The sequence below is a fragment of the Magnolia sinica genome, chromosome 14, assembly GCF_029962835.1.
Source record: "Magnolia sinica isolate HGM2019 chromosome 14, MsV1, whole genome shotgun sequence".
NCBI classification, from domain to species: Eukaryota; Viridiplantae; Streptophyta; class Magnoliopsida; order Magnoliales; family Magnoliaceae; genus Magnolia; species Magnolia sinica.
The window spans coordinates 19919897-19991985 of record NC_080586.1 but is presented as its reverse complement, the minus strand read 5'-3'; the positions used below and the strand labels follow the sequence as shown (position 1 = coordinate 19991985).

At 39.1% G+C, this 72089-nt stretch overlaps 1 protein-coding gene across 4 annotated transcripts; it reads right to left on the bottom strand.

Moving 5' to 3' along the window:
- Positions 1-34893: 34893 nt before the first annotated feature.
- On the bottom strand, positions 34894-60312 carry LOC131225098 (zinc finger CCCH domain-containing protein 32-like). 4 transcript variants are annotated; one of them, XM_058220520.1, is made up of 8 exons: positions 59957-60312; positions 59697-59857; positions 59028-59093; positions 52506-52625; positions 51673-51954; positions 51210-51518; positions 40174-40397; positions 35800-36024 (listed from the first exon to the last, which is right to left on the bottom strand). In XM_058220520.1, exons 1-8 carry the CDS (start codon positions 60042-60044, stop codon positions 35937-35939), a joined length of 1338 nt encoding a protein of 445 aa, XP_058076503.1. In that variant the 5' UTR covers positions 60045-60312; the 3' UTR covers positions 35800-35936. The 4 variants fall into 4 exon arrangements, with proteins under 4 accessions (XP_058076502.1, XP_058076504.1, XP_058076503.1 ...); XM_058220522.1 differs by lacking the exon at positions 40174-40397 and adding an exon at positions 38511-38602; XM_058220519.1 differs by lacking the exon at positions 40174-40397 and having other exon boundaries at positions 34894-36024; positions 59957-60311.
- Between the last annotated feature and the right edge of the window lie 11777 nt (positions 60313-72089).

Sequence of the window (72089 nt, the reverse complement as noted above, 5' to 3'; positions counted from 1 at the left end):
CCAGTTTGGAAAGAGATTGTTTCTACACTTAAGAATGCTTTGAGTATGATGATAAGATGGAGATTGAATTTTGAATTGTTGGAGTTTGATCAACTAAATAAACTAGTACTTGAGTTCTTTCAGTTAATTGATTAAGAGGAAGTTTGAATATCATATTGATCTAAATCACAAGCCACATTCAATTTGCTTTCTGTGAATTGTGCTAGAATTTCTGATTGTTAATATGTATGTCATTAATAGATGTTGAGAATTGAGTCCGGAGAATTTTATCCACCTTTAAAAAAAAGATGAAAAGAACCAGTTAAAAAACAGAGAGATTAACAAAAAGGTCATGTATGATGAAAAGATTAGAAAAGAATAAAAAGTTTTAAAAGAATGAAGATGAAAAGACTGAAAATAATGAATTAAAAAAAGGGACCGTCGATATAAAATCAAAAACTAGAAAAAGAAGAAAAATGGGATAAGTTCGAAATCACCACTTAATTATTTAATTAATCTTGAGGTGATGATCATGACTAACATTATGAAATGATAGTATTTTTAATAAAAGTAAGTTGGAATTCACTAAGCACATTGGAAAAACTTGATATATGAACTTATGCCCCTAAGTGATTGATAAAGAACCTATTTGATTGATTACTCATGTGATTTGGCTCTAGGCTTTCATATTGTCACTCTCGCTTCTTTGGATTATACTCATTCATATTTAATTGTACAAAAGATTATTTTTTGAAAGAAGTTTGAACATTGAGAACTAATTATTCTTTCATGAATGTTTTACTCAAGACTAGCAAAATGTTGGTTGGGAGTGTGTTGAGTGTCAAATATTGCATATTTTTCCTATTTATATCTTCGTTTTATGAGCATGATAATACTTAATGGGTATACTTTATACATGTTTGTATTACGAGGTGAATTTGAGAGATTCGATTGAAAAGATTTTTAAAAGCATGAATTTGATGCTCAATAATCACCAAGGCAAGGGATGGATCTTAGGAGACCAAGATTGAAGATTTCAAGACCCCAAGATTCAAGAAAATCAAGTGGAGAATAAAGAAAGTCGAAAGTGCAAAGTACAGAAATTCAGAGAATCTGAACTTTATTGTCTATGACATCGACCATCGATCAATAACATCGAAGCAAGTGTTCAATGACATCGAACATGGGTCGATGACATCGAGAATTATATGAAAATTGAGTTTGATTGCTGGACAAATTGGATGCATTTCTCAATAACATCAAAGCCCTGTTTAATTGCTCAAAGACCCGCTCGATGATATCAAAGGTCATTCAGTGACATCGTGATTTTTTAAGATTTTTATAGCAACTCGCTGGAACATTTTAGACACTTTTGCAATTACTCAAACACCATTCGATGGCATCGAAGGACTGTTTAATGACATCGAAGGAATGTTTTGATGATATGAAGAGTTACGCAGTGCAAAAGGCGTTACGCAGTACGAAAAGGCGCGACTTCCGAATTTGATTCACGTTTGATGACATCGAAGGCATTATGCAGAGTGCACAAATTTAAGGCGATTTCTAAAGACTGCCAAACAGAGGCTATAAATATGGGTTCTTTGATGAGTTCTAAACATGAATTAGGTTTCAAGGAACATATCCAAGTGGTGGAGCAACCTTCCAAGAGTTTTTCTTCTTTCCTTATTTATTTTTAATGTTTTGTTTAAGGATTTTAGTTTTAATCATGTTTATGCTTAATTAAACCTCTTAGCTAGGGCTAAGAGGTGAAGCTTGTAGTTTGTTGGGATGTTTATCTTGCTTTAATTCATATTTATATTGAACTTTATTGATTTCTAGTTTGATTAAGGAATATTTTTATTTTTTTATGATTTATTATGACTTAAATTACAATAGATATTGTGATGGCGTTGAATATCTTCTTATCTGTTTTGATGTTATTGAGATTGGTAAAATTCGTGATTTACCATCGTCTCCTAAGCATAGTGGATGGTTGAATTTCCTTTCAATCATCATAATGGTTCTTCATGTGTGAACTATTTCAATGAGATGTTCATATTGTGCTTTAACTGTTTTATTTCCAATTGGATAGGATGGGACTCTGATTCTAGTTGTGTTTTGTTGAATTAAATAAGGTATCATCTTAATAGCTACAAGTGGATCCTTGGCGCTCGAGTTCCCTCTTTAATTGATAATCCATTTACAATTATTCTCAACTCTTTTAGATTTAGTTTTACTTCCAATTCCAGTTCTAGTTCTACTTACTTTCAAAATACATACAAGTTTAGTCCTTATGGATTCGACCTCGGTCTCACCGAGTTATTACTACATCACGACCTTGCACTTGGGGTTGTGAATACTAACCCATTGGTTGGGTGAGCCTTGAGGCACTACTGGACTCAAGGGAGAGTGAAGGCATGTCAATCATTTGAGAAGATAACCCAGATGCTTCTTAAGATCGACTTGTTAAATTGAACTAGCGAGTCCAAATAAACCAAGGTAATGCCCGAGTCACCTCACGTGATTTCACTAAGTTAAGCACTTATAAGGTTTTAAGCTGGGATTGTTTCAGTTCAGTCATGCAACTAAGTGATGAAAGAGGTTCGAGTCTCTTCACCAAGTTGTGGTCGAGTCATAATCGGGTCGACTCAATTGAGTCAAGCGCGGGTTGTCAGTTCGGGTCGAGTTTGGTGGTCTAGGTGTTGATGTTGGACCGTCAAAAAATGCATACAAGAGGAGAAAGAAGAGGAAGTGGGAATGTTGGGTCAACTCAGCAAGATCAACTGAGTTCAGCCAAGATCAGCTGAGTTCAGCTTAGTTCACCAGGTCAAGCTACCGAGTCGACTAAGGTGAGGCAACGTTTTCTTCACAAACTAGAATTGTTAGATTTACAATTATCATTACTGCCACTATTATTATCATGATTATTAATATAAATATGATTAGTCGTTAGTAGATTATTTATGTTAATATTAATTAGTATAAATAAAATTATAATGATTAAATATTAGTATTCTATTTATCACTCTTAAATATTATCATTGATAATAGATTATACTATTTATTACCTTGATAATGATTATTATTATTATGGTAGCTAATATTAACTATTTTGTTAATGTTAATAATTATGTTGTGCTTAATTACACATCAATTATAGTTTAACTCCTAAAATTTAAGCTTAGAACTAAACTCTAGGAGGAAACCCTAAATTTAAGAATTCAAACCCTAAACTATGATTTTAACCATAGGTAGCGTATAAAACTTGGATCTAACCGTACGATTTCACAATTCGTGATAGGATTCGATCATAAGGGGGCACAAACTTCCTAGTGACAATGTAGGCGATTCAATACATAAGGTGATGACTTTTCCCATTAGGCTTTCTTTCGATTTTAACTGATAATTGACATCTCTATTTCATGATTACTTGAATTAGTTACTGAAATTGATCCTCAAATCATGTGCTCAACATTTATCTGGTATAAAGACTTACATGTTACACTTGAAAATCTTCTCATACTTGTGGATTGTCTATGAAACTTAAATTTCTACATTGATTAGTGGAAAACTCCACTTATATATGTATATCCAGATTTGGGATCTAACTTAATTAATTGTGATTACTGTTGGGGATTGGGCAGCGAAATCACACAGATTTGGATCTAGGATAACAATCCAAGAGCACCAAGTAAACATAAGAGAACACAAAGATTTAATATGGAAAACCCTTTCGAGAAAAAATCATGGCACAAAGCGACAGATCTTCACTATGAAAATAAAAATTACAAAGAGAGAGGACTTACCCGATTCGAACAACCTCGAATCTCACCCTTACTACACCCTTTGAAAACCCTATAACCCTTTTAGAAACCCTTAGAATACCTTTAGGAAACCTTAGAATAATCTTAGAATGGCCCTAAGGACTCCTATTTATAGATGGGGAACTCCCACTTATGCACATCCCTAAAAACTGCCTCAAATTTATGCAGTCTGCACACAAACCACGCACCGTCTGCGTAACCCTCAACTAGTCGAGACAGGGCTTCGACCAGTCGAAGGGACCTTTGACTAGTCAAGCCAATCCCTTTACTGGTCGAGCATTTCGGTTCAAGATTAAAGACATCTTTTAACAATAATCTCCACCATGTCTTTAATCTTTATAATATTCATTAAATTCGGTAGAAGTAAATTCTCCACCATTATCAGTCCTTAAAACCTTATTTTCGCTATAACTGTTTTTTCATCATTGCATTTCATTGTTTGAATATGATGAAAACTTCAAATTTACGTTTCATAAAGTAAACTCAAACTTTCTTGGAGTAGTTGTCAATGAATGAAACAAACCATGATAACCCTCCAACGAAAATATCTGGTGATGGCCTCCATACGTCAGAGTGCACATAATCAAGCACTCCCTTTCATCCATGTTTTCCAGTTTTAAAAGATAATCTATATTGTTTATGATATATACAATGCTCGCATATATCTAAATCAGAATTTTTAAAAGCTGAAATCAAACAGCGATCAGATAGTACCTTCATACCTCGCTTGCTCGTATGGCCCAGACAAGCATGCCACATATGTGCAAATATGAAATCTGCAACATTCACTGCCGCTCCACCCTTTAAAGTGCTTTCGATCAACCTATAAAGGTTTCCGTACATTTGCACTCTCATAATCACAAGTGCTCCTTTTGAAACTTTAAGGACACCATCAATACCAGTGAACTTGTACCCTATAGCCTCGAGTGCATCGAGAGAAATCAGACTTTTCTTTATATCAGGAACATACCTGACATCAGTCAAGGTATGCTCCATCCCATCAAACATCTTCATGCTCACCATACCAATAGCCACAACATTACAGGCATTGTCATTGCCCATAAAAACCTGTCCACCGTCACATTCTCTATAACTGGCGAACCAACTCCGATGAGGAATCATGTGATATGACGCTTCTTTGTCAAGGATCCACTCATCTCCATGATTGTCGTGCAAGTGTCTGATCATAGATACAGATGATACATCATCACCACTTGTCTCTTCATCAGATGTGACAACATTGGCCTCCTTAGAAGAAGCCGCTGAATTTTCTTTCTTCGCTTTAGGATTGGTACAATCCTTCTTCATGTGTCCAGACATTCCACAATTCCAGCACTTTAGTTTTCCTTTGCCCTTACCCTTGGATTTGGATCTAGGTCTTGAAGATTCTGTACCTCGCTCAGAATTTCTGCCTTTTGTAATCAGTGCATCAGAAGATGTCCTCATGTCACCGTTTAGCTTTCTCATGGCCTTCTCTTGAAGGGCTGAGATAACGGCATCGACACTCAGGGTTTTGTTTATGGTGTACATTGTGTCCTTGAATGACTCATATAATGCCGAAAGAGAATTCAACAACATACATGTTTGCTCCTCATCTTTGATCACTTCCTCTATATCCAGCAATTTACAAACTAATTTATTAAAGTTGTTGATGTGGACCTCCAGATCTTCACCTTCTACCATCTTGAAGTTATACCACTGTCGCTTCAAGTGTAAGAAATTTTCAGAAGATTTTTTTGCATAGATATCCTCTAACTTCGCCCATAAACAAACCGTGGTTTTCTCCCTCAAAACATTATAGAGAAACTCATCTATGAGATATAAACGGATTAAGGATAAGGCCTTCTTATCAAGGGTATTTCATTCATCATCAGTCATACTGGACTTTCTCGCCTCAAGAGAACCATCCTCGCCTTGCTTGGTTAAGGAAGTGATCATCTTGATCTTCCATAACTCAGAGTTATTTTTCCTTGAGTACTTCTCAATATCATACCTAGTACTTCCCATTATTGTTAATCCTACAGATTCAAATCCGTGCCCCAACGATTGTTCTAATACCACTTGTTGGGGATTGGGTTGAAGAATCACACAGATTTAGATCTAGGATAGTAATCCAAGAGCACCAAGCAAACACAAGAGAACACAAATATTTGACGTAGAAAACCCTTTCGAGAAAAAACCATGGTACAAAGCGATAGATCTTCGCTATGAAAATATAAATTACAAAGAGAGAGGACTTACCCGATCCGAAAAACCTCGAATCTCACCTTACACCCTTTGAAAACCCTATAACCCTTTTAAAAACCCTTAGAATACCTTTAGGAAGCCTTATAATAATCTTAGAATGGCCCTAGGGACTCTTATTTATAGATTGGGAACACTCACGCACATCCCCAAAAACCGCCTCAAATTTATGCAATCCACTCACAAACCGTGCACTGTCTGCGTAACCCTTGACTAGTCAAGACAGGGCTTCGACCAGTCTAAGGGACCTTCGGCTAGTCAAGTCAGTCCCTCGACTGGTCGAGCATCTCGGTCCAAGATTAAAGTCATTTTTTAACAACAATTACAATGGATCCTTGAAGTAGTGGTCATTTTGTGTGTTGGAATAAATGGGATTTCGTCGTGGACTTACCATTTTGTGGATCATTTATGCCTGCATGTCTTTTGAGGATAATTCATTTTTATCACATCCCTTATTAGAATATTTACCATATGTGGCTTTGATTTAATATTTGTCCTTTTTGGCTTGATGAATTATTTCTGTATAACCCTACAATGGTAAGTTCTACTTGTTTAACCATGATTGACCACTAATTGAGGATGTTACCATTCAACCTCTTAATGTTGGAGTCTCATGAGCTGGGAATGGTGGTATGAGACACTATTCCTGAATTGTCGGCATATGCTGGGTGACGAGCCCCTTATAGTGACCTTTGAACTTTCTTAATATGATTGTTTGTAATTGGAATAATAATAGTTGGGCTAATAATACATTCCATGACACATGGATTTTATCGGGTATCTAGTCAACTATTTGAAAAGACCAGTGTGCTGTTCGAACGTCCAAATTTGTGTGAGCTTATTCACTTAAGAACGTACTTGTTGTACTTTCACTAGTGACTAGCCACTTTAACGTTGCATGTGGGTTTTACCCCACTCGTGGGTTTTGCCCAAAAAGCCAGTTGAATGAACATCCCTAGGCTAATGTCCATTCACACATCCATGCACTTAAATAAGATTGCATTATGGATTATTTTGTATGTCTTCTTATTTAAACTATACTTAACTATATGGTGGTATATAATCTTCAGGAGAATTCATATTGAATTGGCCACTCATTCTTTAAATATATAACCACACAGGTGGTGCAGGTAGTTTAAATGATACTCATGTTTAAATTGATGGGGAGTAGGTTAAAAATATCAGGAATGTGTTGTCGTATCTGCCCTAAGACAAATTGTACGATCTTGTAGCTCAAGTCTGGCTACATTTTATCATCTTTATATGATAAATGGTTTATTTCCTATATTTGTTAGTATTGAGACAATATAAGCCCTATGAGCTGTCGCTCATGTATCTTGAATCTGTATGCAGACTTTCTTTTATGTTTGATTTGTTTCCCTTCCTCTGAACTACTCACTTTGAAAAGAAAAAATATACATTAAATTTGGGCTATCTTTAAAGGTTAACACTCAAGTTTTTGGAAAATAAGTATGTCATGCCTCGAAATCCGGCACCTGGGTATATCTGACCCCAATTCCGTACCCGAAGGCATGACTTATGTTTTGTATATTTACATTTCATAATTCACACATATATTTACAAAATGATGCTCATTCATTAAAATATGATCATCCAAAATTTAAGTTAATAAATATTTATTTAAAGAAAACAAAATATCAATGTCCCGCCATTTGAAGATTATCACCAAACTCATGTTTCAGAACATGTCATTACCATACTATCATACTAAATGTTTATTACAACTTATTCGAAAAACATTAAAGAAATGAAAATTTAATCTAAATGTAAAAGCAAATCTCTTTAAGTGCCTCCACAAAATCGTGATCATGAAATTTTAAAATTCCAACAGGGTAAGCTACAAAGCCTAATGAATAATCTCAACATAGGTTTCAAAAATAACCTCATATAATCTAAATAAAATGTGCTTAAAAGATATAATACATATTTAGGTAAAGTAAAAAATGTGGATATTAATAAACAAGATTTTTCAATGTAAATTCTGAAATGAATGAATGCAATCAACATATGCTATAATCCATAAAAACAAGTGTAGTTTATTCTTTTCAACACCATGGCCAGTTTACACCGGTTGGCCAACACTCGCATCAATACAACACTTAACCTGGCAATGGAAACATCTTACGTGACATGCTCACCCATCCAAATGGTACTTGGTGAGAGACCCATTTCTACGTTAACTAATCAAACTACTACTCTACCGAACCTGACGGCAGGAACCTTTTACAATCCTGACATACTCACTCAAAGGGTACGATAGAAGTTCTGAGAGGTACCAGTTGGGATTCTGATACTTTCAACCCAAGGGTCTAAGTTGCCCCACCTGTTTACGATTTAGGGATTTTCAACCCAGAGGACTTACTTATATAACCTATTTTCTGGAGTTTCATAACTATTTTAATGATACATGATTTTAATATTATATAAATCAAATATTTCTAAATATCTTTAAAACCTATATTCTTCAATCAATCCATAATACCTAATGTACATAATTTATCAAACTAACAATAAAATTTCAATCAATGTAAATTGTCCATACATAATTAAAGTTCAATGAAAAAAAAATAAACATACAATGTAATCTATTAGATCTTAATTAAAGTTCTATATAAAAAGAAAAATAATAATAATAATAAATATGCAACGTGCTTTATCAAATCTAAGAATTTAGAAATTTATATATAAACTTAGGATTTTTGTAATAATTCTAACAAAACAAAGTCAAAATATAAAAATGAATTTTTAATGTAGGATTAACAATAAGACAATCTAAAACTCGAATTAAGGCATATTAAAATAATGACAACCAATGTAATTAAAAAAAAATTTAACAACATTTTTAGGAAGTATGGTAAGTAATTACATCAAATAAAAAAAATCTAAGATGGTAAAGATAAATTATGAGCACAAATGAACAAACAAATTCGTGTGTGTGGGTATAACTTTTTTTTCATAAATATCAAGTGATAGATACTCACATTTTCTTTTTCTCCTTTTTTTTCCTTCTATTCCTTTCTCTCCTCCTTTTTCTCTTTCGTTTTTTTCTCTCTCTCCCTCTCCCTCTCTTTCTCACGTGAATGACCAACAACACTCCTTTTTTTCTCTCTCTTCACTTTAAAATAAAGGAAAGACAACCCCACTATTTCTCTCTCTACTTACATTACACCCATGAAGACCCTCCCCATTCACCCCTTAAAATTAAAAAAACTCACACATGCAACATGCAACGCCCTTCTTCAATGTTGATGTTACTTCTTCTTTTTATCATGTTTTTCATTTATTTGTTTTTATATAATTTTTTTACAACGTCCTGTAGGTTTCTTGTGCACATGTGGGCCACGAATTTCACATGTGGCACGTGTTTGTTTGCCACTTGTTTGCTACATGCACATGCCACATGTATGTGCATGAGATGTATTTATATGATGGATGTGTTTAGTGTATGGTGTGTGGTTGCATATGATGTATGAAATGGCACATGGATGGATGATCTAAATGGATGCACAGATCAGTGCATTGTCAGATGGATGGATCAATGTATGGTTAGATGAGTTGGTGCATGATCGATAGCTAGACACCAAGATGTACCTACGGATTGAAGGTGAAATGGACGGGTAGGATTGTGGGTAGCCAAATGACCAATATGATGGATGGTCGGTTCAGATGTAAGGGCAAGTGTTCTGATGATTTTCAACATATAGACGGTTAGATGGGTGTATCTGTAGATGAATGATCAGATGCATGGTTAGATTTACTTTTCAATGGATAATTGTATTCAAATATGTTCAAATTAGCGGTTGAGATTGGATAGGTTGATCTTGTAAATCAATGGTTATATTGGATTAGTTTGGTATACCGATCAATGGTTAAAATTGGCTGGTCATATTAATTCGGGTTATTATAGAGTACTAAACTTAGGTTTTGAAAATTGGAGCATTACACCAATGCTTTAGATGAGGCTTATCAGACCTTATAGAAGAGATATTACACTTTTAGGTCTTAGATGTGTAGGCATAAACCAACATGCTTTATCGTCATGCTTTTATTAGAGTGTTGGGTGTAGACATCAGATTTTTCACGTTATTTATTTTTGGATATGTATATTAAGTCCCTAGCTGAGTGGATTCCGTTGTTTAGATTGGTAATGTACTTGGTGATTATGATTATTCCACTTTACTTTCAAATATATTATATGTAAGTACACTTATTTGTGCACCTTATTTGTCAATCATGTGACTCATTGTGTCAGTAAGTCGGTTGAGCCCTTGAAAGCTGAATAATGAAGACACAAGATGACATGAACATCAAGGAGTAAAGAACATGTTAAAGAGGTGCATTGGTCGCCCCAACCCTTGACCTAAAACAACCCCTTAAACCTCTAAATGATTATGACTTAATAGGTAAACATTTTTTATTATTCCTTAACCTTAGGAGCATAATTAAAATATGATAAGTAAGTTTAGAAGAGATGTTCAATTGCTGTGAAATCGTATGCCCAAAATAACATTTTTAAAGTGGTTTTCGATCACATCAATAGGTTGTCGATGGGACTTAATCCAATTGAAGGTTCACTCGATCAAATCGAAGAATGAGTCCAACAACCATACAGATATAATTCTAAATTTTCTTGAAGAGATCGATAGAGGGTTCAATCCAATCGATGGTTCACTCAATCATATTGAAGAATGACATTCGATCCCATTGAATGACCTTTCGATCATATTAACAGAGCTGTTATAGTCATTTTATAAGCGTTACAAATCAATTTCTTATTAAAGGGCATTCGGTTCTTAGACATTTGGATAAGTTTTTGGTGCAGTAGAAGCATAGGTGATTCCATAATCATATCTCTTATCCTAAACCTCTAAACTAATGAGTTCTAAGTCATCTTCCTTGAGATTAACACTATAATGAGGATTCCAACCTACACCTTGAAGATGAGCTTGAACTCCACCATTTTTAAAACATTAAACCCAACCATAGTAGTATACCCTTTATCTAAATTCTCTAGAAGACCCATATAAGTGAATTCCTTAGGAGTTATAACTTTTCATTAGTTGTAGGAGATTCACCAAACCTCTCCTTAGCTTAGTCACCTCAAAGGAGCACTTCATGCAAGGTGTTTGATCTTGGAGCTGAAGCCTTAACAAAGCATCGGTATCAAGAATCGAGAGAGCAATAGGGGAGCTAAGTAAAGCACGGGAGAGCATCAATCAAGCAACCTGATACTACACATCAATAAGATTCAATCTAACAAGTAAGGTTGTCATTTGTAGAGTCCATATATACTCCTTGCATAGGATTACCAAACTTGATTACGTTCTTGTGTAGGACATTGATCTTATATAGGACTTAAATCAAGTCTTTCTATATGCCACCAAACATGAGTATTTACGTGTTAGTCTCTGAGAAGCCTCCAACAGGAGTAAATGTAGACTAGGACGGAGGTTCGTGGCAAGCCTATAGAAAATCACGTAAGTCTCCAAGGGAGCCGGTCCTTATATAAGATTGTAAATGTTAGATGTAAACCTGATTTAAAACCTCCGATAGTGAAATCTAATACACTTATGGGTTAAGTGTATATACTGAGAGTAGAGTATGGAAACTAAACCACTATATATTTTTGTGTTTGGGATTTTTATTTGAGCACTTGTTTAATTATGCTTATGTGATTGTTTAGATGAATTATATGTATGTATGCATAATTAGATGAATGATATATGTTGATAGTTAGCACATCCCACACACATGTACACTATCATGTTAATAGACTGCTTGCTTCATAAGAATATGACTTGTAGTCTATGTGATTTGACCCTCTATTAACATGGAAGCCTTAGAGTTAATTGCCTTAGTTCAATTTGGATATTAGTTTAAGTTAGGTAATTGTGTTTTAATTGGCTAAAATTTTATTTAGTCATAATCACCCTCCCCCCCTTCTCTAAGACATAGCCTTCATTATATAGCTTCATCAAGCTTCTGAACATATAGACCACGGGCCCACCACCTTGTGCAATTTCATTATACTCTATTTATCTTAAATCTTATAATTAATTTGATGTCATTATAACTGTAATAAGATATCATGCTTCTGTAAAGCAAAAGTGACACTTGAAATGTGGGAGATTGAGTGTGTACTTGATCCTTGAAATTCAGAGCGTCACAGGCCCACCCTTACCTTTTTGTGGATTGAGCCCCACAATCACTAGACCGATGAATCAATGTGTGGGCTTGAAAATTTTGTATAAGATGGCTCTTATAGAATCCTCGTGACCTTAGCTAACTGCAAACTATTTTTTCTCACTTAATCCTCATCTTTATGAGATTTATATCGTATTTTTGTTTAGCTCGTCAAGTGCTTCGAAAAGAGTGGTTGCTAGTCCAACTTGAAGTTTAGATCGCGAAGTTATTGAATAGTGAATATCACATCGTACATTAAGTGGGCCATATCTCATCATCTACTAGTCAAAATGTGATGAAATTATGTCAGAGTGAAGTTATTACTATGCACTTCAATATGGTCTAATTAGATTAGACATAGCCTACCTTAGTATGTTCATATCAATTGATCATATCATTTCATGAGATATTTTGAATAGATATGATTCATGTCATATTATATTGGGTTGAATTTGTTATTTAGACTAATTGGTGCACTTTAAAAATGCATGCAGGCTCAAATTAATCAAAGGATGGCCTGATCATGAAAATATAATCAAAACAATACATGGACATCGTGTGGCAAGATTTGAGCTATGAGTTTGATGATAAGCTTGATTTAGACATGATGTTATAATCTTTGATCCTAGTATGATTGGATATCCACTCTTGTGGCATATCTAAGGCCCACCCACCTTGGTTAGATGGTGGCACCATATGCCCAGCCCGTGATAATTGAATGGGGCCCTTATTACAATGAGCATGGCCACACGATCATGTTATCTTCACTAATAAAATTGGATTTTCTTTTAATCATGTAGTCACTTGCTTGGTCACACCATATAATTGAATAAGATAATGATCTAACTCTGAAAACTTAGCATGGATACCCAATCACTTGTTTCTTAGTAAACATTGAACAATCAGATGTTGATCGTGCCCTGAAACTAAATCGGACTACATCTCACACTAGATGTCTGTTTAACCTTAAATTTTAAGATGAAATTTTATTCTACGTAAGGATGCCACTAGATCGATATGTGATTATAAGATTTCTCCAAGACTGAATTTGGACCGTTATATCTACTATGAATGGATCTCATTTATTTGAGATCAAATTGAGCTGAAACCTGACTAGTAACATAATAATGATGTGTTGAACACATTTGTCAATTCAAATTGAATGAAAGGCTTGATTATATGCTTTTGTTAAGTCAGCCCGTAATTGTGTATGTTTTTTAATTTGCAGGTCTTCAAAACCTTAGTATGATAATCTCACAAATGTTAACTTGAGAATTGTATTTTAAGAGCTCACAAAGGTCGAAAGTGACCTAGTTGCATGTATGACGCAATGCACAAACGTCAAAAGTGACCTAGTCACTTAATATATGTTGGTTTATTCTGAAATATGATTGTGTTATATTTCATAAAGGGTGTTGTATTTACACATGACCCTAGTGCACACTCTATACAAAATCTCAACCTATGGATGGATATATTATTTTGAGGCATGATTATATAGCCCCAGACTGCTTAGTGCAACGGGTTATGTTGCTTTGGCTGCTTGGTGGAGTGGGAACCATCAATTGTGCTAAGAGACGCAACTAAATGGACTCCACATTTATGTGCTTAAAAACATACATGCTCTAGTATATGACAAAATGAATAACTGATAATTAGTTTATGGCTTAAATAGTCATGTAGAAAGATGTCAAAAGTCAACACAGTATCTGAGATTATTATGTATGAGAATCTCATTAGGAAGTACTGTAAGAACTCCGTTTAGTGGGCCTTACTGATCAATAGTCTGGATTGTCATTCAGTTAGACTGGATGATTGAGTAGAACAGTGGGCCCCACTTCAAGTGATGCGTTGTGCAGTCTATCTGCACAGCTTTGCGTACTAGGGCTGGAATGCTATAACTGTCTTAAGCAGATAGTAATTTGAGTGCATTAGGATGCTACAATGTGGAGCGTGGGAGAGAGAGTTTTGATGGGTTTCAAACTCTCTCTCCACAGATTGTATAAAAAGAGAGCTGGGTCCCCGATCCTACACCACAGTAGAAATTCGAGTCCCATCGTGTGAATTGCAGAAAGGGTGTGAAGGAGAGGAAGATCCTAAGCTCTACCGGTATTCCGGTATTCTTATCCAGCTTCCATGGCGACGTCTCAGCTAGGTAAGCTATCCGACCCTTGATCGCCATGTCCCATGCACAGACAGATCCGTCCCAAATTCAGAATTGGGGATTTCAGTTAAATAAAACCCTAAATCCAGAAAATTAGAGATTTTTAAATCGGAATCCCTGATCCGTTAATTAGGGATTTCAAATCCCAAATCCAGATTAGGGATTTCAGTTCCAATAGCCCTAAAATCTGGGATTTTGGATTCGAACCCCAAATCCAGACATCCAAATTAGGGATTTTGAATTCAGAAACTCCAAACCATGTAATTAAGGATCTAAATCCAAATCCAGAATCTACGAAGTTGGGGATTTCAATCCCATCAGGGTCTTCAAAATCCATATCCACCTCATCCAGACCTGCCATTAGACAAGGCCGGCAGCCATTATCGACCTCCGATTTAGAAGTCAAAGGTGATGGCTCGTAGCCACCTTTCTTCTTTACCTTGGAAACCATTGCCAGCATGTCATGCTCGCATCTCCATCACCGCTAGCCGCAACCGCAGTTTCCGATGACGTTAGAAGCGTCACAACCAGATCCCGTCGGGACTGCTGGCAATCTAGGCAGGAGAGATGGCGACGGACTTACCTCCACTCGTCATGGAGACCAGCTAGAGAGCTTGGTTTCTCTCTCTCTTTCTCTCTCACTCCTACAGAGAGATTTTCGAGCCTTGGGCATGCAGCCCTGTTGAAGAAAATCTTACGGGTAAGCAGAACCGATTGATATCCATTCGGGTCCGCCTACTGGACCCGATTTCGTTAAATCAGATTTCTTTCTTCTACCGGGCCTGACACTCGTTCCAGGGCCCATTTCAGTCTATGGATCCACTTAATATTTGTGTTGGGACTGACACCTGTTATAGGACCATTACATATACTCTGGGACAATGGATCAAGTTTTACTTTTTCTCACCAGTGGGCCCACCAGGAGACTTTAGGATGGATGTTGATTGGGCCCATTTATATGGACTATGTGTTTCACATTAAATTCACATCTCATCCAGGCCCACATCTGATCCATGTGTGCACTTCATAATGAGAAGTTGATCTGGCTCGTTCTCTAGATAGATAAATACCGATCATAGCCTTTATAAATATTCGATATATGGGCTGATCCATTCATAATTATACATGCCCATGAATGGATCTACACATCTAGTTGTTAAAGGCTAATGTTTCCTATCTATCATGAAAACGATATGGGCTAGATCTGTTTTACTCATTCATGATGACCTGATCATATGGAGTTTTGACACGGCCCAACTGTAGGCCCACTACCCATCCTTAAAGGTTTTAATAGACCATTGGATTATAGAAAATAAAAAATGTTCATCCGTTTCTATCAAAAGTTTCTCTATCCTCCAATGATCAATATTGATCATCTTATGGGTCGTGTAAGACCCGTATCCTAGCCTGTACCATTCTGTAGGCTTCCGCGGTCCTCCAGATTGAATTTCGGCGACCCGCAATCTGTTATCGGCATTTGCACGTGATCCTAGGTCATATCCTGTATATCTCAGTCAGCTTAATCCGAGACTTGTATCATTGCGACCGCGCCGTCGCCGCGGTTCTGATGCCGCATCTCATACGCCAAGACGATACCCGAGCCAGGAGATGTAGGCCCGCATTCAGTTCGAGGAAAAACGTCACGCGTTGCAATGCATAGAGAATCCATCACATCAATCACTTCACTTGTCAAAGTACACCCATCAAGTCAAGTACCCTATTCCATCCCCCAAGTACACTACACTATCCCCAAAGTCAACCTTTCCATCCCATCTCTTACACACCCCATCACTCCTCTCCCATCATCTCTCTCTCTCTTTCATTCTCTCTCATTTTTCCTCCCAAGCAACCCACGTCCAAGCTCCCCATGAGAGCTACTGTGGTCCACCTTCCCATCTCCCATCTCCACCATCCTAAGTCGATCCCAAACGATGAAGTCCATCCATTAGATCTTTAGCATGCATTGATGGAAGAAAAAGTCTAAGAAGATTTAAGGTGGGTGTCTTCTATGGTTAGATCCCTCTTTCTCTCTCTCCTCTCTTTATTTCTTTTTATGATATGATGATATGTGTGTATGGCCTACTTAATCGACAATCTGGACTATCCAGATTTTTTTGGATGTCCAGCGAATGGGGTCTGTCTTGCTACTCATTTTGGGCCAGCTAGGATGGAGGGAAATAACAAATATCGGCTTGGTCCGTGTGGACCCCACCGTGATTGATGTATTTCATCCCTACCATGTGGGGTGGCCACGTCTACGTGGGACCCATCTTGATTAATGTGGGTACGCGGTCGGTCCAGCGTCCCTGGACGTCTTCATTGAGGAGTGAACGAAAGGTGACTCTCTGTAAAAGAAAAAGAAAAAAAAGAAAAAGGGAAGGGTTTTAAGGCTTTTGGGAAGGGCCACCTATGCAGGCCCCACCTTGATGTATCGGTCAAATCCACACCATCTATTCCACTCTCCAGCACGTTTTAGGCATTGAGCCAAAGAATGGAGTCAATCCGAGCTTCTAGCGGGCCATAGCATAGCAAATGGTAGTTTTTACCGTTGAAACTCACCCTGTTGGTTTTATATACCGAAAATATATTAATATTGGGCTTGTTTGGTCCATCTCGACTCCTAGGATCCAATGGTTGGAGTGGATTCACCTAATACAAGCCTCGCATACGAAAAACCGTAAAATTTCTATTTTTCAAAAAAAAAATGTAATGCAACAGCAACAAGCGCTACTGCCGCTGACACTACAGGACAGCAGCGTCCTGCGCTGGGCGTGAATAGGGCAGGGACGTGGTCCCAGCCGTGGGCCTCACGTGATGTGTGTTGAACATCATACTGTACATATGGTGGGCCCCTTTTAGCTGTGATCCCCACCTCAAAAATCAGCCTTATATGGAGCTCAAGTGGCCTACGTCACATGAAATAGAGGGATTGAACGTCTGCCACTGAAACCCTTCTTGGGTGTCCCTAATGTCTGGATCATTAAGAAATTTGTTTTTCCCCTCTCACCTAGGATCTGTGAGACCTTATCAATGGTTTGGATGGCAGATAAACATTATGGTGGGCCTCCCGTGGAACCCACCTATGTGGAAATACAGTGGCTAAGGTTTGTACAACAGCTACAGAGCTGTTGTATATACATCAGCGCCCCTTTTTGTGAGCCGTGCATGTGGCACGTGCCACATCTAAACCGTCCATCCATTTCCCACTTGTGAGCCGTGCATGTGGCACGTGCCGTATTTAAACCGTCCATCCATTCTTGTGGAGGCTACCGTGATGTATGGGTCTTATCCACACCGTCTAAAAAGTGGGCCCTCCCCTGATGTATGTGATGAATCCAAATCGTCCACCCAATGGCCAGCATGTCTTATGGCTTGAAATAAAATAATAATAATAATCATAATAAATCAGATCTGCTATCAAGTGGTCCACACAACAAAGGGAGCGAGGGGTTGAACGTACACCATTAAAACCCCTCCTGCGTCACAGAAGCTTGGGACCTATATGAAATTTGTTTAGGTCCTTATGACCTTACAAATAGACTGGATAAAAAAATAAATAAATAAAGTGGTGGCCGGTGAAATTCTAACAATGAAAATTGCTATTTCCGCTACTATTTGCGATGTGGTCCATATGATCCTTCAATCATCATTTTGCTGTTATTTGTGGTATGGTCCAAATGATTTTTGATCTGATTCATTGTTTGGATAATGCTTTAAAACGACCTCTGTAAATGGATGAATGGCTCGGCCCACCTGACTTGACCCATTGAATTGGCCCATTTGTGATGGCCCATTTGGCTCAACCCATTTTAATATACTTGTGGCCCATTAGTGCGGCCCATTGATGCGGCCCACTTGTTGTATATGAGGCCCATTGGTGCGGCCCAATGATGCAACCCATCGTGAAGTGTATGTTATATAGGCCGTTCATTGGCTGGCCCACTGGTAGGCCCAGCTGTGATGTGTGGGCCCACTTGCTACACGTGCAGGGCCCACCTCTTATGAATATTCGAGGCCCACCTGTTGGCTATTTAAGGCCCACTTGTTGGATATTTGAGGCCCACCCGTTATGTCTTTTCAGCCCATATGGCATGGCCATTGTGATGTTTTGTAACCCATTTAACGAGGCCCATTATGATGTGCATTGGGCCCATGGGTTGTGGTCATGCGATGTATCTAAGGCCTATGTGCAGGACCCACTTGTTGTGTATATATCCTTTGTATGAGGCCCAATGCAATGTACATTAGACCTTTATGTGAGGCTATGGGCCCACCTTATGTTTGACTCTACATGGGCCACTGCTTGGGAGCAATGTTGGTTGAATATCCACATTAATGGGCAATGACGGGTAGATGTCCTCATTGTAACCTTCCCTTAAGCCTTGTTAAGCTCATTCTCTTCGTGGGTTAACCCAAATAAGTGGGCCCCATTTGCCATAGACAGATGGCTCCGTACTATTGGATTGATATAACCACGGTCGAGACCCGATCTTTACATTATTGTTGATTGGTTGTCCATTTATGGACCCTGCCTTATTTATATATGCTGGTTGTCGGTGCCGATTATCGATGTTAATTGTCAATGCTGATTATAAATGTTGATTATCGGTACCGATTATCAAGGCCGATCCTGAGTGTCGATTCTGAGTATTGAGGCCGATTAGCCATCAAGGTCGACTATCGTGACCGATTGCCAATTTCTGATTATAGAGATTGATTATCGATTCCAATCCCGATTGTCGAGGCCGATTGTTGAGGCCCAATGTGATGTATATACGGCCTATATTTGAGGACCGTTGTGAGTACATTCAGGCCGTGTTTAAGGCCTAATATGATGTATATGAGGCCTATGCGATGAGGCTCATTAGGATGCATTTGAGGACCAGGCTATGGAGCCCATTATGATGTATTTTAGGCCCATGAGAAAGGCCCATTGTGATGCATTCATGGCCCATGATGCATAGCCCATTCGATGTATTCGAGACCCATGTGTAGGGCCCACATGTCATGTATTTAAGGCCCATGAGCAGGGCCTGCCTATTGTGTATATATGGCTCTTAAGTAAGGCCCACTATGTTGTATATCAGGCCTTTGTGTGAGGTCGTGGGCCCATTATATCTTTGGCTCTATGTGGGCCATTTATTGGGGACAATGTTGGTTAAATGTCCACATTGTCGAGGTCGATTGTCGATGCCGGTTGTTGATACCGATTATGAGTATGTGACAGCATAGCATCATGATACATGCCCATACGCATCATCTGCATGTTTGTTATGAGATGTGGTTGATCATTGCATATGTTATTGAGCATATTGTTATGAAACTCCTTGATACGCGGAGGTTATCTCACATGAGCACGCGGTATGCGCAGGATTGATGCATGACTGGATTGTATGACTCATGCATCTCGCATTATGATTACTGTACTCCCTATCGACATCAGGGCCGTAGCCTCCACAGGCATATCATGGATGGCCAAATGGGACACCGAAAATGTTTGATTCTAGCATACGGGCGCCATAGATGTCCCTGGGTGAAAATCTCTAAACCTCCGTGGCCAGGAGACGCCCTGACGTCGAGACTGAGTGGATACATGAGCACCCGAGTACCGAATACCAGGAGGCCGCGTCTCCTACTGTGTCGTGATCGGTTGGGAGGGGTGTGGCCTTACCCGCCCGAGGGTAGGGGGCAATACTAGGCTGAGTTTGACCAGCTCGTGAATGGATCCGCTATCGACGTGCCGGATAGGTATTGGCAGACTATTGGCCAGGCAAATAGTGAGGTTTCTTACGCTCACTTGGACTGTGCAGCTGGGAGAGCGGTAGTGCCATTTGGAATGTACTAAACTCCGGTGATGATCCCAGAGATAAACTGTACTGATATGTGGATTTAGTGAGCAGGAGTTGCTTACTCATTCATGCATTCATTCATTCACTATCCACTTGGGTTGGTGGTGCGCAACTAATTGTTACGTGTACCTTTGCAATGGCCAGGATTTCTGTTAGGGCGCGTGACTAACCTGAGATCAGGAGTTTACCACATTGAGTTTGACTATCCAAATTTAGGTATGGGACTGGTTTGGATAGAAGTCCCTTGTGATGGATCCCATAGCCTGTGATACTACGTACTATCATCCCGATTTCACACTCCAGTATGGTCATTCCATTCGCACCGCATATTGCATGACATTCGCAGCATACGGCATTTTGGGTTATTGTGTCTCTGCATTTATATGGTTTAGGTACGGCTGACGCTATTTGTGTTACTCATCAGGAATGCATATTGTATTGCATCCTCTGCATCTGATATTTGGCTATCTATAATTCCTCATTTGCATAGTTGATTTGTATTGCGTATTCTAATATTAGATAATTCCTGATCTTGTCAGTATTTCTACTTATTTTGATATTGTACGATTTATGGATTACCAGTATTTCCAGTATTGTATGATTATGATATTGTATTGAATACTTGGCACTTACCTTGTGCACACACTTACACCACCCTTTAAGCTTTCTATAAGCTTATGCACGATAGATGTGTGCAGGTGATGTTAGGTTGCAGCAGTGTTGAGCTTGGAGCGTACAGCGGTCTTCTGGAGCTTGATTTTTATTTATGTATTTCCTTCCAGCATTGTACTCAACTGATTATATTAGTGGATATGTGATGATGATGTTGCCTTTATGAATTAGGTAATCTTGTGGTTATGCTTATTGCGAGTTAAATGTATAAAAAAATCCTCCTTGTAGGATCCCAGGATCGAAATCTGGCGTATGGACGCTAGGAGCCGAGAATGGGGTACTATGGAAGCTGTCGGCACCGGATTCGGTGATTGGGATTCCTTTGAATCCGATTTTCGAGTTTGGGGCATGACAGGCCGTGTCAAACTAATTTAAGTATAATTCATTGAGGCAGGATTATTATCGCAAACCGGAGTCTATATTTGTAGTTTTTGGATTCGATCGTGTTAGCCACCATAGTGACCTCAATCGATGAAAATTCTACAAGTACAGACTTGTAACATTGGGTTGAAATGGATTGCATACAGTTGCGTTCACATTTTCCTACGTATGATAATGAAAACACAGATGATTATTGTACGACTGTCATGTGAACAGGTGGAGTAAATGGTGTAGGTAATGTAAATTTGAAAGACTCATCTCACCCACAGGTGTTGAGTGTCTCAAATTTATATGACTAGCATCACTTAGCTTCATGTTCAGGAGAATCACTAATATGTTGTTATTACCTCCCACAGGAGGAATGATGATGATGTAACAGATTCTCACCAGGATGAGATGGTTGGGCCCATCTTCATCTTAGATAATTCAGTTGATGCCTTCCTGAGCAACTGAATTGATTAACTTTGCCTGATATTTGTTTAAATTCACGAAATTGATTTGTGAAATTACGAACTAATGTGAGTATATATGTATCTCCTTTATTTCAGTCTCAATTCCAACTAATCATAATCAAGTCCTTGCCCTTAATGGATCTAATTACGCTCAATGGAAGAACGCCATTGAACTTGTACTGGACTGTCTTCAATTAGATCTTGCCCTAATAACACCAGAACCGCCAAAGCCATCTGATAATGCCACTAAAGCTGAATATAATCGATGGGTTGCATGGTTTAGATCAAATGATACATGCCTGAAAGTCATTAAGTATTCAATTTCTGAATCGATGAAGGGTGTCATGCCTGAAACAGATAAGGCCAAAGTTTTCCTGACTGAAATGGAAAAACGATTCAAGAAATCTGAAAAATCTGAAGTGGGCATTCTTCTGAATAAATTGACTCACTCGTCTTATGATGGAAAAGGCAACATCTGTGAATACATTGTAAATCAAATCGAAGTTATTTCTAAGATCCGTGCTCTAGGGCTTATACTCACTGATGATCAACTGGTTCATTTGATCATGAACAACCTACCTCCCCAATTCGGCACGTTCCTAGTAAACTATAAAACTCTAAAGGACATGTGGACATTGGATGAACTCATCACTCAGTGCGTCCAAGAAGAAGACAGGATCAGGCAGATGGTAAAAGTTTAAAATGTTAATATGGTGACTTCAGGACAAGGGCATGGGCAAGGGAATAAAGGTAAAAGGAAAAGGAAACAAGGTTCTAATAAAGGATTCTCTAGTCCTCCATGTGGAAACCATGAGAATCAATCTGGAAATGGATCTAAACGCAAACGGGTTAAAGGCAAACCGTGCTTCTTTTGCAAAAAGGCGGGTCATCTAAAGAAAGACTGCGAAGGTTTTAAGGATTGGCTCATAAAGAAAGGTAATCATTCTGTTCTTGTCTGTTTTGAATCTAATCTGACCGATGTGTCAGCGGATTCCTGGTGGATAGATTCAGGAACAACTATTCACATATGCACTTCTATGCAGGAATTACTACAGGTCAGGCCACCAATTGATGCGGAGCGCTCAGTATACATAGGCAATGGTGTCAAAGTTGACGTGGAGGCAATAGGAGTCTATATGCTTAAGTTGAAGTCTGGTCATTTTTTAAATTTAGTAAATACATTTTGTGTGCCGTCTATAAGGTGCAATTTAGTTTCAATTTTCTGTTTGGATAAGTTGGGATATTCGTTCTACTTTGGAAATAAAAGTTTTAGTATTTACTTTAATTCGATTAAAGTTGGAACTGGCTCTTTAATAAACAACTTATACCAGTTAGACTTGATTGCCTCTCACGTCTATAATATTAATACCTTGCATGGAAATGTAGTGAGATCCAAGCGAAGACTAGACTATGAGAATTCCTCCATGTTGTGGCACGGGCGGCTATGCCATATATCTCGTGAGAGATTAAACAGGCTTGTGCGAGAAGGAATTTTGCATTCTCTAGACTTCTCTGACTATAAAGTATGTATTGATTGCATAAAAGAGAAACAGACTAGAACGAGAAAGAAAGGTGCAACCAGGAGTGTAGATCTATTAGAGGTTTTACATACAGATATCTGTGGACCATTCCCTACAGCCTCATGGAGTGGCCACAAATATTTCATTACCTTTATAAATAACTACTCTCGCTTCGGGTACCTATACCCTATCAGTGAGAAATCAGATGCCCTGGATGCTTTTAAAATCTATAAAGTCGAGGTTGAAAATCAACTCGATAAGAGAATTAAAGTTGTCAGATCTGATCGTGGTGGTGAATACTATGGCAGATATGATGAATCAGGACGTAATCCAGGGCCATTCACTAAATACCTACAGGATTGTGGCACTGTTGCTCAGTACACTATGCCTGGTACCCCAGAGCAGAATGGAATTACTGAGAGACGTAATCGTACCCTTATGGATATGGTGCGAAGTATGGTCAACAATTCGATATTGTCAAAATCTCTATGGGGTGATGCGATCAAAACCGCAGTTCATATACTAAACAGGGTTCCCAGTAAAGTAGTAAGCAAAACTCCTTTTGAGTTGTGGAATGGGAGAAAACCAAGTCTCCGATATCTACATGTTTGGGGTTGTTCTGCTAAGGCCAAAATTTATAACCTGCATGAAAAGAAGCTTGATCCTAGAACCATAAGTTATTTCTTCATTGGATACCCAGAAAGATCAAAAGGCTATCGATTCTACTGTCCTTCCCACTCCATCAGGATTGTTGAGACTAGGAATGCCAGATTCATTGAGGACACTGAAAACAGTGGGAGCACGAATATAAGAAATTTTGTATTTGAGGAACAAAGGACTGTGACTCCTGTCATAGTCAATCCAGATCACGTGGACATTAATGATATAGTCGATTCTACAGTCACTGCAGAGCACCACGTAGAACTCATATACAAACCACTGATGAGGAAAATCAAGATCAGACCCAACAAGCTGAACCATTAAGAAGATCTGAAAGAGAGAAAAGGCCTGTAAATCGAGACGATTACATCGTATACTTACAGGAACACGACTTTGATATAGGGGTGGAAAAGGATCCTGAATCCTTTACACAAGTCAAACAAAGTGTTAATCCTTCTCGTTGGTTTGATGTCATGAAAGATGAGTTAAAATCTATGCAGGACAATAAAGTATGGGATCTTGTAGAGTTACCCACAGGAATAAGGCCGATTGGTTGTAAATGGATATTTAAAACCAAACGGGACTCCAAAAGGAATGTCGAATGATATAAAGCCAGACTTGTTGCCAAGGGTTTTAACCAACATGAGGGCATTGACTTTAAGGAGACTTTCTCACCAGTATCCAAGAAAGGCTCATTCATGATCATAATGGCTCTTGTAGCTCATATGGATTTAGAGTTACATCAGATGGATGTAAAGACTGCATTTCTCAATGGGGATCTAAATGAGAACATGTTGCAACCCGAAGGTTTTGTAGCTACTGGCTCATAAAATTTGGTTTACAAACTTAAGAAGTCCATCTATGGGTTGAAACAGGCATCACGACAGTGGTACCTTAAGTTTCATGAAGTAATTTCCTTATATGGCTTTATAGAAAACATTGTAGATGAATGCATCTACATTAAAACCAGTGGGAGTAAGTTCGTTATGATGATTTTGTATGTTAATGACATTCTATTAGCTAGCAGTGATACCAGGATGTTAAGCGACACCAAGAAATTCTTATCTCAAAGGTTTGAAATGAAAGACCTTGGTGAAGCTTCTTACGTCATCAGCATTGAGATTCGCCGTGACAGAACACTTGGACTGCTCAGCCTGTCACAGAGGGCCTATATTAATAGGGTACTCAAAAGGTATGGCATGCAAAATTGTGCTTCAGGAAAGTCGCCCATTGTGAAGGGCGACAAATTTGGTTTATTTCAGTGTCCAAAGAATGATTTAAAAAAGAATCGAATAAAGGAATTTTTGTACGCATCAGTAGTAGGGAGCATCATGTATGCTCAAGTCTGTACACGATCGGACATTGCCTTTATCACTGGAATGTTGGGAAGATATCTATCTAATCCAGGAATGCAACATTGGATAGCTGCGAAGAAAGTATTACGGTATCTTCAGAGAACAAAAGACTTCGAACTCACATACAGAAGATCTGATCAGTTGGAGTTGATCAGATATTCAGATGCAGACTTCGCAGGCTGCGTTGATACTAAGAAGTCTACTTCATGATACATCTTCATTATGGTAGGAGGAGTTGTGTCGTGGAAAAGCATGAAACAGTCTACCACAGCTTCATCCACTATGGAAGCTGAATTTATGCCTGCCATGAGGCATCTAATCAGGCACTATGGTTAAAGAGTTTCTTCTCAGGTTTGCGGGTACTGGAGCATATCCTGAAACCATTGAGAATATTTTGTGATAATTCGGTTGTTATTTCCTTCTCTAGCAACAACAAGCATTCGTCAAGGCCGAAGCATATCGACATCAAGTACCTTGTTGTAAAGGAAAGGGTTTAAAATCATCAAGTGTCTGTGGAATTCATCGGCACTAAGCAGATGATTGCAGATTCGCTCACTAAAGGGCTCCTTATCACGCCATTTCAGGAGCATGTAACATCCATGGGAGTCATTGATCCCACAGATGTTTTCAGTTAGTGGGAGCTGAGAGTATTTTGATTTTCACAGACACTTAGAGATCTCATTTTATACAGTTTTGTTTGGATGATTTTGATATAAAGATTTATTTCTGCTTATTTATATATATGCGCAAATTTTGAGTAAGTAGAACTACAGTCGTGTCTCGTTGGAGACATGTAAAAGCTTCAGGACCTCTTAAGGATAGGCACATATCATCACACTAAAGTGTGTAATCCTTATACCACATTTCCCAGTTCGTGATCTATGTCGTTAAGATTGAAAGTATTTGTGATCATGCTTAGACTCACTTCGCCTAAATTAAATGTTGTGATGACTACCACGTTTCAATACTAATTGTCTTGATAGACCAGATTGAATAACATTACTCATACTGTCCAACTGTTTCATTGGTTAACCATTTAGATATTTTCTTAAAGGATCAAAACTTATTTTCAAAATTATTCTATATGACTATCATTAACGTTGCTCAATAAGGCTTAAGTGAGAGAATGTAAAAACTCTGTTTAGTGGGCCTTACTGATCAACGGTCTGGATTGTCATTCAGTTGGACTGGATGATTGAGTAGAACAGTGGGCCCCACTTCAGGTGATGTTATCTGTGCAGCTTTGCATTCTAGGGCTGGAATGCTATAACTGTCTTATGCAGACAGTAATTTGAGTTGCATTAGGATGCTACAATGTGGAGAGTGGGAGAGAGAGTTATGATGGGTTTCAAACTCTCTCCACAGATTCTATAAAAAGAGAGCTGGGTCCCCGATCCTACACCACAGCAGAAATTCGAGTCCCATCTTATGAATTGCAAAAAGGGTGTGAATGAGAGGAAGATCCTAAGCTCTACAGGTATTCTGGTATTCTTATCCGGCTTCCATGGCGGCGTCTCAGCTAGGTAAGCTATCCGACCCCTGATCGCCATGTCCCATGTACAGACAGATCCGTGGGCCTATTCCGCATATAGATTAAGTCCCACAAGTACTTCATTAAATGGTCACAAAAACTTAATTTGGTACTCACCTTGGAGGAGTACTATGTTTTATTCATAAGCCTCCTCCCAAGGCTAACCCTAAGGTCAATAATAAGCCACTGGTTATCTCCACTAAATACATTAAATGGAAAAGAGACAATGAGATGGAAAAAATATACATTTTGCCCTATGGCCAAAGGGTATGTTTGGTGCTTAGATCAATGCCCAAGCCCATGACCTCAAAAGGAAACTATACAATTTGAAAGTCGAAGGAGTGCATTAATAAGCGAGTATGTGATGAAAATGCTCAACATTGTTAATAAGCATGGGATCATTATATTAAAATTCTGAGCCCTCAATAAACCCAAATTAACAATGGTATCTAATATCATTGTTAATTTGTGCGCTTTACGAAAGCATGCTCAACGAAGATAGAATAATTTGATAAAGCAGAATAACCAAACAATAAAGCAAGCAACCACAGAACACAAGATTTTTAACGTAAAAAACCCTTATGGGAAAAAACCATGACATGAAGCAATAGAAATCCACTATAATCAAAACCTTAGAGTTTACACCACTCACCTTCTTTGATTACAGATAAACCCGAATCTCTCCATACAATGCGCACCTAGGAAAACCCTAGACCCTTAAGAAAATTCCTTTCTAAACCCTTACAAGTGTTTAGAAACCCTCTCACATCGAAAGTGCTTGCCCTTAAAGAGAAAACGCTTGTATTAACATGCCTTAATCACGATCGGACTTAAATACCCCGATTTATTGTAATCTGCATAACCCATTTGGTCGGATCAGATGTAAGCATTAGTTGGACCGAACCAAACCGACTACACTTTTTGGTCGAACTGAAAATGTACAAATCTTCACAGCGTGTAACCTAAGAAACCACCCAATTTTAAGTGAGGCTGAAAATGGCCTCGGTGGAATCAAGACAGGACTTCTCTACATATCATATTGGTAAAATACAAGGCATCTTGTGCAACACATTGAACATGTTAAATGAGAGGGTACCATTGTAAATGTTATCCTCATGTTATTGACACATGTGTATGATAATTTCATTAACAACTATAACATGACTGAACTCAAATACAATAAGGAAAAGTTACCCACAATTGGTTTTTTATAAGACCAACAATATGATACCTTAAAAGGGGAAATGTAGTGCTGTTATCTGAGGGCCCCTCTAGTGGCAAGTTCAATCCTTACAAGCAATAAAAGAAAAATAATCATGATAGCAAGAATAGTTATCCCAAAGGGGCAAGTAACATTCCTGATAGCAAAGGCATGTGAAATGCAAGGGAAAAAGAAAGTAGGCATGTTGGTGTTGCGGAAAATAATACCACTTTAGAACTAAGTGCACTATTTATAAGAAATAACTTGCTCAAAAATTTCATGTCAGTACAACTCTCTCCTTTCACTTTTATAGTTCCATGGGATACTGGCAATCCGTTGATCTGCTGAAGTAGAAAATTTAAAAGGACATGATGGAAAGTGAAGTAGAGGGTATGCATGCAACATCTAGGAGTAGAAGAGGTTAGTAAGACATGATATAGTAATAGAGTAGCACTAGTAGAGAATTATGCTTAAGGTCAATAACTCAAGTCGATATATTTGGTCTTGAGATCTGATTTCACTAGATCTTATTATCCTCTCCTTATGAAATGGTTGCTTGAATCATTTGTTCGATTGGTTATTATTCTTCATTATTTTCTCTACTTTTTACAATTATCTTGTAAGTTATTCATGATATGATTGAATATCTCCACTCTTTGAGTTATTTCATGGTAGGGAATATGGAATTGGATTCTATTTAAAGACCTAAGAGAAATAGTCTAATAGTTGCTTAAATTATACAAAAGAAACATCCTAGTACGAGTGAGTACCAATGCCTCTTGAGATGTCTCGTTCAATGGAATTTTGGACATGGAGAGTATGTCGTTATCAATCACATGTCTTGATCTTTATATTCCCCACCCAAACGTTAGTTTGTGGTGATAAGAGCGAAAGCTCTAGTTGTATCGCTTAGTGACACGTAACAATAATTAACATGATTTGATTTTTGCCAAGTGCATTGCATATTTGAATGGATGAATAATATATTTATCTTGCTTGGATGTCAGTCATGGAGGCAAGTGTTAATTGCTATAGAATAAAATAAATTACTAATGTGGTTGTTTTTCTATTAAGTTGATTTTTAATGTGTAACTCGAATGATGTCATTCATAATGTGTATCTAAGGGATGTACATCATAAGACATATTAAATAAGCTCCTAAAGATCCTTTAGAGCACTCATGCGTGCGATAAGTAACTTGAGGTGGATGTCTCAATTAGTGGGAAAAAATGAGTATTGTAATAACACTGAAGTATATCGAGGTCGTTTATGTTAAAACCACTTTAAGGATTGTTTTCACCTATGTGGATATATATATATATATATATATATATATATATATATATATATATATATATATATATATATATATATATGCTTACCATGATAATACCAAATTGGTTGTGTCAATCATATGGTAACACTATTAATTTGTCATATGATATGTTATTTAGTTCTATGATGATCTAAGTGTGTTATATGCACAAAAATTTCACTTTCTCATGGATCAAATAAGATTCTTGAATAAACTTTGGTTGTCAGATAATCATGTTATGATCAGAAGACGAGAAGCACAATGGATGATTGTAACAACTTTGGAAGTGCTAGTACATAGCTGAGTATGTTGAACATAAGGAGTTACCGTTTGAGAGACAATATGGACAAAAGAGAAAACCAATATAATTCATTAATCTCCTTACTTAGAAGTTATGTTAGACACGTGTTTAATTGAATTTAAGACATATGTGTTTAATTGAATTTGAGCACAAATTGGTTTCAGCGCAAGTAGAAGATTGTAAGAATTGTGCCATTGAAAACCAATGTGCATTTTAATCCACTGGCCATGTGGATATGATAGAATCGATCTCAATTATTGATCTCGATGACGATGGGTCTTATCGAACAATATGATATAGTTCAGATAATATCTTATGTTAAGGACAATGGTTACAAACCAGAGAGAGTTGTGTTCTATAAATCTCAGTACCCTAATGTGCTATGACCGACACAGATATTTGAGACACGTATATGAAGATCATGTTGTATAATATATAGTCATCCTATATGGGAGGACTGACTTGGGTTTAGATGGATGTCTCCACCATTAGGAGCCGACTTAGTACTAATTATGTCTTTGTCCTTACCCTATACAGGAGTACGAGTGTGTCATGGATATGAGGTCCTAGTATTGGACCTTTAGACACTTGTATTCGAAGATTGAGTTCAAGTTACTAGTCTCAAGGTTCATTAGTTTAGACTATGATAACTTGATGATGCATATGAAAGATTATCAAGCCTTAGACCTAAAGGTGGGTATGGCTCTCATATCTTTTCTGAACAGCTTTGGCTCACTTTATAAAGCTCCCTAAAAGCCATTAAAAATTAGTAATGTTGGATACATCCATCAAAATTCATAGTTTCTTACATAGGCGAAAATTTAATCCACTAGGTTTACCTAAGGACCTGTTTAAGGCTAGATCTGATTAGATCGGGGACTCTATATGTGGTTTTATTGTTGGGCCAGGCATTTAGAAGGTTTTAATTGACTTTATAAAAAAATTTAATCGTTAAAGTTTTATTAACTGTTAAAACCTATTTTATCATACTTGATGATGATTTAATGGCCTAGATTTGATGGTCTACTACTTAATCAATACGGGACTTGGTTCTATGGCCGAGATAGTAGAAGAATTTATCATAAGTACATATATATGAGGCGGATTAACGACTTCCTTTACAATAGGATCACTGAAATTTGTAAAATAGTAGTGTTCCTCTACAACCTAAACTCCTTAATCAAGTTTCTATTGCAGATAGGAAATGTATAAATTAAAGAGAGATCATGGATGTCCTACTCTCGGGCATCACCCTATAAAGAGAAAAGAGAGTGTGTGTGTGTGCTTTCTTCCATCTTCTCTTGATCTCCATATATGTACATGTGTGATCCACATCTATAGATGGTTTGTGTTATCATTGGTCATTTCCAAAGGATTAAACGCTAGTTCTCTCAACTCCATCTTTAAAAAAGATAGACATTTTTAGTTTGAAAATTGACATCAAAGTTTACATTGTGAAAATTCATCTATGCGATTCATCGTATGCAGGTATGATCTAGACCATTCTTATAGTTTTTTCCCTTTTAGATCGATTATTGTACCACCCATTAAAATTGTCAAGAAACCACTAGAACCTGAGTTATCATAGTTATAATAAGTAGATCCCAATCTACTACTTGCAAATAGGGATTCTTGATGAATCATGGCATTGAATTTTTAAAACGTTCTACTTCTGCTATGTATAGAACCCTATAATCCACCAACATCACCACCCTAAGAACTACTTTGTACCCTATTTTGAGAGAAATTTATTGATATGCATCATACATATATATAGTCATGATCAAATCTTTCAACTTTCAAGGTCATCTACCATAAATCTAGATCTCATGTTAATTAAGTAGTGGACAATCATACCTAGGCCATCAGGTCACATCAAGTGTAATCAAAATAATTTTAATGATTAGAATAAATTTTAATAATTAAAAACCTTTAAAAAATCATATAAAATTCCTTAAGTATTGGACCAATCGTAAAACCACTTAATGAGTCCCTAAACTAATTAGATATAACCATAAATATGTTCCTAGATAAACCCCGTAGATCCCATGTTGGCTTGAGCAATATTTGATGAATCTTGATGGATGTGACCAACATCACCCACTTTTAATGGCCCTGCATTAACTTCATAAATGTGAGCCAAAGTTGTCTAGTCAAAATCATGACCCTTACATAGCCTCAAGTCTAAGGGTTGATCATCTTTCCTTCATCACCAAGTCTTGATTTCATAAATCATAATATAAGCTAATGGGCCCTCAGACTATTAACTAAAACTTAATCGGAGGATTGTAAGTATTCAAAAGTCCAATACCAAAATTTATATCCATGGCGTAATCACACTTTCGTGTAGGGTAAGGATAAAGGCATAATTGACGCTAAGTCTAATCTCAATGATAGAGATCAACCATCCTAACCTAAGTCGTCCCCCCACCGATGACTGCACATGTCATAATATGATGTTCATAAATGTGTTATAAGCATTTGTGCCGATTATGGCTCAAAAGGATGATAAGATCCATAGGTCATAACTCTCCATTCAACGACCATTATGTCTAATCTCATATTCCCATGATTACCAAAGGAATCACTCCTCTCATAACACATATCAAGATGCATTTAAGGTGACAATAGATAATAGTTAATGCATGTTTTATTGTTCAAAATGATTCATGGTCATCAAGATCAACAATTGAGATCAACCCTATCACATCCATACAACTAATAGATTAGGGTGCATATTAGTTTTCCAAGGCGTAACTCCAGTGGACCTAATCCAATTTGAATTTGTTCAATCCAAACCCAATCCAATTTCAAATTGGGTTAGTGTTTTACAACTTGAACCCTACCCAAGGACCTTTTCTACCTTGCCCAACCTAAATAGAACTCAAGTTGAGTCAATCAGGTTTGGATCAACCCAATCACAAGTTGCAACCCTACCTTGTACCCCTTTTTTTCTCAGTCCAACTCTTTTTATTTTCCACCGAAGACATGAACTCAGATAAGAATGATTGGCAAAACATGATCCTATATGTTCGACTCAAGGCTACCTTCTCTATCCTTTTTGCTCAATTGAAAAAGGATGCATAACATGTGGTGATGTTGCACTTCTCGATTCTCAATTTATGACCCTTACATGCTGCTAGTGATCTTAGGGCGATCCCATCGGATTGTTGTTTTGATTTTTGGATTATTTCGAGAACTGAACCATACATGCACCTAACATGAATTTTCATTTAGGAACATTGAAATCATAATCAACGACACTTTTTTATTAGGGGAGGATGTCATTCATGGATGGATTCTCTAGCCATAATGTTGTGCGGGGAGATGCCATGGATTTTGCCAGTCTGAGAGTCGATGCAGAGCTCTGTTAATCCAACTCACAGAGTGCTGGTTTTCTCGGGAGCAAAGCATGTTTTATCAGTCTGACGGACAGGAAGTTGTCAGTCAAACTAACAGTGCAATCGGTCCAACAGATGGACACTGGTTTAGTTACGTGATTTTACGCAAATCAAGGTATTTAAGCCTACTAACGAGTAGGTTTTGGCATTACAAATTTCTAATACCTAGGGTTGATCCGGGTTTATTGTAGCTTAAAATTACATCATAGTGGCGTGAGATAAGAGCCGGTTTACGCCAACAAATAACCATATCAAGAGGCACCGGTGGAAAATGAAAATCACACATCATTTTAAATTCCATTTAGCATTTACTGCTAGACCCAAACTGCATTTGGTGTTTACCATTACACAGCAACGCCAATTTGGCAGAGAAATGCCGGTGCTACTTATGAGAGAGCCATAACTAACATTTGTAAAGGTATGTTGATGAAATAGGCCAGACCAAGCATCTGTCCATTCCTATCTTTTCTTTCTTTTGCCCCACTTTTACCTCAAAACGGTTTCAAGTCATAGTCAGTTCAATCCGACCCAAGCTTTTCACAAATCCCACCAAATGCATGTTTGCAACTCTATTTGATTATCTAAACCACATGTTCCCACAATATCCCTGTGAAAAGTAGTTATAAAGTAGCAGATTTTTGCAATCTAATCGAGGAGCTATACATCAATTCCCAAAACAGAGTTCCCCAAATATCTCTTTACCCTCATGTCTCAAAATGCACCTGCTCATTAGATCGCACTTCAAAACCCCCCAAACTGCCCCAATAGTTTCATTTGAAATTTCCACCTCATCTACAAAATCTAATCTCAAAATGAACTATTGCCCACTGAGGGAGGGCTGTTGAACAGAGAATTCTGAATAGGTGCACCCATACAGTTAGAAATCCAGGCCTAAAACATCAATAGGCCGAGTCTGTTGACAGCCCTACACATAGTTCGCTTTTCTTCTTTCTTTTTTCTTCTTTAAACCTTATGTCACTCATTGCCAAAGAACCCCACCCAGTAGATGCAACCCTTAACACCAATCACATGATATATAAAACTTCTCCCACTTGGTAGAATGAAGATTTGCAACTCTATCCGGCCCTTTTTTCTTTTGATTTCAGCAGATTACCAACCCCATATTCATACAGCTTTTATAGGGTGCATCGGGTGTGCCTTCGCACTAGTACATATAACTGAAGCATATATAACAAATAAATGGTGACGAGGCCTCCAATTTCATATATCAGGCCCACAGTAATCTAGATCATTGATCTGATGAACACCACCATGGATAGGAGAATCCCCAAAAAAATGCCTCATTGAAAGCCCCAAACCTTTTAATCTTCAGCCTTTCCCATTGAATGCATACTGTTGCAGTACCTTTTTCTTAACCATCTATTAGCAAGCAGCCTATCCCAGGGTTTGGATCTTCTGAACTAGGAGCATGTTGGGGCATTCCCCATCCATGATGGAGGTATTATATCAATTGTCTGGATCACAGAACCATGGCCCGGCAGACCATTTATCCATATATCAGTTGAGGCTCAGGATGCAATAGTTTTTCTCTATGATATAAGACACTAACAAGATCACTTATTATAGGGTATATTCACAAATTGAAGTCAACAAAATCAGGTACAGATCCAAGCGAAAAGGATCAGAACACTCACCTTGGATCGGTGCCTCAACCAGAAGCCATTGAAGGTGAGCATCCAATCAAGCTGTGCCCGGGAATATTAAAATTTATGAATGTACAAAATAAAGCAGCAAAGCTAAGGCAACATAAGACTGCAGTGGAGAAAAGGGAGATTTAAAAATAAAAAATAAACATAAAAATAAAAATAAAAATTTAAAATGTCAAGGAACTATACTTATTTCAATACTATATAGGCTCTTATCAAGCAGTTCAAGTCTCATCACATAGCAACAATTTCCCTTGTCTCAGATTGGGTGATGGCCCATTTGCAGTTTCTACTCCTCTGCCCATAATAAATTTTTGGGCCAAAAGGAAGAGAAAAAAAAACTTCCAATACCTGTTTAATATGCGAAGAAAATAAGGCTTACAGTGCCAATATCGGAAGTCAGTTCCGAAAGAAGGAAAGAGAAAAGAAAAGGGCATGCTCAGTGTTCACACTACAGGGAACTTTAAAAAAATAAATAAAGAAAGAACAAAGGGAAAAAAATGGCTGCCCAGAACAGACCTGGCCCTCTTCACTTCGAAAACATCAGAGCATTGAGTAAAAGGCTCTAGAGCTTAAGGGTCACAGTTTTTACGTTGTGAAAGAAAAAGCTTTCCAAGGCAATTATTTGAAAAGGAAAGCAGATGACTGCTAGGTTACCATACCTTTTGAGGATAGGATAGCTTATTCATTTAAAGATTATGTAGACACAAGGGAAATTGGACCTGGATAGGGTGACAGAACCTTGAAGAATGGAAATGAAGTTCTTCTTAACTGAGAAAGAAACACGTGACAGACTATATTAAAGATCCCACGAGTACAACAGTAACAACAACAACAACAACCAACATAATGTGGATGCATGAAGTTTGATCCATGAGGAGACGGTTAAAAATGGTTTGGGTAATGCTCAGCTTAAACTAGGAACTCGCACCGCCACGACCTGTGGTACGGCTACTGCTCGAAGGAGCAGAACTATGAATGGAGAATTGGACATGAGACGGTGGAACCGACCCACTGCCCTTTGATAAAATCGAATCAACTGATACACTTGGCATGTTCTCTGACAATGGCATCCTAACTGAAAAAGAATCATTGTTCGATCCTGAAGTGAATTCCGACCGTAGCTCCAAGGATGAGGAAGATGGGGCCAGGGTTGCTCCCACCGCATAGGGAGCGACTGGCATATCAGCGAGGGAAGAAGCAGACAGGCCATAACTCAGTGTTGCCATTGGATGATCGAATTTGCACAGCAGCCCAAACTTACAGTAACCATGTTGCGTATAGAAAGTGCAAGGTGGTGCCCCCTGTTAATGAAATCAGAATATCAGGTACAAACAGGGCTCCCAAACAGGCATTAACTTCAAACTATTGAGCGAAATGTGTGAAATGTGTGTTGGTGTGTGTGTGTGTGTGTGTCCCATCCACACTGAGTTGACAATGGCAAAATTCAAAGATTAGAACACCACAAAATGGAAAGCAGCACAAGCAAACCCACAATATGTCAAGTTGCAAGAACAGCAGAGAGAGAGAGAGAGAGAGTGCAAATGGATCCTCATATTTGTCTCTCAATTTTTAACTCTGTTTTTCTTTTTAATTATAGTTTTCATTTTTAACATCGATGCCAGGCCCAAAGAATGCAACTCCAACAAAAACTTACAAGGCATTAAGATTCAATATGTACAACCTGGGTAAGGCAGTATTGAAACTGTCACAAGTGGGATGCAGAAATCACAAAGTAAGAATTGCAACAAATCATCCTATCCCAACAAACACTTCGCAAGCAAAGAACCGTGGTTATTACAGTTTTAGATAAGGGAGAAATATTCAGATGTTAGGGCTGTTTGGGTAGAGTGCAAAGTCCGAAAAGGTGATCCAAAGCAAACTTGTGACATGAGCAGAATGCAAACAACATAATCGCTGATGGAAGCAAACCCTTCTGCACTTGTTTGTTTTGCTAAAGAGAAGTCCTGAAAAATGCTTTTCCTTTGCATTTGCAAACATTTGGATTGCAATCTCATGGAGGGAGACCCTTTTCCCTCCAAAATTGCCACTTCAACTCAATTCAGAGGCAAACTCCTTTCTTCCAGTTGACTTTTTCGAAGAAAAAAAAAAAGGGCCGTACTTCTTGTTGAGAAGGGAAAAGCAAATGCAAACACTACTGCAGCATTTGCTGCTTCGCAACCAAGTAAAAATTGTTAATGCAAACTGGTTGCAATCCTCAGTTTGCAACTTTGCATTCTATCCAAATACCAAACATGCCCTTTAGTAAGAATGGAAAAGGCTGCAATTAGCTGCAATTAGAATACATATGGTATGCTAGCTAGCCATTCTGCTTCAGTTATTTGCAATTATGTTAACTCCAGTATGGTCGGATGGCTGGATATGTTATGGGTCTAAACACTGGAATCACTTCACCTTAAACTTGGGATGTTGGAGAGCTGTTATATAGTTAATATTTTGGTATTTTTATTAGTATAGTATTCTTTTAGCATTATTTTATTAGTTTTTTAAACGTGTTTCTATGAAAGACTGAGGTACAGTACAGATCAACCATACCAGACAAATGTCACAGATCCCATACCTACACCTATGTTATGTCATATCTGACATGTATACCCTGAGGGATTTGAAGGAGCAGAGTATCACATCCCCTCCATTATCTTTCACCGACAAGTGATAACCATCCAAATCTGTGGATATTCATTATCATCCTTGGTTTACCCAATGTACCAACATGCACCCACATTCATTCATTCATTCATTCCTTAGATGTGCTCTTCACCTTCTGATGATGCCTGGATAGCTTTATCAAGGGCAAAGAATTATATAATAAGGGATCTAAGAGGAACTTAATCCCATGCTAAGGGAAATGCATGGTCATTCTTGGTGAATGGTGCAGGCGTACAGCTTCTATGAAACTCACATTTGTAAACTTACCATCCATTGATGAGAAAACGAGATTTACTTCCTAAAGCGTTGGAAATCATATCTCAGATTTACTTTGACCAATGATTTTGATACTTTAGTGCTTCCCTCACCATGCTGTTTTGGAGGATCTAAAAGCTAGGCAAAGTGATGACTCATGTTGTAACTTGTCCGTGTTAGAGAGCAAATAGATATCCAAGCGTACTGGAACTCCTCATTGTTAAAATCTGAAGTTCCAGTATTGCTTACTCCTTTCTCTTTGAATAATAGATATCTAATGGTTCTTTGTTCTGAATGCCAGAAAAGAAAAAAGAAATGCAAAGTACAATGAGTAAAATAAGCTCTCAACATATTCCCCAAAATCATTCATTATACAGTACAGTGCACTTACTTTCAACTGAAACAATTTCACAAACAGATGTGTACCATTTACTCTCTCTCTTTTTGAGCAATTACTTAAACAGTTCTATAAATAATTTCAAAGTTCGTGAGTACTCAATGTTCCATGGATGGATAAGTAACATCAACAAGTGTTATAACAGTATAAACACCTGATCTGAAACAGGTTGTCAATACCATAAAAGCCTGGATTCACATCAAGATCTCAATCAGCACATGAGAGTAGAACTCACATGGAGACCGCGTGCTCGCTATATTCCCATAGATATCAATGTTGCTTATGGAAGTAGCAATTGCCATGTGTTAGCCTCATATGCACGGAATGGAAGCTGAAGGCATGGGACTAAAACTTAACAGTACTAAAAGATATGGAATGGGTGAACTAAACCATACTAACATGTAAATACAGACTCAAGCAAATGCAGTATGAATCACAATTTCTGCTGTCAAAAAAGGCTGCATGCACCAAAGCCATCGAACTACCAATATGGCTGGATCCATTACAACATGTGATGCATAATCATCTTCTACAACTGAGCGGACCACATCCAAATGCCACTGTATATTAAACAATTATGGTCAGGCATAAAATGACGTGAAGGATCACCAAAGATCAGAAGACCCCAAGCAAAGTGAGATCATGCTCTGGTCATACACACAACTAAGGGAATCTAACACTTCCCATGAGGAACTTATCCCAATCCCACACATGACAGGGTGATCTGTACTCGCGTTTTTAATATTTATCAATCCCTGTTCTTCTACATACTTAACGTTATGATAAAAAGCAGCTATAAAGAAATATTTTTTTCCTGGGGACAGGTAAGTTGTGCTTAAATCCCAGAACTAAGGGCTGCATGGTTACCATCAAAGTTTCATTTTGAAATAACTTTTTTAACACGTCTTCCAGCTAAGGCTTGTCCAAATAGGCTCATGTGGATAGACTATTTTTATTGTACTGATTGTTGTTTGTCAAACACCCTATCTGTATAAGCATATGTGGCTGTTGTACACATTAGGCACATTGGCACATGTAGACATGAGGTGTAGGTGTGGATTAATACTAGCACATGGCACATGTGAGTTAATTGAAGATGCATGGTGGCACATGCCAATGGCTTGAACATGCAAGGTGGCACATGCGCATGGCATATGTACACATGGGTATTGGCATGTATGGCACATGTGGGGTGCTTGAAGGTCAAATGTGGCACATGAGGGGTGCTTGAAGATGGGTGGCTCACTAGTGGCACATGCGGGGTGCTTGGACACCTATATTTGGTTTTATTGGAATTAATGCCACTGTTCGAATGATGGTTGTTGACAACCCATGGACATGTGCCCTGTTGGGACAAGGTTGTTAATGCAGGACAATTAACCACTTGCTCTAAAAGCTCGAACTGTTAGAGTATGGCAAATTAATCCCTTTATCTCATATCCCAAGCCCCACATCTCATGGGTTAGGACCTCGGCCGAACCCCCCCTCATGGGCCCCAAATCACATGGGCCACCCACCCTGTGTGTGTCTCCGCATCCCACAGGCTACTCCACTTGCGCCCGGTGTGAAAATGCCCCTGCATTAATCACCCCAGTGAGGAGTCTTGAACACGAGACTTCCCCTGTAGGCCCCGCTCACCCCAAGTGTGCCCCTGCATCCCACGGGCGACCCCACACGAGCCCGGTATGAAAATGCCCCTGCATTAATCACCCCTTTTGAGGAGTCTCGAACACGAGACTTCCCGCTCTAATACCAAATTTGATGCAGGACATGAAAATTAAATATGATATGCACGATCTCAGGCTTTAGATTATACTAATTCAAAAACAATCACATAAAATTCCACATCCCACACAAAAGTTCAAACATTCAAGTAAGGGGAATCTGTGCGGGTCCAGGCCTACACAGGCTAGGGCTAGATCAGTAAAATTATGGACCAAACAATACTCAAAGGGAAGTAAAAATCATACACACATGCACAGCAATCAGTCTCTAATCCAAGGGATTCGCCAATTGCAATTCAGAGAACCCTGGGGTAAGAAAATGGGCAAATAAATTGAAAGCAATGCAATTTAGGGTTAGGATTAGGGAGAATAGGTATGAAAGGAGTAAAATAGGCGGAAATCTTAACCTGGAGATAGTTCCCGTGTGCGGACAGCGGACTAGGCCTATCGCGCGTGCGCAGGGGCCTGGCCGCACGTGCGAGGGGGCGCCGAACGAGGAAAGTGCCTCCTTGGCTCTGGTCGGCCAGGGGACGGCTTTAAAATCCCTAAGTTTCGTGTCGATCGGATGCGCGGTCTGTTCGTAGTGCTCCGCCAAAGTTTCAGCCCTCCTGCTAGGCCAGAATCTGGAATTCTGCTGTAAGATGAAAACTGTTGCAATAAAGGACAAATTTGATGTGTAGATGGTGGTAGGAGATGAGAAATAAAGATGGTAGAGGATGGGGGCGAATCGGGATCGATGTGACTTCGCATCACGGTAGTTAGCCTTTCGATGAAGGGAGGGCTTCGCAACCAATTGGATTTCCACAACTTGAACTCAGAGGAGTAGGAAAACGCAAAATTTTTATTAAGCTTCAATCAATCCAAAAAGCTACAAGGGGTGCCTATTTATAAGAAAACTATATACCCCAAAACTCGCGCCATGTGCGCAACCTATTACTTGGCGATGAAGTAAACCAATATAAAAACTAATCAATGAAATCTAAGGCGTCCATGATATTCTAAATAACATTAATAAGCAAAACCTAAAATATGAGATTAATCAGACTAGTGGGCTACGATCATGAGATCCCATGATGGGCTTTACTTGACTATTGGGCTCATTCCAACGAATCGAAACTCCATCTTCTAACTAGGAGGCCCTCCCTGGATGTCGTCATCGAACCTGATCGACGATGGGGCACTCCTCCTTGCGTACATACGTAAGGGGGTGGCGTGCGTGTGCGTGCGCGCAATGTCCCCATCAGTTGTCCCTATGGAACTATTTTAGTAACCAAACAGAACAGCCCCTAAATGTTGAAATGCACCTTGTCTACCATTGAGCTACAGGCTCCAACACAAAATTCAGTAATCCTCATAAACTAATGTCCATAATATGTCCATGTATAATTATTAAAATGGCCATGAAGAAGTCCAACATGTGTACATTAAGCAAGCCAGTTAAAGGCTCAAACAAGCACTAAGGTTGGTCACAAACTTCTCGAGGACATTGGGATCAATATGTTTTTATGGAAAAATTCAGTTCATCACACACTAACTCGAAACAGCTGAAGCAGCTATCATTGCTATTTTGGTTTGGGTCCAGTGGCATTACAAGAGGCAAGATAGGTACTACATCCATTGAGATGATTATCAAGTGGATGTTTGACATGAAAGAGGTATTCAAAATCTATACTGCCAATGGAAGTTAAAATATCAAAGAGCATATGATATTCAATGAGCACAAACATGGAAAAAAAAAAAAACATTTCATGAAGAATGTGGATGCTACCAATGAAAATCTTTTAACTAGACTAGCTAGTTACAAAAGTTTGATTGGAGTTGCCACAGAGGAAGAGGGAGAGAGAGAGAGGAGGGGGGGGGGGGGGGGGACTCAGATTGTGTGGTGTAGAATACAACACCGATGTCAATACTGTATATACATGGCAAAATTTTGTGGACCCTTCCGTGATGTATGTGTTTTATCCACGTTGTCCATTCATTTTGCCATATCATTTTGGGGGCATGAGCACAAAAATGAGGCAGATCCAAAGCTCAAGTGGACCACACCATAGGAAGGAGTGGGGATAATGATGCCCACCATTGAAACCTTACTAGGTCCCACCATGATGTTTAATTGTCATCCAACCTGATCATAAGGTGACATGGACATGGACAAAAGGAAAATACAAATATCAGCTTGTCTAAAACTTCTGTGGCCCCCAAGAAGTTTTCAATGGTAGGCGTTCAATCCCCACTGTTTCCTGTGGTGTGGTCCACTTGAGCTTTGGATCTTCCTCATTTTTGGACTCGTGCCGTAAAATGATATGGAAAAATATATGGATGGCATGGATAAAACACATACATAATGGTGGGGCCTAAAGAGTTTTGCCACGTATACACAGTACAGATGTTGGTGCCACGTTCTACACTAAGCAGACCGAATCAGAAAGAATGGGTGAAGTCTTCATACCTCTGCAAACATAAATTAATGGCCTTTTGTGATGCTAAGTAGGTCATCTCAGAGTACTGCATTAGGTGTTAGGTAAATCTAATGACACGGAGCAGTTGGTAGAGAAAACAGTTATTATTATTACTTTTTTTTAACGATAAAACAGTAGCTTATTTTACTACAAAAGTGAATATATATCATGTTCGGAGCAACAGCTGAGTTTTCTACAATGAAACGCACACTTGAGATATTCATCTCTAACAAAAACAATGCTGCAGGACCATCTGATCATCAAAGAAGGGTCCAACAATTGAAGCTAATGCCCATCCAACCATCTCACTTGAAGATTTAGACCACATGAGGGGTCCAGATGAGAGAATTAATATTCTGGACCAGATCTAGGCCGTGATGTAAATCTGGACCAAATATATGTTCTTATTGGACTTTGGGGCCACGGATCAATCAGATGGTCCATTTAATGGTTCAAGTGACCTGTGGGGCCCATAGGGCTAAGCTGATGGTTCAAACAATGGACTGATTGGACTGTGGAGACCGAAGAGACCAACCGGCAGCATTTCAGGCCTGACATGCAAACCATACAAGTTATTTATGGGTTTCATTCAAATTGTACGCCCTATTAGGATCATACAATAGTATATACAAGACTTCTAGTGGTATTCTGATCTTCTTTGGATTAGTTTCAGTACCTAATAGATTTCCAAGTTCTATTTTTAGTTTATTAGGATTGATTTGAATTAACAAGGGAAGACAGAATGGAACAATAGGCTTCATGCCTTGATTTCTTGAACAATAATTAGGAATTTGTACAAGGCTATATATACATAGTTATGGATGGAATAGACATCATCTAAGTCTTCTCCCAACTACTTGGGCTGGCTACACAAATCCTGTTCCACCATGCCATTCTACTGAGGACTCTGGATGGAATAGACTGCTTTGATGATTCGATCAAATAAAGTTCCTTTCTTTTTCTTTTTGCTTTCTTTTCTTTTTTTATTGTAGACGAAAATTTTGAGGCAATTAAAGATGGATATAATCATCCAAATGGTGGGCACTCAAATTCCTCTTCAATTCCATCTTAATTGCTAGTTTGCCACATCAAAGAGCCTTCCTGTCACAATCAGACTACAATGTGCAGTATTTGATGCCAGAAGCAAATGCCTTAAGATAACACTATCACTACATCTAAGAATTTTGATTGCTTAATAGATAAAGACTCCATATGTGAAATCAAAGGATCGAGTTGCAAAAATATCAACAAGCCTCTCCATCACGATCATATTACAATGTAGGCATTCAAATTACTCTCTATTGGTTCAATTCCATCTTAATTGCTACATCAACTAGCCTCTCTATCACAATCAGATTACCTTGTGCACTATTTGATGCCAAAAGCAAGCGCCTTAAAATAACACCATCACTTCATCTAAGCAATTTTTATTGCTTAAAAGATAAAAGAATCCATCTGAGGAATCAAAGGATCAAGTTGCAAAAATATGTCGATGCTGCCAAAAGACAGACACGCCCATCTTTGTCATGAATTTTTTTTAATTGTTATTCTCTATCACAAACTTTACCATCTTGAGGGGAATGGTGGAGTGTAAGTGAGTGCATCACAATGAAAGATGATGTATAATAGATTAGCTAAGTTGCATGTGGAAAGTAAGCATAGCAATGGTATTGGCATTGAGTGAAGGAGCATCCAATTGTCAAAAGGAGGCAACATGAACAGAAGATAAAACACTTTTTAGAATGGAAAGGGCATACTAATTATGAATTTCCAACTACTAACAATCCATTCAAATTTTTTGAGTCAATAACATTCTCAATGTTCCATGGAAGCTATATTGCATGATTTAGAACTCAAAAGTAAATACTTGGCAAGAATAAACTGTTGGGAATCGCGTAGAAGCAAACCTGAATTCAATCAAACAAGGCGAAATCAAACGCAAACAAAAGCACACAGAGAACACACGAATTTTACAAGGAAAAACCCTCGTAGGAAAAAAACATGGCACAAAGTGACAAGCAATCCACTATGAAACAATATTGCAAGAGATGGATGGACTTCGATCAGAACAACCCCAAAATCCCTTCACAAAACCCTAGCTTTGCTTTGGAACACCTTAGGAATGTCTTAACATTCACTTAGAATACCCTAATCCTGATTACACCCGATATATATACTATCACAACCAGAATTAGAAACAAATCGCGCACTTACCCAGTTCCGCGCACACCGTCAATGGGACCCTTAATGGCATCGACAATCATCGAAGCCACCTTTGATGGCATCGAGTAGTGACTCCAAATGTGTCCAATGAGCAACTGGGATATTTCCGGATTTTGTCGATGGCATCAACAAACCCGTGATCTCAGTCAAATTGAATATCATCTGACAACAATCTCCACCATGGATTCGATCTCCATGCTCCATTGTTCCACCATGTCATTACCATCTCTAATCGTCTTCCATCATAACTTCATCGTCACTTCTCATGCACATTTTGTCTTCATTAAGCCTTCGTCAAGCCTAGATAAGTGGCACAGAACATGAACTTCTCTGTAAGAACCACCTTCGTAAGCATGTCGGTCAGGTTCACGCTTGTATGGATCTTCTCTAAAGTCACAACACCTTCCTCAAGCACCTGTTGGATAAAATGATGACGAACATCAATATATTTAGTACATGAGTGACAAACAGAGATCTTTGCCAAATTAATCATGCTTTCACTGTCACAAATAACCGGCATGGCCTCCTGTTGAAGCCCAAGTTGATTTATCATTCTTCTTAACCAAACACCTTCTTTGAATGCCTCTACCACCGCCATATACTCAGCTTCAGTTATGGAAAGAGCAACCACAAACTGAAGTTTTGACATCCAACTGATTGCCCCACCCGCTAACACAAACGAGTAGCCAGAAATTGACCTTCTGTTGTCCACATTTCCTACGTAATCAGCATCCACATAGCATATTAATTTGTCCTTTGGCTTTTCAAATGTCAAGACATAGTCCACTGTACCTCATATATACCGAAGTAACCATTTCACTGCTTCCTAGTGTTGCTTGTTGGGGTTAGTCATGTATCTACTCACAACACCCACTATATGTGAAATAACCAGTCTCATAGTGGCATACATCAAACTATCAATAGCGCTCGAATAGGGTACAAGAGGCATTACTTGCTTTTTTTTCATCTGTAGTAGGACATCTCAAAAAAAAGCCTAAAGTGAAGAACATGGGGTGTGTTAACCGGTTTCAGCTTGTCCATACCGAACTTTATCAATACCTTCTCAAGTATTCTGCCTGTGATAACGTAGCCTGCTCCTCTATCTATCTTTGTCAATATCCATGAAGAGAATCTTCTTTACAGCCTTCAGAACTTTTATTTAAAATGCCCTTAATAATTGAGTCTTCAACGTATCAATCTCAGACATGCTATGGTTGGCAATAAGCATGTCATCTATGTACAATACCAATACGATGAACTGTCCATCACTCAGTGTCTTGTAATAGACACAATGATTGCATTCACTTCTGGTAAATCGTTGACCTAACATAAAAGTATTAAACCTTTTGTACCATTACCTAGGCAAATGTTTCAAGTCGTATAACGACCTCCTCAACCTGCAAACTTTATTCTCGGCCCCTTTCACTTTGAACCCTCCTAGTTACTTCATGTAAATCTGCTCTTCTAACTCCTCATGTAGGAAAGCAGTCTTCACATCCATCTGCTCCAATTCCAAGTTGTATTGGCCAACTAACGCCAACACAAATCTAATAGACACATGCTTGACCACATACGCAAAAATCTCGCTAAGTCGACACTCTCCTGTGCATACCCTTTCGTGACTAATCTTACCTTGTATCTATCCCGCTTCTTATAAATCCACTTACAACCAATCGTTTTACGTCCTACTGAAAGCTCCACCAGCTCCCATGTCTCATTCTGATACAGAGAGCTCATCTCGTCATGCATGGCTGTCATCCACATTTCAGCATCTGGGTCATTCGGTGCTTCTTGTAAAGTAAACAAATCCCCCTCATCTGTAATGAGGGCCAATGTAACATTCGAGTCATCTCTCTATCTGGCCAGTAATTTGCGATTTCTTGGCAAATTCCTTCTGAGAGGTGGCTGCTCCACCTGCTCTTGTACATCTGCCCGCGGCTCAGGCTCTGCTTATGTATCAATTTTTTCAATCTCGACATCAATGACCGCTAATTTCTTCTAGTTCCTTATGTTCATCCTTGTAGAATAAGGAACCTTCATCAAACCTGACATCTCTACTAATTATGATTTTCTAAGTGACCTGGTTATACAACCTATATCCCTTCACTCATCACCATAGCCTACAAAAGTACACTTCTTCACCCTTTGGTCCAGCTTATCTCTCTCAGCTGACAGTACATGAGAATAAGCATCGTAAGTCGTAACCGAAAACCTGCAACTATGAGTAGTCAACATCATGACTATTTCACACTTCTTCTGGAATTTTACAGTTTATTGGTGTAGACAGGGATCGATTTACCAGGTAACAAGTCATATTCACAACCTCGGTCCATAGCTCCTTTCCCAATCCAGCATTACTCAACATGTTTCGGGCTCTCTCCAAGAGAGTTTGATTCATTCGTTCAGCTACACTATTCTATTCAGGTGTGTCTCACTGTATTGTGCCTTATAATCCCCTCATCTTTGCAAAATTAGTTAAATCTGTTTGAAGTGAATTCTCCTCCATTGTTTGTCCTTAAAGCCTTCATTGTCTGTCATGACTACCTTTCAACAATCGCCTTCAATACTTTGAATGTGGCAAACACATCAGATTTATTTTTCAAAAAATAAACTCATACTTTCCTGGAGTACTCATCTATGAATGAGGCAAAAAGCAATAACCCACCATCAGAAACAACGAGCGACAGCCACATACATCTGAATGCACATACTCTAGTATACCCTTATAAACATGCTTTTCAATTTTAAAAGTTAGTCGCGATTGTTTACCATATATACAATGCTCATACATATAAAAATCAAGGCTTTTAAATACAGGAATCAAAGAACGATCAGATAGTACCTTCATGCCGCACTCGCTCATGTGGCTTAAATGCACGTGCCACAAACATGCCGATGTGGACTCCGCTACAGACGCTACAGCTCCACCCGATACGGTATTCTCGATCAACTTGTAAAAGTTACCGCTCCGTTGTGCTTTCATTACTATGAGTGCCGCTTTAGAAACTTTAAGGACCCGATCAAAACCTGTGAAATTGCATACAAGTGCCTCTAATGCCCCAAGAGAAATCAGGTTCCCCCTGAGGTCTGGAACATGTCTCACCTCTATTAGGATACGCTCCACCCATCAAACATCTTGATGTACACCAAACCAACACTAACAACCTTACAGGCAATATCATTTGCCAATAAACACATGTCCACCGTCACACTGGCTTTAACTTGTGAACCAATCTCGCTGAAAAGTCATGTGATATGAAGCCTCCGTATCCAAAACTCACTCGTTACTGAGATACTCGGATTTAGATGCGGTTAGAACATCACCACAACTTCCTTGCTAGATTTCACTGTGTTGGCTTCCTTCGGCGTATTATCAAACTTTTCTACCTTCCGTGCATTAGGATTCAAACAATCTTTCTTTATGTGCCCTGTCATTCCACAATTACAGCACTTCATCTTGACATTCCCTTTCAATTTGGATCCAAACCGAGAATTCCCCTTCTCTCGTTCAGAATTCATTCCCCTGGCAACCAACACATCTGTAGAGGTACCCTCACCATTGTCGTTCAGAATTCCTTCCCCTGGCAACCAACAAATATATTAATGTACCCTCATTATTGTCTTTCCTTCTCAACTGCTTTTTATGAAGGATTGAGATAACAATTTCAACATCGATGGTATCCCTACCGTGGATCAAAATGTCTATGAGATTCCAGTAAGACAGTAAAAGTGAATTCAACGGAATTAAGGCTTAATTTTCTTCTCCGATCTTAACCTCTACATTCATCAGTTTACAATGTAATTCGTTGAATGTTCTCATGTGTTCATTGATATTAGATCCATATGTCATCTTAAGATTATATAATTGTTTCTTAAGATACAGATGACTGTCCAAGGATTTCTTCATGTACAAACTATCAAGTTTCGTCCATACTCTTGCAGCAGTCTTTTGATCCTGGACATTGTAGAGAACATTGTCCACTAGATACAATTGGATCGAGGTTGTAGCCCTCTCATCAAGTTCATCCCACTCTTCATTACTCATAGACATAGGACGCTTCGCCTTACCAAGGAGAGTTTGTTGCAACCCTTGTTGAACTAAAAGGCCTCTCATCATCACCTTTCATAGTTCAAAATTATTTCTACGAGTGAACTTTTCCGTTTCGTATTTCACGTTAGACCCTTTCGTCAATATGTTTCAGACTAGAACTCGAAATCTCAATGCTAGCTCTGATATCACTTGTTGGGGATCGCGTGAAAGCAAACTCAAATTCAATCAAACAAGGCAAAATCAAATGCAAACAAAAGCACACAGAACATGCGAATTTTACGTGGAAAAACCCTCATAGGAAAAAAGCACGATACAAAGCGACAAGCAATCCACTATAAAACGATAGTACAAGAGATGGATGGACTTACCAATTCAAACAACCCCAAAATCTATTCAGAAAACCCTAGCTTTGCTCTGGAACACCTTAGGAACGTCTTAACATTCACTTAGAATACATTAATCCTAAATACACCCGATATATATACTATCACGACCAGAATTAGAAACAAATCACGCAATTACGGAATTCTGCACGTGCCATCGATGGGTACCTCGATGGCATTGACAATCATCGACGACCATTCGATGACATCGAAGCCACCTTCGATGGTATCGAGTAGCAACTCCAAAACTATCCAGCGAGCAACTGGGATTTTTTCAGATTTTCTCGATGGCATCGAGTGGTCTATCGATGGCATCGACAGACCCTTGATATAGGACAAATTGAAGACATCTAAGAGCATTAACGTAGTTTTTGTTGAATACAGAGATAACATCAAATACGATATGAACTAGGTAGTTTTGTGAAAACACACAAGTTATATTTTGCAAGTTCTGTGAATACTTTCTGTCGTCAACATGCATATTTCAAGACAACCAACAAGAAAACAATTGAAATTCAGACAATATTAATTAGTCTGCTAAAAAACATGTATAGAAAAGGAAATGTCTTTCCACCACCCGTACACAGATCCCAACAATCAGATTAGTACATTACTACATAATTACAGCAAATGCATGCAGAAAAGAGTGTGTAACAAGGACACTATTTTCTAAAAGATTTTATAGTTTCAAAATCACTGTCATACACATCCGACTCATGTTGACACGGCTGTGTCATATCATATACACATTGAATCCCAGCGAGCAACTTTTCTGAATTGTTTGGTAAAATTATATGATACATATTCCAATATAAAAAGAGAATGAGAACGTAAAAACAGGAATGACTAAGATATGCTAAAATGCTTGTACGACGTGGAAAGAACAGAAAAAAAAAAAAAAATTCCTTGCTACCAAGTTGTTTTGAGAACTTTTTGCTAAAGCATTGGTAGTGATTTAAATATTGGTACCGATGCACATGTCACACCTTGGGATACCAAAACATATCGGTATCATACATATCAGGGAATGTATCATTGTTTTAGGGAAACATTGGGAAATGATGGAATTTTTCAATAAAACTTCAGTATATGTTGAACGAGACATAATTATACACTTAGAACTCAAAAGATCACAATAAACACGCATGCAAAAGAAGTTTCCTCTGTATAGGGTCCTACCATCCGTTGTTTGACAAAAGTGATGCAATTATATCCAAAATGAGTTCATGTAATTCACAAATCATAAAATACAAGTATGAAAACAAATTCCCCTAAACAAATTTGGTAGAGAAATGGATTTTGTGAGGTTTTTTATGATTTTTTTTTCGAATTTCCAGTGGGAGAATGCATCGCTGATACATATCACCATGTATTGCCAATTCATATTGCAATGTATCACATGAATCGACAATACAGGGGAATTCATGAAGGATTTTTACTTTTATTTTTTCGCAAAATATCGCAATGTATCAATATATCACTATATATTGGCAATACATTGCGATAACAGGGCAATTTAATAAGTAGCCCTGTACATCGTATCAGCCACATGTGATACCTATCTCTCTCTGTATATCATATCAGCCACATACGATATCGATAGTATCGGCTGATTGTATCAATATTTAAATCACGAAGTGTTGCAATGATATGGCTGGTGAACAAAGAATAGACATATTCTGAAAGGTAAGAATCAAAATTCACGCACAGCAGTTTTTCTCCCAAGAGGAAACACTAGGCATAAGTGAGCAGATATCTTCTAGGACTTTCTTTCACCTCCAAGTAAAGGCAGACTGTATACAATCTAACGTCAGTATGTTGGCATCAGAATGATTTCCTAAATAGTAACTAGAAGATTTCCTCAGAGATAATACTAAAACACTGGTATTTAGATGATGAAAGAAACTAACAGGATAGACAAAATCCTTGTTACCCATGAAATTTGTAACTTTGCTAATTTCCTTTCCACATTATCAGAAGTATATGCCAAGTATGATAACCTTGTTTCAAGGTTTTTAGCCCTTTTGATGAGTAATGACTTATTCATTAAAGAAAAGAGGTTATAGCTTCAGTAGGAGTTTAGAGGTCAATGAGTGACTCCCTCAACACACCCTTTTCAAGGTTGCACATGACATTTTTTTACATTTGATTCAATTTGGTTGCTAGAAAATAAACAGTAATGCCTACAGTACACCAGTGCATCAGTACTTCCCATGCTTGTTTTAAATTTTGACAATAGACAGGTACAAGATTAAATATGACTAGTTTAAAGCATGCGGCTATTTTAAAGCATTCAAGCAGCAGCAAATAAGTTGCAAAATACATACTGGACGCAGAGGGAGGCCCGCCCAAGTTGTTTTTGGCATACTCCTTTCTGACGGATGATGGTATCTACATGAGGAACCGTATTTACAATATCCCGTTTTCATGTAGAATTGACATTCAGGTTGGCCAGGTCTTTGTGGAAACATGTGTTCCTTCTGAGTACTGCTTGAAGGTCCAGCAGGGAAAGATGAGGGTGAAAACGGCCCAACGTATGCAGGTGCCGAAGGAGATAACTGATGCGTTGATCCATACAACGAACTCGTTCCAACAGCATGTTGTGTACCAGGAGATGCTACTGGACTTACAAGTGGCTGCACATGAAATAATCACACAAAAAGAAAACCAATAATTTGAATGCTTCCCACATTTCTTTTCTTTTTTCTTTTTTCTTTTTTGTAAAGGTGAATGCTTCCCACATTACATAAATAATAAAGGAAGGCTCTTTTATCAGAAGATTCTACCCACCGGATAAGGGCTCCAACCTGGTACTTGAAGCACCCCTGGAGACAGCAACATAGGACCATAAGGCCCTTGCACATATGAACTGGGTACCAGCTGTGGCCGTGCAACTTGCCAGCTGGCCATACCATATTGAGGAGAAGGAACTGAAGGAGACTGCACCGTGGGATAAAATGTGGGTGCAGGTGCTGGCACCGAAATGCCAGCTGGTTGTGGATGATGGAATTTACAGGTTACACCGAACTTGCACTGCCCCGTTTTCACATAGTAGGAGCACTCTTTCTCGCCCTGTGTGATAAAACCACCACTTAAATTTCATCAGAAACTAAACATAGTCTTCATTTCAAGATTTTATTTCAGCAGTCTGCCTCCTTGTGAGAACTTCTCAGAGGAACTAAATGTTCAATAGCATATGATCCTAGACAATAGGATAACGTATTGTATCCATGCCCCTCAATTTGTACAAACAGGCCCACAGTTCAGTGATCCAGACCGTTGATCTGATTGGCCCCAGAGCTAATTGACCATATCCAAATAATTTACCTGATTGGACATTTCTAAACCTAGGATTGGATGCCTAGGGTCTTCAATCTGGGAGATTGGATCAAGGTCTATCCACTAGGACCATAAGCACAATGGTCAATATCAGTAAACGATGGGCCCCACTTGAACAAACTGACAACCCAAGAATATTTTGCATACCCTTAGGTCAAGGATTTCCTCACCTTAGCAACCTTATTGTGTATTTGATACTTGCAAGATGCTACTGATATGAGTTTTAAGCTTATTCAGAACGACAAAGCATAAAATATGGTAAGATAAATGGAAAGAATTTCAACCGGTCGCAGTGGGTATCCATAATAATTTAGTGACACCAGATTCTCTACTCCACCTCCATATCTTGGGTGGTGGTACTTGCATGTAGCACCATATTTGCAAGTCCCAGTCTTCAAAAAATACTGCATAGTTAGAAAAGAACATCACCGTTAACAGGGAACAACATATCAAAAATGTGAATGTATATGTAAATGCATGTGTAGAGAAAAGAACAACATATCAAAAATGTGTGCGCATGTGTAGAGAATGTGAATGTATATGTAAATGCATGCGAATGTGTATTTTATTGTTGTATTCCTACCGAGAAGTAAATGTCTCTCTCTCTCTCTCTCTCTCTCTCTCTCTCTCTCTCTCTCTCTCTCTCTCTCTCTCTCTCGCAGCCTAACAATATCAAAGTGAGATTCATGCGTTGATTGAAGTTCTTTTTCATGGGGCTTATTGCTGACATCATCATCTATACGAGTGACGTAAGTGGTGTACAGTCATATGAAAAAGTACAAGATCTGGAAGAGCACAATTTTAAAAGATTTATGGCAATTTTTATGAGATTCTTTCCGTAAGTTGTTGAAAGAGTTTTAATTAAAAAAATCAGGAGTTTAGTCGATTCCCTTTTTTTTCTCTCTACAATTTTTATTAGGATTTCTTTTACTATTTTTTCATAGGAGTTTGATGCGGTTTGGACTTTTCCATCTACTAGAACAAGTATCATGCTAATTGGATGAGATTTAAGTTATGATGTGCTTTGTGAGGAAAAATGACCATACAACCCTGTTCTTGGGCATTTCCTTGTTGTTTCTAATGCGATCTCCTCAAATGGTGCCTTTGTGTGTCAAGATAGTTGCCACACTTGTATATGTATAGCTGTGGTCAACCTTTTGTTGTTCCAAGTTGTTTGGAATGGTGGGGACTAGTGTGTATGAGTTGAAAGTGTGCTTCAGTGGTCTCTACTCTCTAGTAGCTTGGAGTATTTTTTAGCAAAAGGGTGGGTACATCTTCACATTCAAGTGATACTTCAGGTTCCTCAGTTATTCTGAGAGGGAATTAGTGTACCTGGAGTAAGTGATAATCCAAGTTGGCAAACTACCAATGTTAAACTTGAAAGCACGAATTATTTCCATGGTCCCAGTCTACCCGTATGTTTATTAGGGGTCGAAAAAAATTGGGATACATAGATAGGAGTACTCAAAACACTAATAGAAGTCAAATCCTTATTTTGTGGATTGGGAAGCTAATAATATGATGATTATGGAATCGTTGTTGTACTCAATAAAAGTTGAAATCATGATACTTTTGGGTATTGTGAAATTGCTAATGAGATGTGGGATTCTATCGACAGCCTATTCTGAAAAGAAAAATGTATCCCGGGTTTTTCAGTTAACCCAGGAGATTGGTAACTTTCATCAGGGGGAGAGATTTTTGGGAGATTATTATGTGTTGCTTAAAGGTTTTTGGCTAGAGTTGAGTCATCATAGACTACTCCATTCATGTTGTGCTCAGGAACGACAAGTTGAGAATAAGGAATAAAAAAAAAATTATCCTCTTACAGGGCTTAATTCAAAATATGAAACCATTTGAACACAGAGTCTCTACCTTTGGACTATCTTCTCTTTACTTCAGCAAGAAGAAAGTCGTAGAATAGTTATGATGGATACTAACCCCAATTCTCATAATAGATCTTCCCTACTCGATTCAACTATTAGCAACTGTTGAGGATAGAATAGAGGAGATGGTGCCAAAGAACGCTCAGATCCAGGTGATCGTTTTGGATCCACTGGCTAGGGTTTGGGGCAAGGTGATTCTGGCCATGATGTAAGCCGTGGTGACTCTAGTCGTAGATATAGAGTTAGAAATCGTGGTCATACTAATCTTTTTTTTAAGGATGACAACTTTATTAGAAAGCGGCAAAGCCAAAAGAAAGGAAAACAAAAGGCAAACAAATAAAACAGGAAAGCTACTTAGACTACAGCCCAGACCACTGAGCTACATTAGAAAGGGCGGCAGAGAACAGACTCCTGGAAGACCCACTTTTATCTCTAAAACACCTATTATTCCTTTTGGCCCAAATAGCCCACAAACCTGCCTAAAGGAACATCCTCCATTTCTTCTTAGAAGGGGTCAAAGCAATTTATCAAGTGATGAGCGTAACAAGTTAGCATGTACTCATTATGGACATCTCGGGCACACTCGAGATATATGTTGCAATGTAGTGGATAGACCATCGAGGAAGGCACTTGTGGCTACAATGAACTCATTTGACAGTGTACATTATGAATCCAAAAGTTTGAGGTCTCCTACTGGTCATTTGTCTGCTAATAAAATTGTTGACTTGCATCATCATTTGGCTCTTTTTGAAGGAGACTCAACAACATTATTCTACTCCATCAGCATAGCTTCCGTGCACTTAGTCTCCACCTCAACTGTCAGTCTGTCCTGGATCATTGACTCTGGAAATTCAAATCATATATGACTTTACTATTTCACTCACCATTATTTGCATCTGACATTCATGTAAAAATCGCGAATAGCTCCTAATACAAATGTTAAAGGGGTTGAAACCATCAATGTCTCACCATCCCTTCACTTGCCTTCTCTTCTTGATGTCCCCAAATTATCTTGCAACAAATTATCTATTAATCGTCTTACTTAATCCATTAATTGTAGTATAACATTTTTTCCTTCTCATTGTGTTTTTCAGGACTTGACGACTGGACAAGGGAGTGGGGTTGGACATTAGCAGGATGGACTTTATCTTTTTCAACCTTCAGATAATATTGGATTGGCTCTCCAAACCTCAAGTTCACCTCAGTTTGTGACTGATCATCTTCTATATCAGGGTCATCGTCTAGCCACATATCGATTTGTAGTCTCAAATTGCTACTTCCTTTTTTGTTAAAGTCTAGAAGCATGAATGAATTATTTTGTGAGATATGTCAATTGGCTAAAAATTGCCGACCATCCTATCCAGCTAGTCCTGATACAAAGTGTGATATCACTTTCACTCTTATACACTCAGATTTTTGGGGCCCTTCTCCAGTGCCTTTAGTATTTGGGTACAAATACTATGTTTCTTTCATGGATGCTTGTACTCAAGCTACTTGGGTCTTATCCTATGAAATCCAAAGATGAAATTTCTCCATCTCTCCAATATTTCATAAGATGGTTACCAACCAATTCATGACTACAAGAAAAATCTTGCATTTCGATAATGGTGGTTAATACATCTCACAGCCTTTTAAAATTGCTTGCTTGAAAATGGTATAAAATCTCATACCACATGCCATTATAACAAAATAGAGTGGCTAAGAGAAAGAATACATATCTTCTTAAAGTAGCTAATGCAATTCTCCTTGAAATGAATGTTTCAAAATTTTGTGGCCAAATGTCGAGTTAAGCGCCACATACCCAGTTAATAGAATGTCCACTAGAATTTTAGGTTTAAGGCTCCCATTCAAATTTTGCAACTAAAACAACCCTTGTTTCCTATTCCTCCTAAAGTGTTTGTTTTGTGTGTTTTGCTCATGCTCCCAACATCCATCAAGCCTTTTTTAGGTGCATCCATCGAGACAAATTAAATGCCAAGGCTAACAAATGTATATTTTTAGGTTATTCTTGTAACAAAAAAGTATACAAATCTTATGCCGCTAGCATCTCAAAAAAATGAGTTGTCTCAATGGATTGACCTTCTTTTCCATATTATTCCTCTCAAGGAAAAACTCATAATTCCATCAGGAGTTGTCTTCAATGCCTTATTGCTTGCCTCTTTTTATATTTGACGGTTTCTCTCCATTATCTAGTATTGAGTCATCTACTATCTCTCCATCTTATCAGCCCCTTCCTACTCAACAGCTTGGTGACCTTAAAACACATGTTCAAAGAAAGAAATAGGGTAATGGCGTTCCCACCACAGGCCCTCTCGACTCAATTGATCTGGACTTAGGTATGACTCTTTACCTAATCCTCTTGATCTACCTCATTGCTTTGTGCAAAGAACAACATTCATACACGGCTCATCCCCTTGCCGACTTCATTTCATATAGTTCTCTTTCACCCTCATGCTATGCATTCCTTCCCAATACCTCTTCTGTCACGATTCATTTGAGTGTTCGTCAAGCTTTTCAACTTCCTCGGTGGAAACAAGCCATGTTGGAGAAGATGCATGCCTTGGAAAAAAATCAAACCTAGGAATATATTGTTAAGTTGCCTCATGGAAAAAATGGCGGTTAGACATACACTATTAAACATTAACCAAACAAAGAGGTTGAGAGCTACAATATTCATTTTGTGGCAAAAGGGTTTACTTAGATCTAGGGGGTAGACTTCCACGAGACTTTTTCCCCTGTTGTGAAACCCAATTTTGTGTGTGTGATACTCTCCCCGGTCGCCAATTTAATAACCTCTCCATCAACTTGATGTCAAGAATGTTTTTCTCCATGGGGACTTGCATGAAGAAGTGTATATGGCACCTTCAGGCTTCCTACCAATTGCAGAAAGTGATTTTGTGTAAGCTCTGCAAAGCCATTTAGGGCCCGTTTGGCCGGGTGGATTGGAAGGGATTGAATGGTATTAGGGCGGATGGCATGGATTTTTAGGTAATGATGGTGTTGTCAGTGAATTGTCTTGAGATCCATCGGATTGCTATATCCAGTCTGTTTGGCACGCCGGGCCAATCCCGGGATTAAACCTTCCCATCCCTTCCAATACCACGAACCAAACACGTCCCAGGCAAATTTGAACGGATTAGGGTGGATTGGATGGGATTAAAGGTAATGATGGTGTTGTCAGTGGATTGTCTTAAGATCCATGGGATTGGGATCAGATCACGGACTCTGTTTGGCACGCCCGGCCAATCCCGAGATTTAACTTCCAATACCATCCAGTCCCTTCCAATCCGACCGGCCAAACGGGCCCTTATGGTCTCAAGCAATCCCCATAGGCACCAGTAAAAGTTGGGATATTTGCAGAGTTATGCTGGCCATACTCTATTCTTCAAACATGCGTTGGTCTCTCTATTGTTATTACAAATATGGAAAATATCATTGTCACCAATGATGACAGTGAAGTTAATTAAGTCATCAAAGGTGTTCCCCAATAGAGAATTGATATTAAAGATCTTGGGTCTCTTTGATGTTTTTTGGGGGATTGAATTGTTACCCCTCTCTCTCTCTCTCCCTCCCAAACAAGTAATTGGAAGTAGTGCGGGATTCTATTATACCACATAATCCAGAATATGGAAGGGTGTGTTTGGATGCAAAATCAAAATCAATTTCAAACATTCGCGTCAATAATGAGGAGGACATAACTAGTCTAAAGCACCTCTACACATGGCTGTACATATACAAAAATAACAGCCTGTCTAGAAACTCAACTGTCCATTGTTTTTGTACATGTGTGGCCTACCTGATAATTGAACATCCTGAGTTTGTGGCCACATGATCCAAAAAAAAGGGTGCCACCGATGCATGGATAAGATGTCCAACACACACACACCAGGTTGCCACATTTGTTGCACATATAGGTTTGTAAAGGAAGAGTGCACGTGGGGCAAGAAACCTCCAATGAGGAAATGGTGGAATGGGTATAACGTTTCCCAATCTCCATAGTGAGGAAGTAGCCCTCAAACTGCATTAAAGATCCTTTCAAGTCCACCTTGAAAGTAAACTTGATTGCAGTTTGGAGCCTAGTCCTTCAGTATGAACATAAGGTAGATAATTAAAGTTTATCAACGTTTATCCATTTCCACTTTATTAAACAAATAATTGCAATTCAATACAATACGGCATCCAAATGTAGCCTAAAGTATCTGCCGTACCCATGTTCAAAGTACTTAAATATTAATTGTAGAACTTGTACTCGAGCTAGCATCAGCATCAGCATCATCTTAGCCTTTCTCCCAGTAATTTGGGTTCGGTTCTAACGGGTAGATTGGCAAAAGTTGTATGATAGGCTGCCCACCAAACATCAACCTTCCTCTTTTACCCAGTCTCTTTGAAGTTTGAACTGACCTTTGCAAAGGCTCACATTGACACCACTGAAATGCCAACGCAGTCCCACCCAATATTAACCCTCGGTCCAAGTATTAAATTGAAAGTACACCCCCACAGGGTGAACAAGCAAAATAGGGTCACGGAGGCGAACTGCTAAGCACAAAGCACCCACAAACGTGAAAGGTCATGCTCAAGCAGTTGGTTTCGCAAGATAGAGAGGAACCCAACAATAGATGATTACCAACATGATTCACATGTCAATGCAGCCCAGCCAGGCCCCACAGTACACCTCAGTAAACCTATTTCCCACTGCCAACTGAGGGGAATTTGCAGCCAGTTGATGTTGACAGCATGCAATGCCAGAGAAGACCATTAAGCAGATCAGACTTTGAAGCTCTCATTTGAATATTTGCTAATAACCACCAAAATCTGCACTGACAGCCCACCAACCATACTCTAGCCAATATCTTGTGTCAAATTACACAGAACCACATTGTGTCATTATTGGGATTTAATCAGAAGGCCTTGACAAGAAAATACCTGGCATACAGGTTGGCCAACCCGTTCCGGAAACTCACCTCCTCCAGTTCTAACAACTCCAGCAACCTAACAAAGACACCAACGATCAAATGTTGTAGGAAACAATAAAAAATTAAAAGAATTAAACAAATTCCTCTTTTTATGTTTAGGGAGACTTGTAACACAATATCAAAGGCCAACATTATATAACGGAAGAAATGGCAGTCTCATTAGCTTTTCTCATTGTTCAGATTCCAATTTCATTTTTTCCGTCTTTAAGGATAGACGGGATGTGCTCCATCCAGTCCACCATCAAAGTCCAATTTCATGTTATTCAAACGGCAGTTTGGGAGAAATCCACCCTTTCAGGATGCAGCTTAGGAAAAAAATTGGTCACCCAAACAGGCGCCAAATGAATGTTAACCTTTTCACCACATGTATTCAATCCAATGATTATAAGTGATGCATCCAAACAGGCCCATAGCCAAATTTCAAATTGACAGGAAAAGATTAAATCTTCACTACTCAGATTCTTCCAACGGAGCCAGCTTCACTACATTTTACTCAAATTCCCATTACAGGCAATCACAACCAACAACAGACAAAACCCACAATCATTCCAAGATCAAACGGATTCAATCGGACAGGAGCCGTCTGATCACTCCAACAAACAAAAGGAGGGAGAATTACCGTGCTACGATCACGTGGATGATTGTAACGGCACCTGGCACCGTATCCACAGAACCCAGTACGCATGTAGTAGACACAATCCGCCTCGCCGGGCCGCTCCGGGTACGGGTCCCCTCCGCTGCTGCCGCCACCACCGCCCAATCCCAACTGCCACATGGATTCTACAATGCAATCAAGTCTCTCTTTTAAAACCCTAGATTCGATGGGAATGAAATTCGAGCGAAATGGACGGGAAATGAGGCGGAAATGCAAATGCAAACCTTCAAGGCCCGTTTCGGGCGCGGGAGAGTTCCACTCCGACTGGGACCCTTCTATTGAATGAGGAGGAATCTGACCGTAGATGTTCATGGCGAGAATCGAGAGAGGAGGGGTAGAATGGGAAGAGAGAATTTACAAGGTGGGGGAGGTTTCTTCTAGAAGGTTCTGGAGGGTTCGATCTGAGGAGGATTCTCCTTGGAGAGAGAAGGAGAGGGCGTGAGGAGAAAATGGGGATTTTTGGGGTTGTTTTGGTCTGCCGCTGCCCTTTTCCTCTCCTTCGTCTTCTCTCTGTGCTCTGTTTGGTGGTTCTGTCTCTGTTTTCTCGAAGCATTGCAGTGATGTTTGTAGGGGCATTTTCGTCCTTTCTATTTTATACCCGCCAAAGAAAGGAAAAGGTGGAATTAAATAAGAGGGATTTATACTATAAGTAGGTGCATCTTTCGAATTATACGCACGTTTTACAGGTGAGGTCCATGGTTTGGTAATCCAGACCATTGGTTTATTGAACCCCACCTTGATGGAGGATTTCAGATAAAAATATAGGGACCTTGTTCAGTTTAAGGTGGACCGTTTCATTTTTTCTGTTATTAACTGTCCATCTGGATGACATATAATGAACGGTTAATATTTTTCTATGATGAATTTTTATTAAGTAATGATCCATCTAGATTGATATTCAACGTACCAACCGTCTAGATTTCTGAAAAGTGAGGTTAAATTTCTAAAATTGAGAAGCTGTGTACGTGTGCAAAGACGCTTGCCACGTATCATATTATTCCGGTTAAACAAGTGCTTGGAAGGGTAACATCACCGAAGAAAATCGAATGCGATTTGAAGCTAAGGAACCCTGGTTTTGTTCGAAATCACCGGACTGTCCCTGCATGGTGAGTTAGAGTTTTGATACAAGACAGTTGATTTTGCCGTTGCTACGATGTATATAAGAATCCCTACCGTACACGTGGCATTTAGCTAAAATCCAAACCGTGCAAATAGTGGGAACCAATTTGGATGGATTATAATCGAAAATTTACATTGAAAGAATGATTTTGAATGGTCTATACATGGAGATGAAATGGAGTGTAAAATGGAAAGCAGTGAACGGTCTGAATTCACCGAATGAATTTCAATTAATCAGTGGTTATGATTGTATTTAATCGTAACCAATTAAAATGGTTTCCACCATTTTGACGGTTCGGATATGAGGTGAAATGATACGTGTACGGTTGAAAGACTCATATGTATACCAGCTACAATTCACTCAGTTGCTCTTTATCAGAACTCTGTTGAATGCGAGACCGAAGGATCCGTGGATGACGGAAGTGCCCTTCCAAAATTACAGTAGATGTAGAGTGTAGTAGTAGCTCTGGCGTGGGATGGACGACGGGCTTCGCAGCTCGTGTGCCAATTTGGCACGTGCATGACAGGTCCGGGACATTCATCAGGTGGGGCCCACCTTGACCCGCATGGCCAACCGGATAATTGGACTGGGCTAATTTATTGTGTCAGGACGTGTTTACGGCAGTACCACATGATGAACTGTCCAGACTTCGTACATGCGTGTTGCCACATCTGCACGTCCACCTGGTCATTTCTCCCTCTCAGCCCACGCCCATGTCATTCACAGGTAAAGCTGAATGCCAGTTCAACCAAGTCGAGCTTGGCACAACTTGACCTGTCTCAGTCCCCGAGCCTGCTTGACCAACATTTTCTCAAACATAATAGTGCACTTTTTATTTCTCACAATATATAAAATAACAGTAGTAATTTACAGATATCTTATCAAATAGTTGATGAGCATCATCAAAATTAAAATCCAAATTGGTTTTATCATGTATAGTTTTCTTGTAATGATATGTTTCGTATCATACTTTTTTGCTACCCGTCGATCAGGCAGAGATTGTATGCACCCAAAACAATATTTCATTGAGTTATTTCATCAAACACTTTGTGAGCACCGTCAATGTCAAAATAGCCAAGTCACCGAGCTATCAAAACAATACTTCATTGATTTGAGCCAAGGTCGATCCAAGTCAATTGGAACTTGGACAAATTTGAAATTTTTTTAAGCTTCAAAATTCAGCTTAACTTAGTTGGAATTCAATTTTGAACCGAGTCAAACCGAGCTTTTCGAAGACGAGCAGGTTAACGGAGCTAACTCAGCTCATGTACAGCTCAACTCACCTGGCTCAATTTATAAGTAGGAAGCAAACTCAAATTGTTTTGAGAGGTGAGGTTTGTTCCCATGAGTGGAGCATGTGTTTAACAATCCAGGCCGTTGATTTGATGAACCCTGATGTTAATGGACGATGCCCCAAAATTCTAGCCAACACCCTTTCCCACTGAATCCGGACCCTTGGATGTTTGTGTTAATCCTTGATTCGCAGCCCACAGATCAATGAATTCAGATCTCAATGCCGGTTAGATTCTGGGGGCATGGACCATCACAGAGGAGCAAACAATCAACGGCTTGGATAAATGAACGACGGCCCCATTTGTACAAACTCAAGGCACTTTACATTTTACATATGGTAAGAGGCAGAAGATCATTCACCGCCACTTACAATTTGAGCCTTATGGACCATCTATGAAGCTTTATGATGAATGAACGGTTCAGATCATACACACGCTTAATATACGATTAACTTGGGAGTACGAAATTTTGCCTCCTCCCCATTGTACCGGATCTCCTACGTATAAATCACGAGCCTTGTGCGGCAATATTACAATAGTCACGAGAATAACGAATCAAATTCGTCATTACACTTGAAAGGGCATTTTAGTAATTGGGAGAACATTATGCTCCAATACTAGTTTTGTACCATTTAAAAAAATAGCTTGGATTATTCAAAATTAAACATGGAGTACGTAAATCCGACCTACACAAACCTTAATTTAAAATTTCATTGAGAAGAAAATATTAACCATCTGATTTTTTCCTTTCGAATTTGGTCCATTGAGCAGTTAAATTTATAACCATCTATTAATTAAATGGAAAGGATTATTTAATGAGTGTGATTTTATATATATGATACATGCATGATAGGAACCACAATCTGGATGGTGTGGATGGAGGTATATCAGTGCCACGTGTGAGGAAAATAGTCACCACCCCTTTCGAAAAATGTGCATGACTCGCACAGGATCTCGTCATGCCTGAAGGGATTGATTCGTTAGTTTAAGAAAAGATAGGGTTACTTTTGTAATTGCCTGTCATAGGAGAGACATGGAAAAGCCGGAGGTTTGAAGGATACGGACACGCGAAGCCTGACATTTTGTGGTGGACCAATCGTGTGTCGACACGTGGACAAGTACGAGTGGGCCCCGGGCGGCACTCTCGTGGAGGTGGTTTTAATACACCACGAAACGGGGAACAGCTCGTGGGGATTGCTTCGAGTGCCTCGGTTGTCCCTGTGCTTGGAATGGACGCCTGACATCAGATCCCGACGACCAACGGTCGAGATGGTATCGTTGTCAGCATGTGGAGGTGGCGCAGGAATGCAAACGGCACCCATCGCGTGGAAATGACAACTTTCTTCGCGGCATATATGACAATGTTCTTCACATGTGCGAAATCGGGTCCGTTCATCATGATCTTACAATATTTACATATCTTCTCATATGATGCAGCCTACCTCACTATTTTACTGGCCATATTTTCGACCCACGCTCTGTTTCCTATTGAACCCTTCCTGATGGATGGATGGATGTTATACACTTGCGCCCTAGTTGGCACGTGTAACTAGTGGAAACCCTCAATTTCACGGGAGTGAGTCCTGATAGCAGACCACACGTTGGGTAAGATCCTATGTCTCATTCTGGTACACCCCCTAAGATCTCAGTAGTAGTCGGTGCTCTGGGACCCACCATGATGTATGTGTTTTATCTACTTCATCCATCCATTTCAACGGCTTATTTTAGAGCATGATCCTAAAAATGAAGTATATTTAAATCTCAGATGGACCACACCATGAGAAACATAGGTGATTGAACGCCCAATATTAAAAATTTTCACAGGCCCTACCGTAATGTTTATTTTACCATCCAAACCGTTGGTTATGTCACATAGAACTTGACGAAGAGAAAAGAACAAATATCAGTTTTGTGGCACCCGATAAGTTTTTAATGGTGGATGTTCAATCCCTACTGTTTTCTATTGTGTGATCCATCAGAGATTTGTATCCATCAGAGTTGGAAAAACGAATGAACGGCCTAGATATAAAACACGAACATCAGGGTACCACCCACATCGCTGGTTCCGGAGAATCAGTGCAGTCGCGCCCTTGCCAACAGCAAACTGACAGTAGCCGCCTAGTACGGTCTTGAGGGAAAAAGTACGGCTCTGTATTGGTGCGCGAGCTAGTCACCGGCAATAACTGGTCAGCCAATTAAGGCACCGGGTCGCGCTTCTGTACAGATTCCGCCTGCTCCCGTCTTCCTCTACCGGTAGCATAATCTGGTACAAGTCCTGTGTACTGTGTTACGGTGCACATCACATCCATTTGTAGAATGGACGGTGGACAGGGAAAGATATCAATCTGTACCGTCAAGTGTTGATCGGGTCCAGCCAACTATCGCTGCAGTGGCAGTTGATTGGTCCAACAATCTTAACCGTTATGTTACAGTAATCCAATCTGCGAACTTTATTGACAGCCGTCCATTCTACTGACCTTGGATCGTATTAGGGTAGTCCAGTGAAATTGATTCCATTGAACTATTTGCAGTTGAAGGTGGGCCACCCAAATGGATGGTCCAGATAAATGATAATCGGTGTCCTTTTTTCTTTCATGAATGTTCTAGAACATCTCTTCTTGTAGAACAGCAGTTCTGGGTTCATTAACATCATATCTTTGAGATTTCTGCGCGGGCCATGAAAATTCTATTTGACGTGATTGGCGATCAAAATCAACCGTTAGACAATGCACTTTTTTAATGGATGTTACACTAACAGTGTGGGGCCTACCTTTGATGTGTTTTTTCTATATCCAAGCCGTCTATCTTTTTCCATATCAATTTAGGAATTTAGGATGAGATTGATTCGAATCCTATTTGAATCATACCACTAGAAACAACGGTGAATAACCATTAAAATCTTTTAATGGGCCATGAAAGTTTTGTAGCAAGCTTATATTTGTATTTTCCCTTATGAACAGGTTGGATTGCAAATAAACATTAAGAAAACCTTATGATGGGCCTTTGGAAGTTTTTAACGTGGAACTGTTTCCTGTGATGTGGTCCACCTGAGATTTGGATCTGCTTAATGTTTGGAACACGAACTAAAATGGGCTGGATAAATGCATGGACGGCGTGGATGCAGAACATATCATCAAGGTGGGCCGCACTTAAGGGTAACACCTAAGCCGCTCCCTCTTTTATAATACACACGATCACTTGAAGCATGTGACATTGAAGAGGAACGATCCAGTGCTCTGAAAGCAATACAAGTCATCATGCTCTTCCATGCATGGGACACTTGGATAGTCCAATCAATCTGGACTGTTCAATGGGTTTAGCATATATTGCATGGTATTTATTGTGAAAATTGCATTGATCAAGTGATATTATCCATCCATGGGTTAGACTTCTTTTTTAAGCCAATGATGGGGTGCTGAGAAATTGCTGATAAAAATGATCATGTATAACCCTGTGCAATTCATGATGGCCGACAGCACTTCTCTAAAAATGTGCTGGACCACTAGGTTTATAAGTCATTGATGATATGGTCAGAACGGTCCTGAATGGTGGAACATGTTGATGGGGATTTTTTCCTCGTCGCTCGACCGGTCGAGTGCCCTACTCGACCAATCGAGGGTGGTGCTCGACCATTCGAGTGGCGCTCGACTCAAAGTCCAACGACCAATTGAGTTTATTTTTTCACGCTGCTCAACCAATCGAGAAGTCTGCTCAACCAGTCGAGGTTCCGCTCAACCAATCGAGGACTCTGTTCGACTAGTTGAGGTTACGCAGATTCATGTCCAGATTTTGTACAGACTACATAAATTTGAGGCGGTTTTCGCCACGGTGTGGAAGAGAGTTGCCTAAACTATAAATAGGGGTTCCTAGGACTTTTATAGGTAATGCAAGAGGGTTTCCTAAAACTTTACAAGGGTTTGCTAAAGGGACTAAGGTTATCAAATGTGCGTGTGTGTGAGAGAGAGATAGAGAGAGAAAGAGAGAGAGGAAGCTTGTGGAAGGGAGGTTATGGTCATAGAGGTGATTTATTGTGCACTCCACATCTCAGCGCTTCTATGTCCTCGTAATCGATGAGATCTCTTTGTTTTTTATTATCTTATTGTTTATCCACTCCTGCGTGAGTGAAGAAGGTTTGATCCAAGCGGTGTGTGCTTGTGATCGATTGTAACATTCTACTTCAAAGTGGCTTGTTGATCTAGACAAGGTCTCGTGGTTTTTACCTCCTTGAGGGTTTTTCACGTAAAAATCTTTTGTGTCGTGTGGTTTATGCTTTGATTTATTTCATTACTTTATTATCCCATAATTCTGATGTTTTTAGGAGGCTAGATCCTAAGGTTTTGTGCAACGGCCCCCAACAAAGTGGTATCAGAGCTAAGTTCATTGAACGGAGTGGGATCAGTTCTAAATTATGGAAGGTGGCTCATCAAGGATGATCAGTCTCAATGGTTCTAACTGGACCATATGGAAGGCTAAGATGGAGGACTTGCTTTATTGCAAGGACTTGTATTCTCCAATTCAAGGCATATCAGCAAAGTCAAAGGATATGACAGATGATTATTAGAAGAAATTGGACCGAAATGCGGTGGGGTTTATTGAACAATGGTTGGACGATTCTATATTCCATCATGTGTCTATAGAGACCTCAGCCGCTAGCTTATGGATAAAATTGCAAAGGCTGTATGAGAGGAAGACAGCCGGTAATAAGATTTTTCTGATAAGACGACTTGTGAATCTCAAGTTTAAAGATGGTGGTTACACATGAATGAAGTCAGCAATATATTGAATCAACTCTCCGCTATGAAGATAGTCCTGTACGATGAATTACAGGATCTGTTATTGCTTAGCTCATTGCTTAATAGTTGAGAGACATTAGTAGTGTCTCTAAGTAACTCCGCGCCAGACGGAAAGGTATCCATGGAACAGGTAACTAGTTGTCTCTTCAATGAGGAGATAAGGAGGAAGTTTCAAGGGTCTACTCAGCAAGAGGCTCTTGTGACACAAGAACGGGGGAATGAAAGAACAAAAAGGGAGGGAATGCCCGAGATAAATCACGAGGCAATTCGAATACCAGGAAAGATGTTAAATGCTGGAATTGTGGTAAAAATGGCCAATATAAGCATGAATGTCGTAAGAATAAAAACGACAAGAAAGGAAGAGAAAAGGAGAAGGAAAATGAATCAGATTCTACTGCGGTCACTTCAGATGGCGACGTTGTAGTTATTCTTTCAACAGATCATGATGTTTGTCTCATGGTTACAAGTCAGGATATTGACTGGATGATAGACTCGGGAGCCTCGTTTCATGCGACTTCACGCATGGACTTCTTCACAAGCTATCAGTCAGGTAACTATGGGACCGTGAAGATGGAAAATTCTGGCATATCGAAGATCGTAGGGGTCGGTGATATTTGTGTGAAGACCGATGTGGGTTGTACATTGGTTCTTAGGGATGTGGGCATATCCCATACCTTTGTCTCAACTTGATGTCGACATGAAGGTTGGATGATGATAGCTATGAAAGTCAATTTGTTGGTTGGCACTGAAAGCTCATCAAGGGTTCATTGATCGCGGCTAGAGGAAAGAAGTGTTATACCCTTTACAAGGCAAGTGTCAATATGTGAAAAGGTGGGTTGAACGCAGCGGAAGATTCAGCTATTGACATGTGGCATAGGCGTCTAAGCCACATGAGTGAAAAATGGCTCAGGTACTAGTGAGGAAGCGGCTCCTTACAGACGTGACAGGTATACCGCTCAAAACCTGTATTGATTGTTTATCAGGAAAACAATATAGAGTTTCATATGTTAAATCTGTTTTTTAATAAAGTGCATGCATTAGATTTGGTTTATTCTAATGTTTGTGGTCCTATGAAGACAAAAACCTTGGGTGGGGCATTGTATTTTGTCACTTTTGATGCATCTAGAAGGATTTGGGTTTATGTTTGAAATTCAATGACGAGGTCTTTGGTGTGTTAAAATCATTTTATGCTATGGTCGAGAGAGAGACAGGTAAATCATTGAAGTGGATTCGCACTGACAATGGTGGTGAATACATTGGTGACTTCCATAAATATTATAAATCCTTGGGTATACGGCATAAACAAACAGTTTCCAAGACCCCCCGCATAATGGTGTGGTTGAGCGAATGAATCACACCATTGTTGAGAGAATCAGATGCATGTTATCCCATACGAAGCTGCCCTAGATATTATGGGGAGAAGCAATGCACACGGCAGTGTATTTGATAAACAAGTCTCCATCAACCCTATTGAATGGAGAAGTACCTGAGAAGGTATGGACTGGACAGGATCTATCGTACAATCATCTCAGAGTGTTTGGATGCAGGGCATCTATTCACGTACCAAAGGACGAGAGGTCCAAGCTTGATATGAAGATCAGACAGTGTGTATTCTTTAGGTACAGTGATGAAAAGTTCAGTCATAGATTGTGGGATCTGACCAAGAAAAAGCTTGTCAAGAGCATAGATGTGGTTTTCTTTGAAGATCAGTGTATAGAAGACATTGGTAAGCCAGAGAAGAACCAGCCTAGTTCAAGTGAGCTAGAGGATATGGATCCGATCATTCCTCCCGTGATGCTTGATAACGAGGGAGTATAGCAAGGCACGGACGAGGGATTTCCTACAGAAGATGGATCGGGGGAGCAGCCTCCACTTGACCCACCTGTTGAGCCACAGGTGAAGAGGTCATCTAGGGATAAACAGCCGTCCAAGAGGTACTCGCGGCATGAATACATTATGCTCATTGATGGAGGAGAGCCAGAAGATTATTCTGAGGCCTCAGCGACGAGCATAAGGGGAAATGTTTGAAAGCTATGCAAGAGGAGATGAAATCCCTGGATAAGAACCACACCTATGATCTGGTAAAAGTGCATAAAGGTAAGAAAGCTTTGAGCAACAAATGATTGTTCAGAAAGAAGATTGAGTAGAAGAATTCACATACGAGGTTTAAGGCCAGACTTGTGGTGAAAGGTTTTGGTCATATGAAAGGTATAGACTTCGAGAAGATATTCTCACTAGTGGTGAAAATGACATCCATACGGGTGTTGCTTGGGTTGGCGGCTAGCATAGATCTGAAGATAGAGCAGTTAGATGTTAAAACTGTCTTTCTAGAAGAAGAGATCTACATGCATCAACCAGAGGGGTTCGAAGTCAAGGACAAAGAGCATATGGTGTGTAGGCTTAGGAAGAGCTTGTATTGGCTGAAACAAGCTCCACAGCAATAAAACAAGAAGTTCTACTCGTTCATGTTAAAGCATGGGTATGACAGAACGGAATCAGACCACTGTGTGTTCATGTGCAAGTTCTCAGGTGGTGATTTTTTAGTTCTGCTATTATACGTTGATGACATGCTCATCATGAGAAAAGACATTAAAAAGATCAACAAGCTAAAACAGGAGTTGGGCAAGTCGTTTGCCATGAAAGACCTGGGCCCGGTTAAACAGATCCTAGGAATGGAGACAACCCGTGACAGAAGCAGCAGGAAGCTTTGGCTGTCACAAGAGCGGTATATTAAGAAAGTCCTAAAGCGGTTCAATATAAATGTAACGAAGTCGGTCAGTACTCCACTGGATGATTACTTTAGATTAAGCGATAGACAGTGTCCCAAGATGAAAACAGAGGTGGATAAGATGCAAAAGATACCATAAACGTCAGCAATAGGAAGTTTGATGTATGTTATGGTGTGTACACGCCCAAACATAACATATGCGGTTATTATTGTCGGCCGGTATCTTATAAATCCTGGTAAAGAGCATTAGGTAGCAGTGAAGTGGATACTACAGATCTAAGAGGCTCATCTAGGTTGAGCTTATGCTATGGTGATGAAAAACCTGTGTTAGAGGGTTACACGGATGTAGATATGACATGTGATATAGACTCTAGAAAGTCTATATTGGGGTTCATATTCACGTTTGCAGGGGGAGTGGTCTCTTGGCAGAGTAAGCTACAGAAGGTCGTAGCATTGTTGACGACAGAGGCCGAGTACATTGCAGTCATAGAGGCATGTAAAGAGATGCTTTGGATGAAGAGGTTTCTACAGGAACTTAGCCTGAAGCAGGAACAACACATGGTCTATTGCGATAGTTAAAGTGCTATACATTTGAACAAGAATCCAAGTCAACACTCCAAGTCGAAGCGTATAGAGATTCAGTATCACTGGATCAAGGATACTTTGGAACAGAAGGTATTACAACTTGAGAAGGTTCACACGGACGATAATGGGTCAGACATGATGACCAAGGCTTTATTCAAGGATAAGTTTGAGGTTTATAGAAACCGAGCTGACTTGAAGAATGTGAATTCCTCCGGAGTCGAAAAAGGGGAGATTTGATAGGGATTTTCTCCTCGTCGCTCGACCGGTCGAGAGTGGTGCTCGACTCAAAGTCCAGTGACTAATTGAGTTTATTTTTCCACGCTGCTTGACCAGTCGAGGTTACGCAGATTCATGTCCGAATTTTTTGCGGACTGCATAAATTTAAGGCGGTTTTCACCATGGTGCGGAAGGGAGTTGCCTAAATTATAAATAAGGGTTCCTTGGGCTTTTCTAGGTAATGTAAGAGGGTTTCCTAAAGCTTTACAAGGGTTTACTAAAGGGATTAAGGCTATCAAAGGTGAGAGAGAGAAAAAAAAAAAGAAAAAAGAAAAGAAGAGGAAGCATGTGGAAGGGAGGTTATGCTCATAGAGGTGATCTATTGTGCACTCGATATCTCAACGCTATGTCCTCATAATCGGTGAGATCTCTCCTTTTTTTTCTTTATTCTCTTATTGTTTATCCACTCCTGTGTGAGTGAAGAAAGTTTGATCCAAGCGGGTGTGTACTTATGATTGGTTGTAACGTTCTACTTCATAGTAGATTGTTGATCTGGACAAGGTCCCATGGTTTTTACTTCTTTAAAGTTTTTCCATGTAAAAATCTCTTGTATTGTGTGGTTTATGCTTTGATTTATTTAATTGCTTTATTATCCGATAATTCTGGTATTTTTGGGAGGCTAAATCTTAAGGTTTAGTACAACGGCCCCCAACATATGTCACATGAGGACAGGATTGCACGATTACTCTAACATAGGACTCTTAGGGGCCACCGTAGTGTATGTGTTTTATCCATGCTGTCCATCCGTTTTGTCAATTCATTTTAGGGCATGAGCCAAAATTGAAGTATAATCAAAGCTAAGCAAACCACACCACAAGGAACATAGGGATAAGATACCTACCATTGGAAACTTTTTTAAGAACACATGATGCTTATTTGTCATCCAAACTGTTTGTAAGTTCACATGTATTGGATGAAGGGAAAACACGGATGTCATATTGTGATTGAATGGCCACCATTAAGAACTTCTAAAGAGTTACAGAAGTTTTAGATTAGGCTAATATTTGTGTTTTCCCTTCATCTAACTTTGAGTGATCTTTATCAAAGGGTTGATGAGAAATATAAATTATGGTTGGCTTTAAAAAGATTTCAACAGTGGATGTCATTATCCCCATTACTTAATGTGATGTGGTCCACTTAAGCTTTGAATCTACTTCTTTTATAGGTTCATGCCGTAAGATGAGCTAAGTGCCCGACACATCAACACACTGGGGGTGGTGTTGACCTAGTCTACATTCATCCATGTTATGTAACTATGGAAATTGGAGACAAACCAACCAATGTTTTTAGGACTGCAGGCCACTTTTGTTTTATAACGACCTCATCCATCAATTTTGCTAGAGCCCAAATTGAAGTAGATCCAAATCTCATGTGGACCACACCACAGGAAATAAACGGTGATTAAATGCTCACCATTAAAAACTTTATAAGGCCGACTATAATGGTTATTTTCCACCGGACAAAGGATACAGAAAAAACATAAATATCAGCTTGATCCAAAACTTACGTAGTCTCGGAGGAGCTTTTAATAGTGTTTGCTAGATTAGGCCAGTTTCCCGTGTT

What these genes read in the sequence shown, in the direction of transcription:
- LOC131225098 (XM_058220519.1), bottom strand. Translation starts at nt 60,044, where the DNA reads ATGAACATCTACGGTCAGATTCCTCCTCATTCAATAGAAGGGTCCCAG. An exon ending in GCCCGAAACGGGCCTTGAAG is followed by an intron (nt 59,858 to 59,956) that starts GTTTGCATTTGC and finishes ATTGCATTGTAG; the next exon opens with AATCCATGTGGCAGTTGGGA. An exon ending in CGGGCCTCCCTCTGCGTCCA is followed by an intron (nt 36,025 to 51,209) that starts GTATGTATTTTG and finishes TTTCATTAACAG; the next exon opens with GGGGCACCACCTTGCACTTT.